We start from the raw sequence: 72,089 nt of genomic DNA, 5'->3' as shown, positions 1-72,089 counted from the left end.
AGTGGAACATAGATTTTGGGTTCCATTGTAAGTAGAAAGAGAAGCCACCAGAAGGTTATAAGCAGAATACAGTATGCTCAGTTTCACATTTTAAATGTTATTGCTACTTCAAGATGTTCTAATAGTGCCAAGGCAAGAGTAGAAGCAGGAAAATCAATTGAGATATGGCTGTTGTAGTTCAAGTGTGAGAGGAGGGTGGTGTCTGGGAATCATGAGAAGGTACAGATAGCTCAGGATCTATCCAGAAGGGATTTAAGTAGGAGGCAAACATAGCCAGAGCTCCTGGTCCTTCACTTACGGAGGCAACAGGTGAAGCCTTTTACCTCCTTTTGTATGCAAAACGTTATGTTTTTCTTAATGGAATGTTGTCCGAAATTATATAAAATTTATATCCCACAAAATAGGAATTCAAATTTCCATGAATTAAATAGAAAGGTTACCTAAGTGTAAGCCATATGGTCATCATTAGTTTTACATGTATGTTACACATGTGTGTACACAGACACAGTTTCTTAACCTTGAAGCACTAAAAAATCAGGACGGAAAATGAAATCCAATAAATAATATAGGCAACCTTCCAAAGGTGCCCAGGACAATTGGCTTTAGGATCAGCATAGCCATTCCATTGCCAGTAGATTCTACATTACAAAGAATTAAAAAAAATGCACCATAATTTCTTAAATACTTCTTATTCTACTCTTTTGCCAAGTACATTTTTTTTGGAAAGTGACTGAAGCTGCCCAGAATTGAGGTAACTATTTCAACCAAGGAGTAATTTTATGTTTTATCAAAAGGCACTGATTACCACTTAGGAGAACATTTCTATCTATAGCCAGATCCATCTGGATGATAATGTCCATTAGTTAGGAAATGGAACATCCACATGTTTTCCAACATATAATCATCTGATCTCTAAATAGCAAATCATGCTGTTTTAAGTGTCTTAATGTGCCTTTTTAACATATGTAGGAATACCAGCAACCTTAATTGTATATTCTTTCTCCGTATACTGAAGACAGATTTCTATATATCCAGAAAGCTGCAGTTATAACAGACTGGATGGATATTAGACACATAAACAGTTCGCCATGCACCCCCCTTTACATTAATGAATAGACTCATATAAAGTTAAAACAGAATGATTGATATAAACAAAGACACATTGAAGTATGATTTCTTTTTAACTTTTTTGTATTTTTGTATTACAAGACAGTAAGTACATACCAACATAAAGAATAGTATAAATGACAGAATTGCCCCTCATGCCTCACTCCTTATTTCCAAACTCCATAAATAACTACTGAAAATAATTTGGTATATATCCAGATCACACACATGTGCACGTGTGCACACATGCAAACATAGTAGTACATATGCATATACATTTGGGAAAGCTGAAATAAGACAATGAGGTCAGGTACAATTTTTCCCTTTGGCAATAGATCATGTGCATAATTCCATGTTAGTACATAATACATTTTATCTTTTCCTGATAAGTATGTAGCATTGACTAACAGATTTTTTTCACCAACTAATATATATTTATATTATTCACCAACTAATATATATTTAAATTACCTTCCTCTCCCTCCACTTCTACATTCTATTATTAGTTGCCATGAAAATCCTTTGTGCATATACTCAAGAAATTTCTGTAGATTATTTCTAGTATTATACTTCTTAGAAGAAGAGAGACAAAGAGAGACAAAGGCTAGTCACATTTAATATTTTGATGATTATGACATAACTTTTCAACATGCTATACTAAGTTAGGTCTTCTAAAAAGTATTTGGCAACATTCTTTCTCAATACAACTGCCAAAATACTAAGGCAAATTTTTTTTCCTTTTAAAAATTTTTGTTTTTCCTAGAGGTACAAATTGCTTTTTTTAATTAACATTTGCTTTTTTTTTTTACTCATTTTTATTGCAATGCCAATTTTTTGATATAATTCAATATAAAATTTCTTGTGTGGCAAAAGTAAGTACTCTATCAGTTCCTTTGATTTCTTGCTTTTGTCCTCTATTCTCCATTCCAGCTGGAGCCCTGGTTCCACTGCACACTTAGAACTAGATTTTCAGAGCAGGAGTGCTGCTGGTACTCTGCAGCTTCCTTTAATTCTGCCCTGGGAATAAACTTCACCTCTTTCTGATGAATCAGCTCATGTTACTAAAATCTTTTGTTTCCTTTCTAGGATTGTCATTTTATTTGAGGAGCAAATATCTTGCAGTAGATTGCTAAGAAAGGGCTTATGAGCAATCAATCGCTTTAATTACAGATTATCAGATTTAATTTTGAAAATCAGTAAAGATATAATGTGACACACATAAAACACCATGTTAGGCTATATGAAATACATTAATAATCAGGTCATTATTGAATATATTCATGTCATAATCAGAGTAGCTTGTTTGTTAACTGCTGACATTGAAATAAATGGTTCTCCTGTATGAAAGTTTATTTGTACCTATTTTCATCAGCTACAGTCTTTATTTTTGTTTAAAATTGACAATAGTTCTTTGGTTTCCTTTGTTTAAATAAGTTGTTCATCACATGTCACTTCTTCTTGGAGTCAGGGAATCAGAGCAGAGCCCATTCTCTACCTATTCTTTCCTGCTAGCCCTCACCCTGACACTCCTCTGCCCAATTCAAATGCATGCTCTCTTCTTTCCTCCCTTAAAAAATGTCTAAAATAGCAGAAGGTAAGCTATTTTATTTATATATATTATATATAAAACTCATGCAAGTTATAAATAAGGGGCTATTAGAACTTGCATGAGTTTTAGGATGCAGATCGTGTAAATTTTGTGACTTGTGACTTTCCTTTGAATGTTTAAAATGAGTCTGGAGAACCCTACTTCTGTGAGGAGTTAACATAATACACACTCATACATATACACACATACATATGCCAAACGAAAATATTGAAAGCTTTTTTTTATAACCATAAGATATTTTAGAACCTTTAATATGCTTGTGTGCAAAATAACTATTCAATGTTGAGATGTGATATTTAGGGTATCTCAAAATCTAATTGATTTCAGATTTCTTTAATTTTAACAACATCACAGTGAACGACTGTAGAAAGACTATTTCGAGAAAAACGTAGCTTACATATTCTCTTTGGTCACTTATCTTTGAATCTCATTACTTTCCCAACAGTTTAGAATGCTATATACTTCATATGCATAGAAGTGGACTACTATATTTGGCATTTTATTTCTCCTTATGGGACTCTATGTACAAATATTTTAAAGCCAAGTTTAATGAAAAATTTCAACTTGTTGATTTTATGGTATCTTTATTTTCTTGCCTTTTTTTCCACCAGAGGTGATGAACCACATTTTCCTTTGGGTGCCTAGAGGTCACTGGTTCTCAATGAGGAGTGGGTGTTGGGGGAAATCTTGTCCCCCAGAGGACACTTGGTGGTTGGTGTCTGCCACGGGCATCTAGTGGATGAAGGCCAGAGATATTAAACATCTGCACTGCACAAGGCAGCCCCACGAGTATTAGTATTATTAAGGTTAAGAAAAACTGCTGTAAATAATTGTGACCTCCAGAAACACTTTTCACAAGCTTCTAAAGTGATACTGCAGGGAAAGTATGGAATGTTCAAGTTAAACTGAAGACACATGAATATGACTTTCATTCCTCGCAGGTAAAATAAACATTGAATCAGGAAAAACAACTTTCTCAACCCCCCAAAGTGCAGGTCTAATTATAAACTCTTAAATAGTGTAAAATAAACATTAACCACACTTTATAGGTAAATTAATGCCATGGGCCAATTTCATGCAATGCTCATGCTTTGACACTTTTCTTAACATTTTCCCTCCTCCCTAATACTCAGATTGAAAGTGGATTTCTAATTTTTATTCCACTCATTACTTAACAGAAACACCGAGGTCACAGCAAATAAAGCAGTATGAGTTAATGAGAACAGCTTTAGCCAAAGAGGAGGTATTTCTCCAAGTACATCAAGTGCTTCACATATATTAAGAAACCCCAGCTGAATCAATTTAATAATGTTGGGATTTACACAATTATTACAGAACCTTCATTATTCACCCGGCCTGCGCATACCACAGCACAAATGAACATCTCAGTCTGGTGGTATTAACATTGCCATTTTCTCACCCATTCCCAGACCATCTGCTCCATGCTGATCATTCACTGCTTTAACATTTAACAGTTACCCAACTGCAACTTAGCATATTTGTGTACTTTTGAAAACAGCTGGTTTAATAACTGCTTCAGAGCTTTTGGATAAAGAAATTATTTTGTAGTGCTTTATAATAGTCTTTTTTTATCGTTGCCTCTGAGGAAAGAGTATTATGCTCGCTTCATTTATGCATCTGCAATCACTCGTAATATTTCTTGTCACATTTGGAAACATATTTTCAGTATTTATAGCACAATAATGTAGGAAATCTTTATTGCTCTTTTTGTTTTTGCTGTTTGTTTTTTTAAATGTCTCTGAGGACTAGAGTAAAACCTTTTGCATGAAATAATTTAGAGTAGCACGATGGTATAAATTTGAGTTGTCTCGGAGTTCCCACTCACTTGCTATGCCATGTGAATTTGTTTCTACATCAGTGGTGTTTCTTTTTCCAATTTGTTAAAGAATATGCAAGATAAAATAACTACTTGTGTCAATATTCCAGGTTTCTAACTAGACATAGTTCCCCTGGGAGTTCCTTAGATAACTTTGTGAATCTGCTGCTTTGTTAATGACTGGAAGTGACCCAGGAGCTGCTTCTGGGTGCTGGCACTTTTCTGATTTATGAGTCTGTGTAGGAGCTACACATGCATGTTTCCCTTGTGAAAATTTATTAAGGTGAACCTTTTCCATACGTTCTTGTGCACATATATATGTGTTATATATATAAACACATATAATATATGTAATATTTCAATAAATTTTTCAAACAAAGCAGGAGGAAGAATTTTACTGTCTCAAAGCTTACAGGAGCAAACCCTAAACTCTTTACTCTGTTGGTCTTTGGTCTTGACATTTCACTATGACCTCAGACTGATAGTCTACCATTCACTTTATATTTTGTATTTAGCATTAGAAAGATGAAGAATGAAACTGAATTTTGCTGAAATTAGTTAGTTTTAAAGTCAATATAATAAACCACTTTATAATATGGATACATACTTCCTATATGTAGGATTTTTTAAATTTTACTTTAAGTTCCAGGATACATGTACAGAATGTACATGTTTGTTACACAGGCTTGCTGTACCTAACAATTCATCTAGGTTTTAAGGCCCACATGAATTAGGTTTCATGATGATGGGCAAAAGCTGGAAGCATTCCCTTTGAAAACCAGCACAAGGAAAGGATGCCTTGTCTCACCACTCCTATTCAACATAGTATTGGAAGTTCTGGCCAGAGTCATCAGGCAAGAGAAAGAAAGAAAGGGTATTCAAATAGGAAGAGAGTAAATCAAGTTATCTCTGTTTGCAGATGACATGGTTCTATATTTAGAAAACTCATCATCTCAGACCTTATATGTAGGATATTCTAATGAGACAGTTGTGAGAAAATAAAGCGTTTTTGAAAAAGTAATTTTATATTTTTAAATGCAAGATGTATGTTGAAAGTGTCTATTGTTACATAACAAATTACTTCACAACGTAGTGGCATGAAACTACAAGCAATCTCAGTTTTTGTAGGTCAGGAGTTTGAGAACAGCTTAGCTGGGTAGTTCTGGCTCAGAGCCTACTATTAAAGCTGCAGTCAAGTTGTGGGCTGAGGCTGCAGTTTCTGAGATGTCTCACTCACATTGCTGTTTGCAAGCAGTCCAGTTTCCTTCTCTGCTGGCTGTTGTCAGGAGGCTTTAGTTTTTAGTTTCATGCTATGTAGATTTCTCCATGAGACTGCCTAGTATTCTAACAACATGGCAGCTAATTTTCTGTTGAGAGAGAGAAAAAGAGATTACATATTTTATTACTTAATCTTGAAAGTCATACATTGTCACTTTTACTACATTCTGTTTATTAGAAAGGAGTCAATGAGTCAGTACATCTGGCCCTCTGTAAAAGAAAAGGTAATTAGGTTCCATCTTTTGAAAGACTGTAGAGGAATTTGTGGACTCATTTTAAAATTATCACAGTCTCATTACTGTTTGGTGTTTTAAGTGCTCTGGATGGCTGTCAGTGAGATTTTGAATTCATTATTTTAATCATTAGCATTCTAATTTGGTATTAAACTAGTACACATTGTAACAAAGTAAAGTTTAATATAGTACATGAGAAACTTTTTTAACAACAATGAAAAAAGAAAACAAAAGACCATTGCACTTGGAAAAATGACTCTGATTATTGCCACTAAATGAACAAACACTCAGAAAGGAAAATGTTTGCTTTGCTTTCTTATTTGCCTTTCTTTTCTACTTTCCAAGGTTGACTTCTGTCTAATATTAGGAAGAACACTGATAGTTTATAGTATTAGTGATTGAAAAACACTGAATTTTTAGTGATTTTTTTTTTTGTGATTTCTTGTAATGATTTTTTGTAATGCTCTGAAGAAAATATATAGAAACGTGGTGGTCCCTAAGTGCTCTGCTTGTTGTCAAACTTAAGCATCTCTGTGGAGAACAAGACATTCTTTGCCAAGTTACTTGGGAATTCCATTATTATGACACATTAGTGGAGTGTCACTACAACTTTAATCTCAATTATCAATGTACAGCTTCAGTAGATTTTTCTCTTCACTAATGTCTGAATTTTTTTTTGTTGTTTGAAAAAGACAATCTCTAGGTGTTAAGGTGATATTTGTTAAGAGTTTAAAAAGTTATCTCATTTGAAATACTAAAATTGAACATTAATTTGTGATTTCTACTTATGATCCTGAAATCAGCTTGTAAAGGACATAAATTAGGTTTTTTGAACTTTTTTCTTGTTTGTATATTGTGCTGCAATGAACAGAATTTCATTAAATTCCAGTCAAATAAATTTATAACATTTCCAATGCAGAAAGAAAATTATATAGAAAATATCATATGTAAGAGTCATTTCCTATTCATGTAAAATTTTCATAGGCATTATATACCAGGAAATAACATTCACCTCAGCTTATAGGACAGTGCAGTGAAAAGATGTGATTGATGCACACTGGCTATGACACTGAAATACATTTTCTGCATTTTTAATGTCAGTAAACTGTTTGACCATGAACAGTAAGTATTGACAAAACTGTCAATATATTAGTATTGATTCACATTTTAAACTGCAGTAAAATAATTGTGCATGCAGAGATATATTGGAAGGCTAATTTCAAACAAAATATTCTTAGAGATACAATTTTCTTTCTTTACATTTTGGTTTTTCTTCAGTGACTAGAAATATAAGAAATAAAATAAATAACATTGGTGATAAAAAAGATATCTTTTCAAGTGTTGTAGTAATTTAATTGGTATTTTACACATAATATATTTGACAGTACTAACCACACTGTAAGGTTTGCTTTTTGAACTACCAATGATGATAATATTTTAAAAAATGGATTCTAATTTTACTTACCACAGATACATTTTGTATAGTTGTTTGTGTTAGATAGTGTTTGAGATAATTGACAGAATTCACCATCCTTGCAAATAATGTAAAAACCAATTGATTTTGAGCTACTGATTGCAGAATTAGTTGTATTTGTACATTATTCAAAAATAAACTCTTTGTCAATTTACGTTAGATAGAAACTTTTAAAACAGGAAATGTATATATTTTCAGTTTTTCTTTGATTTATGTATTTATGAAGTTGTTTTTTCCTTTTCTCAAGTTCAAGACATATCAATATATCTTTTCAAATATAGATTACATTTTGCCTAGTTTTTTGCCTAAGCTTTCTTACCTCTGATTATCTTGAATGGCCAAGAGCTTTTGTTACATAATTATTTTTTCATAGTTATTTTCTTCATATTAGAAGCTAACATAAAACTTGTCTTCTAAATATGTTAAAATATAAGAGAAGAGACTCCAGTCAAGATGAAATCAATGGAGCTGGATTTATTTTCTCACCTGAAACAAATTCGCAAGAGAAAATAGGTGAAACATTAAAATGATAGTATTCGAGGCACTTGACATCAGAAAACAAGGGAAAGGAATCCTTGAGAGACAGAAAATTAATGATTATGATAAAGTTTGTAAGACAGAATAACAGCTAGAAGAAAGGTGCACAGAATAAAAACCCCAGCTATCTATAAAGAGTCCAAATGGAACTTTCAGCATAGTAATGATTAAAATGCATGCAGGTAGGGAAACTTTCTGAATTTAAGGAAAGAAGCATGTGAAATGTTATAAGGAAGTTCTCCTAGCCTTCGTATGCAAACTGAAATAGTACCTGTTTAGATCAACTAGACTAGAATATACCTAAACTCAGAGAATTGGCTAGAATGAAGAAGGGTCTTGTGTCTCTAGTGGGAGTAATTAGACCTAGCTTAAATGCTGCTCTGGTCTTGCCTAACAAATCAACTTACTTTTTTTTGTTTTTGTGAGTTAACTTTAGTGTGTCCAATAACAAAGCTAATATAAACAATGCTTTATATAATATAAGGTAGAAATATTATTAAAATATTCAGCTCTTCCCAGCAGTATTTACAATGCTTGCTATTCATAGGTTAATATCCAAAGAAAGAATAAAAATGTAATGATAATTTAAACTCAAAACTTACCCAGAAGTGACACAGATGTTAAAATTGGTAGAAAATGACATAGAACAATTATAATGTATTCTATATTGTCAAAGAGCTAAGTACAGAGATGGAAAGTTAATACCCTAAGAGGCCCACATTAAACATCTAGAACTGAAAACTAAAATCTGAGTTGAAAAAGACAATATATTAGATGGGATTAGTAGCAGACTAGATATTACAAAAGAGAAAAAAATGTTAACTTGATAACATAGCAATACAAACTATCTAAAATGAAATATATAAAAATCAAACTATAAAACAAAAAACTGAACACAATATCAGACAACTGAGACATTAAGTAGCCTTAATGTGTGTCTAATTCAAGGACCAGAGGAAGAAGAAGACAAAAATATTTGAATGAATAAGGGTAAAAAATAATTTTCAAACATGATGTAAACTATAAACTCACAGATTGAAAAAAGATTTTTAAAAACCTGAAGACAAAATAAATAAAGGAAATATTACCTTATGACATCATATCGCTCCTGCTGCTCATACTATAATCTAATTGTCCAAAATCAGGGAGAAAGAGAAAATCTTAAGCTAAATCAGAAGTAAAATCAGTATGATTGAACAGAAGCAACACAAATGAGAAAGTAGTTATTCAAGACTTTTAGAATAATGAAGGAAATAATACTGTCAACCTAGAATTTCACATCTAGCATAAATATCTTTCAAAAATGAAGCAAAACACTTTCAAATATAAAAAAGTTGAAAGAGTTAATCACCCACAGACCCACACTATAACATATAATAAAGTTGTTCAAGTAGAAGGGTAATGGTATCAGATGGTAATATGGATCTATAAAAAGAAAGAAGGAAACACAGTAAAGTTTGAATGTTACATAGAATATGGTAGAATTGCTACTTTGAGGAAGACTTGAATAAGTTAAAAGTACTTACAATGAACCTTAAAACAACCACCAAAATGATAGCACAAGGAGATACAGCTCATAAACCAATGAAGAAAATAAAATTAGATAATGAAAAATACCTAATTAATTCAAAAAGGCAGAGAAAATAAGAACAGATGAATAGAAAGCAAATAGCAAGTAAATAAAAAAATGGGAGAAAATATTTGGAAATCAAATATCTGATAAAGGAGTTGTATGTGGAAGACACAAAGAACTTCTCAAAGTCTGTTTTAAGGGGAGCAAAAATTTGAACACACATTTCATCAGCTAAGATAAGCCGATGGCAAATAAGCACGTGAAAAGATGCTCAACAGCATTAATAATTAAAGAAATGTAAGGCTGGGCATGGTAGCTCATGCCTGTAATCCTAACACTTTGGGAGGCTGAGGCAGGTGGATCACCTGAGGTCAGGAGTTTGAGACCAGCCTGGCCAACATGGTGAAATGCTATCAATACAACACAATACAATACAATACTAACAATACAAAAATTAGCCAGGTATGGTGGTGGGTGCCTGTAATCCCAGCTTCTCAGGAGGCTGAGGCAGGAGAATAGCTTGAACCCAAGAGGTGGAGATTGCAGTGAGCCGAGATCACACCACTGCACTCCAGCCTGGGTGACAGAGTTAGACTCAGGCTCAAAAAAAAATATATTTTATATGAAAACTACAACAAGATTCAATTCAAGATTCTGTTTAGAATGACTAAATTTAATAAGACTGACCACACTGTGTTGTTAAAGATATGGAGAAACTGTAACTCTGCTAAAATGCTGGTGGATGTGTAAAATGTAATACTTGGCAAAAAATTTGGCATTTTCTCACAAAATTAAATATGCATCAGCCGTATGATTCAGCCACTTTATTCCTGTATTTTACTCAAAATAAATGTATATATCCATACAGATATATACATTGTGAACAGATGATTGTAGTTATTTGAAATATGCAAAAATTGGGACTAACTCTAATTGTTCACCAAAATATGAGTAAACAATTTATAACATACTCAACAATATAATGCTATTTAATAAGATATAATTAACTATTAACTAATTACAATAAAATAACATTAATATATTTTATTGTAATTATGCTGAGTTAAAGAAACTGCACACAAAAAAATCAATAAATACTTTACAATTCTATTTACTAAAACCCAAGAAAATCAAACTAGTCTGTAGTGACATAAACCACATCAGTTTTTGTCCAGAATTGAGTGGGACCAGGGAGAAAAGAAACATAGGGATTAATATGGCATTTGAGGAAAACTTTCAGGGTAAAAAACATAGTTATCATCATTAGGATAATATATCAGACATATACATGTGTCAAGCTGTATTTATTTGTATGCTTTTAATCTACATCATTTGTACTTAAATATCTATTTTTGTAAAAAGACAAAAGCTGTGGTAAGCATATAAAATAATATGAAAATTTAAACTTTAATTTTCCTATACTTCACACTGATATTTAAAACAAAGCTGAAAACCTAACCACTTTTTGGAAATGAAGTAAATATTTATTTACAATCAAAACTGTATCACCAGAAATGACAAATAGAAAAAGCTGAAAATGTCTGAAGCAACATGTAAATCCCAAAAGTGATAAAACTATTTTGCAATAGATTTTGATTTTAGAAAAATTTTAGGTTCACAGCAAAACTGAATGGAAATCAGAGTTCTCATATACCCCCTGGCTCCTGCACACCCGTAGACTCCCCCATAGCCTCAGGATCCCATACCAGAGTGATACATTTTTACAGCTGATGAACCTAAATTGACACATCATTATCATTCAAAGTTCACAGTTTACATCAGGATTAACTCTTAGTGTGAATTCTATGGGTACTGACAATGTACGTGATGACATGTATCTACGATTATAGTATCATACAAAATAGTTTTGTTATCTTAAAATTCCTCTGTGCTCCACTTATTCATGGTTTCCTTCCCCAACCCTTGGATAACCATTGATCATTTTACAGTATCCACAGTGATGCTTTGGAGAGTGTCACACAATTGAAATCACACAGTAAATAGCCTTTCCAGATTGGTTTACTGGGCTTACATGGATTTAAGTTTCTTCATTCATAAAAATAAATGATCAAGCCATCAAAAGGCATGAGTAACATTCCATTGTGTGGAAGTTTCTCAATTATTCATTTGCCTACTGAAGAACATCTTAGTTGCTTCTAAGTTTTAGCAATACAGTAGTACCCCCCAGCTTACCACTGTTCCACTTTTCCCCATTGTCCACTGTGGACAGTAGTTTCAATTGTCCACAGTGGACAATGGGGGTCCTAAAATAGGTTAAGTACAGTAACAGAGAGAGAGACCACAATCACATAACTTTTATTAGATTATATTGTTATAATTGTTCTATTTGAATGTTGTCAATCTCTTACTCTGTCTAACTTATAAATTAATCACAGATATATAAGAATGGGAAAATAGAGTACCAATAGATCTCAGTACTATCCATGGTTTCAGGTATCCACTGGAGGCCTTGGAATGCATTTCCCAGGAGTAAGGTGGACTGAAATAAAGTCTCTAGAGATGTCCTTGTTTGTGTGCGGAAGTGTGATTCCTGGATCACATAATAGGAGTATGTTTGGTTTTAACCTAACAAACTATCTTCTAAGTGGCTGTGTCATGTCTCATTCCCATCAGCAGTGCAGAGTGAAATGTTACTCCACTTCATCACCAGCGTTTGGTGTCAAAGGGTATCATTTTTCATAGTGCAGTTCTCACAGAAAAGACTTTCTAGGGCCATCATAAAGGCAGGTTTAAATTCAAAGCTCCCGACTAAAATCCTTATAATGACCAAAACTATGATTTTCAACTTATAGATATTACTTTTTTAGATAATTTGTTTATTATTTTTGATGTTTCACATCAGCCCTGTAAATAAAGTGGGGAAGAACTTAAGGAGTTTAATAGTGCCTATCTCATAGTCCTATTAAGATTAAATGAGCTAATACACACAAGTTCTTCCTGACGCATTGAGATAACTCATAGCTTATCATATTACTATTCTTGTTGACACTGTTACTGAAATTCCTCCTCTTTTCTACATAAGACTCAGCAAAAAATTAAACTTCATTTTCTTCATTATGAACAACATACTTTCAATTTACTTATAAATGTGGCTATATATTAAATACACGTTATATATTCTTACATCTTATTGAATTTCCTAAATTAGAAGTTTCAGAGGTGACATGCTAATCTTTATGTATTTACATCCCTATGAGAGGACATAAAGGAAGAGAAATGACAGAAAAATGCAGAGAAGTGAAGCTGGGAACCACCCAGGGAAAATCTCTCTGAGACACACTTCCAGTAAAAGAAAATACAAAGGTTTAAAATAAATGAAAGGAAATGTTGAATAACAGTTCTGTCTACCCCAGGAATGGAATTCCTGAATGACTCTGACTTCAGTAACAGGAGATGCACTTTTCACATTTGATGGGATGCTTTAAATCAAATATACCCAAAATGATTTTAAAAATGCAAGCTAATTTCTATGCACACTTTATTTATCTTAAAAAGCTAGAAGTGGGAAAGGTAAAAATTACTTGGAAAAAAAACTTAGGAAAAGTATATTAAAAACAGGTTTCTTAAAAGTTTTCCCAGGAAATAATCTATGCATATTTTCAAACTTTTCTCATGTATGTGTTTATGTGTTTACTTGCTTTATGTTGTTCTAAGCCCATAAAACCAAGCCTTATTTGTTTAAATCAAGCCTTATCTAGCACAGGTCCTGATGATTTTAGGTGGTCCACAAATGCCTGTTAAATGATTTAATGGTGATACATTAACTCTCTTCATCCAATTCTATTTTTCTCATTTTTCAGACATTTTTTCCCTTTTATGAAAAGAGAAGATAACTTACGATGTAGAAAACAAAATCAAAAACTTCTCCCAGGATGTCATTAGTTAAGGTGATTAACTGCAAGATATTAAAACACTGAGTAACCTATATTCTTTATATATAAAATAAAGGAATAAAGTTGCACTTGGAGAAAAATAGTAAATTTATGATTCTAGTTTTCTTTCATCTTAGTGGTCATGAAAAAATTACAGATATAAAATATGAAGGTCCCTTACTGATACTTCAAGTGTGATTATAATTTGGAGATAAGTAATTCAATCTATCAAAGTTCATGTAATTTTCATTCTCTCTTCTCTCCAATGCTCAGCAGAAAGCCATGAGCAAGGTAAAAGAATCATTAAGCACCTATGCTTCCTCACTTTTCTTACAGATTGTGTAAGCATGAAAGCTTTGCTTTGGTTCTTTTAGAAAAAAGCACTATCCAGTAATAATAGGTGTGTAAGTAGAAGGTAGTACCAATTTGTAAAATAAATTAGTTTGACAATCAAAACATTCCACAAAGAATACACAAAAATTGTCCGATAATATGTTAGTAAAGTGGCGCATTATATTTCTTATGATAGTGTTTCCAGATGCAATTGTTTTTTATTGATATATTTTGTCTGTTCTTCTATATCCTTCATAGTCCACTATTAAAACATGTGAGTAATTGTTATGCATACATAAACATTAGTATTCAGTATCATTCAGCAGAATTCAATCAGTTACATAGACAAAAATCTTGTATTTATGTGCTTACAGAGTGACGATTCATGAGGATTTTTAAAGATTTCTTCTCTCCCACAGCCATCAATCAAAGTGACAGCATTTCTTAGATTAACTTTGGATTCTCCAGCACAAATTAATTAATCTGTCCACTACTTCCTATCTCAGTGTTGCAATCAGCCAGCAAATAAAGGCAATCAAGATTTCAATTCCTTGTTGATTAGCCAATAAACTGTGACAGTGGACTTGTGGCAGGACTTCTGGGCCTCTCACAGAAGCTTATTTATAGATGGAGCAATGCTATGATCAGTCTCTAAACCACAAATAAGAACGTCATTGTGTTTTCTTCCCACTTACCTTCAGCCAGGGAAAGGACCTTCTCAGACAGAAACAAAATTGGTAAAATAACCAGTTGCAAGTATACTCACTTTGAGATTATATTGACAACATTTTGGTAATGTTGCTGCTTTTGAAGCATCAATTCTAAATCCCATGGAATTTTAGAATTAAAAAGTTACTATATTCAAATAATGTATGCATAATAGAGCTGTCACTATTTCCTCATTGTCAAGAATCCTTACGGAAAAGCACTCTCTACAACCAAAGCACATTACTTACTGCTTCCCATAGGTTTTACAGTATATATTAAAATTAATCTAGGAGATGTGTTGTATCCTATAAATTCTTCTGAATAAACCCAACTACAGGAAAGAATGTGGACTGAGATTCAGAAACCCAAGGTTAGTCCAGACTTTGCTAGCAACAAGTTGTATGCCCTTGAGAATCACTTATTTTGTATATGCTTTGGTTTTCTCATAGGTGAAATAAAGAATGTAGACTAAAAAACTTCTAAAATTGGATGACTCATCCAGACACTGAATAGCCTTTTTTTTCTTACAAAACTATATCTAGATACTTTTTCCTCTTTTTGTTTCTACCTCTATCAGTTTTTGAAGTTTATCCAAATATCAGTGACCTCATGGACTTGACACCCAGCAGAAAGCAAGTGCAAGACAAGGTTGGTGACCTTTTGGTTCCCCATTTTACTTTGCATTTCATTTCTTTACCTCTTGGCTGAGTGGGGTAGGAGTGGAGGGAATAAAATAAATCAATCATATTCCTCAGAGTATGTATGATGGCATTCATTCCTTCTGATACCATCTATCCCTCTTGACAGTCCCTGACCTTAACCAGTCTAGTCTTCTACCATTCCATTTCATGTCTTAAAGATTTTAGCTCCTGGCTCACAGTCTTTATTCTAATGCCTACCCCTGGCATCTTGGAAGATGACCTGTCAGTTCCAGGGCTTGTTCATTCATTGGTGTTCTTATTTCTACTGGCAATTTCCCCCAATCCACCTCAGCAAGCCATTCCAGTTTTACAACAGAGTGAATCACTTTTGAAATCTCTACTGCAAATATTTTACTGTCTACACAAGCAACTCCTACCTTTTCATATAACTTGTTCTTGGAAATTTACAGCTAAAATTCTTTGACTTCATAACAATATTATTAATAATGTATTGTCCATCACTATAGTTGTTTTTAAATTACCTTTCCTCTCTCATCTCCTGTTGATAATGCCTTACAAATCTCAACCATATTTGTTATTTATGTTCACAGATCTTAGTTGGTCATTTAATGCTATCTGAAAATCAACTGTTATTTACTCTTAAGTTTACACTCTTTCTTTTGGGATGAGAATTGTTTCCTTCTCTCATATTTCTACATCATAATCTACTGAGAAAATATAAGTGCAAAATCTGAAACCCTCTTATATTTGCAACAGTAAATCTACTTTTTCCCTTGCAGAAGTACTCAATTTCTTTTACTCCTCAAAGCAGTAAAATAACTACTCCTTGTCCTATTAAATTCCATTTACTCTATTTCTGCTCTGGGCCTAATTATCTTCTTTTGTGAATTGATCTTATGTTTTTTTAATTATTGTTCTTTTTCTGCATTTCATTCACTTCTCTGCTGTCCTATTTGGTGGTCAAAAATTCTGTACTATATGTTATATAAAACCGAAGAAAGAAATTTTAAAAATAGTGAAAACAAAATTTCCTCAACTTACAAACCAGATAAACTGCTACAAAAATTACTTGTTTCCTTTCATACTTTGCTGTTGACAAGTTTATTCCTTAATTCCTACATATTCTTACTCAGCATCCAACCAACTCAAAGGCTTGTATACCAAACTTGTAATTTGTAAGTAGTCATGAAAATACAACACTCAGATGTTCTTCCAAATGAGTAATTCCATGTGACTACAAGGAGTGAAATCAGCTGATAGTCTTTATCTTCAGTGCCTCCAAAACCTGCTACAACTTTTAAGCTGAGATAACTTGTTGCCAGGCAAGCCCCCACCAATGACTGTGTATAGCAAGAGTACCAGAGTCCAGCCATTCCTATCAAATTAAGTCACCTCAAACAGGCAATTTATTCTCTATTTCAATACTATATTTTATTTATTTACAGCACTTATGGGAAGTCATAATTGTATTTTTATTTCATTATTTTATTATGCTTGCATTTTTTAACCTATCTCCCAACTAGAAAGCAAGGTTTAAAGACACAGGTTAAAGACGAAATTCATGTAAGGTCCCAACGAATGCCTACCTCTTAACACAGCATTCACAATAAATTTTGTAAAATTTTTATGAAGTTTTGGCCAGAGCAATCAAGCAAGAGAAAGAAAAGGTATTCATATAGGAAGAGAGGAAGTCAAACTATTCCTATTTACAGATGATATTAATCATATCATCTGTATACCTAGAAAAGCCCATAGTCTGTGCCCTAAAGCTCCTTGATCTCATAAACAACTTCAGTAAAGTTTGAGGATACCATCAATGTACCAAAATCAGTAGCATTCCTATACACTAATGACATCCATGCTGAGAGGTAAATCAAGAATGAAATCCCATTTACAATGACCACAGAAAGAATAGAATACTTATGAATAGAGCTAACTAGGGAAGTGAAAGATTTTTGCAATAATAATTACAAACACTGATCAAATAAATCAGAAATTACACAAACAAATGGAAAAATATTACATGCTCATGGATAGGAAGACTGACTATTGTTAAAATGGTAATATTGCCAAAACAATTTATAGATTCAATGCTGTTCATACTAGATTAACAATGACATTCTTCAAAGAATTAGAAAAACTATTTTTAAATTCAGATGGAACCAAAAAAAGCCAAAATAGCCAAGGCAATCTTAAGCAAAAATAATGAAGCCAGAGGGATCACATTACCTAACTTTAATCTATACTACAAGGCTACAGTAACTAAAACAGTGTGGTATTGGTATAAAAACAGACACATAGACTAATGGAACAAAATAGAAATCCCAGAAACAAAAAAGGGCACACACCTGCAACCATCTGATCTTCCACAAACTCAACAAATACAGGCAATGGGAAAATGACTTCATATTCAATAAATGGTGCTTGGATAACTGGCTAGTTATATACAGAAAATTGAAACTGGACCCCTACAGAATTGAAGAAAATATTTTTACACTATGCTTCCAACAAAAGTCTAATATTCAGAATCTCTAAGGAATTTAAACAAACAAGAAAAATAAAATCCCATTAAAAAGTGAGCAAAGGATATAAACAAATACTTCTCAAAAGGACCCTATAGTGGCCAAAAAAATCTATGGAAAAAATGCTCAATACCACTAACCATTAGAGAAATGCAAATGAAAGACAAAATAAGATAGCATGTCCCTCCAGTCAGAGTTGCTATTATTAAAAAGTCAACCCATTACAGATATTAGACAGGTTCCAGAGAAAAGGGAACACTTATATACAGATGATTTGAATGCAAATTAATTTAGCCATATGGAAAGAAGTTTGGATATTTCTCACAGAACTCCAAGCAGAATTATCATTTGGTCCAGGGATCCTATTATTGGATTTATACACAAAGGAATATCATTCTACCATAAAAACACATGCATTAATATGTTCATCACAGCAGTATTTATCATAACCAAGACATAAAATCAACTTAAAGGCCCATCACTGGCAGACTGGGTAAAGAAAAGATAGTACAGATACACCATGGAATACTGCAAAGCCATTAAAAGAAATGAGATCATGTCCTCAGCAGAAACATGGATGGAGCTGGGGACTGTTGTCCTAAGTGAACTTATGCAGGAAAAGAAAACCAAATACCTCATGTTCTCACTTTATAATTGGGACCTAAACACTGAGTATATAAGACCAAAGAAGAAAACAACAGACACTGGGACCTACTTGAGGGTGCAGATGAAAGGAAGTGAGGATTAAAAAGCTATCTATTGGATATTATGTTATTACTTGGGATACGAATCTGTACAACAAAACTCCTGTAATATGCAATTTACCTGTATAAGAAACCTGCACATATACCCATGAACCTAAAACAAAAGTTTAAAATGTATATCAAATCAATAAATTAGTGAAAAAAATGAACAAATGTGTTAACGATTTCTATCTCCCTTTTAAAAATCTTTATCCACATTTTCAAATATCTGCCATGGACATCATAAAATAATTTAAACTGCGATTTAAAATATGATCATGGGGGAGGACTCAAGATGGCGCTGTGAGAACAACCCAGGATTGGAGCTTGCGTTGAATCCGCAAACGGTGAGTCAGAGCTGCATTTCCAGACTGATCTTTGTTGCCCACAGAATGGGGAAACTCCCAAGTATAAAAAGACATGGGACGCCAGGCAGTAGGTCTGCCTGGCGAGGCCGGCAGCCCGGGCGGCGGCGGCCAGCCCTACCCAGCAATCCCCACAGGGCGCGCTTGTCCGGGTGCCCTGTTGAACCGGCAACCTGAGACTTGAGAGGGCTGGACTTGAGACTGAACGAGACTTGGACAGTAGCCCAGCCCAGGGGATTGCAGGGACAGATCGTTTGGGATACCCAGTGGGACGAACAAAACCGCGATTTCAAACTATCCCGAGCAGACGGACCGAGACGCTCTATGGGGGACGGGCGTCCACCACTACCGAGGCAACCCACCCCAACTGAGATACACGCCCACTGCTGACGCAGCCAGCCGTTGCTGAGGCAACCCGCCCCAACTGAGATACACGCCCACTGCTGACGCAGCCAGCCATTGCCGAGGAAACCCGTCCCTACTGAGATACACGCCCACTGCTGACACAGCCTGCCGTTGCGGAGGCAACACACTACAACAAAGAGACTCCGCCGCAGGGCGTGGCGGAGACCACAGCAGAGCCTGCAGGAACAGGGCGAATGACACAACAGCAGGGCGGAGCCTCGGCAACCAAACAGTGGCTAGTCTGCCTTCTAGCTGGGCAGGACACCTCATCGAACATCCAAAAATAAAGCCCAAACCCCTGAACACAGAGCATTTGAGAAAAAAAAAAACGGTTTTTTAATGAGCTCTGTTGCAGCAGAATCAAACATAGCAGCCTAACAGCCCTGAAGGAACAACAGAGCGCACAGCTCAGCAATTAAACCCCTATAAAGTACAAACTGTCTCCTCAAGCAGCTCCCTGACCCCTCTATATCCAAAAGACTGACATTAGGCAGGCATCATCCTGGGACAAAGATAGCAGAAAAAGAAACTGGTAGCATCCCTCGCTGTGCCACAGCTGCTAGAGGTGCACCCCAGACAAGCAGGGTCTCGAGCAGACCTCAGCAGTCGTACAGTGAAGGGGCTAGACTGGTAGAAGGTAAACCAAGCAACAGAAATACTTCATCATCAACATTCTGGGTGTCCACTCAGAGACCCAATCGGAAAGTCAGCAACTACGCAGACGACCAGCGGACAAATCCACAAAGATGGGAAGAAACCAGCGCAGAAAGGAGGAAAACACCCGAAACCAGAACACCTCACCTCCTAGAAAGGACCAAAACTCCTCACCAGCAAGGGAACAAAGCTGGACGGAGAATGACTGTGACGAAATGACGGAATTAGACTTCAGACAATGGATAATGAGAAACTTTTGTGAGCTAAAAGATCATGTATTATATCAATGCAAAGAAAATAAGAACCTTGAAAAAAGATTTGAAAAAAGATTCGAGGAAATGATAACAAGAATGGATAACTTAGAGAGGAATATGAATGAATTAAAGGAGCTGAAAAACACAATACGAGAACTTCGCGAAGCAAACACAAGTTTCAATAGCCGAATTGACCAAGCAGAAGAAAGAATATCTGAAGTCGAAGACCAACTCAATGAAATAAAACGAGAAACCAAGATCAGAGAAAAAAGCGCAAAAAGAAATGAACAAAGTCTCCAAGAAATGTGGGACTATGTGAAAAGACCTAACCTACGTTTGATAGGTATACCAGAAGGGGATGAAGAGAATGAATCCAAGCTGGAAAATACTCTTCAGGACATCATCCAGGAAAATTTCCCCCACCTAGCAAGACAGGCCAACACTCAATTGCAGGAAATACAGAGAACACCACAAAGATATTCCGCAAGAAGAGCAACCCCAAGGCACATAATCGTCAGATTCAACAAGGTTGAAATAAAGGAGAAAATACTAAGGGCAGCCAGAGAGAAAGGTCGGGTCACCCACAAAGGGAAGCCCATCAGACTCACAGCAGATCTCTCGGCAGAAACACTACAAGCCAGAAGAGAGTGGGGGCCAATATTCAACATTCTTAAAGAAAAGAACTTTCAACCCAGAATTTCATATACAGCCAAACTGAGCTTCAGAAGTGAAGGAAGAATAAAATCCTTTGTGAACAAGCAAGTACTCAGAGATTTTGTCACCACCAGGCCTGCTTTACAAGAGCTCCTAAAAGAGGCACTACACATAGAAAGGATCAACCAGTACCAGGCATTCCAAAATCACACTGAATGCTAAAGAGCTTCAACATAATGAAGAATCTACAACAACTAACAGGCAAAACAGCCACTTAGCATCAAAATGGCAGTATCAAATTCACACATAACAATATTAACCCTAAATGTAAATGGACTAAATGCACCAATCAAAAGACACAGACTGGCAAATTGGATAAAAATCCAAAACCCATCAGTGTGCTGTATCCAGGAAACCCATCTCACATGCAAGGATACACAAAGGCTCAAAATAAAGGGATGGAGGAAGATTTACCAAGCAAATGGAAAGCAAAAAAAAAGCAGGAGTTGCAATTCTCATCTCTGATAAAATAGACTTTAAAGCAACAAAGATCAAAAGAGACAAAGAAGGCCATTACATAATGGTAAAAGGATCGATACAACAAGAAGAGCTAATGATCCTAAACATATATGGACCCAATGCAGGAGCACCCAATACATAAGGCAAGTTCTTAAGGACTTACAAAGAGACTTAGACTCCCATACAATAATAGTGGGAGACTTTAACACTCCACTGTCAATACTAGACAGATCAACCAGACAGAAAATCAACAAGGATATCCAGGGCTTGAACTCAGACCTGGAGCAAGCAAACCTGATAGACATTTACAGAACTCTCCACCCCAAATCCACAGAATACACATTCTTCTCAGCACCACATCACACCTACTCTAAAATTGACCATATAATTGGAAGTAAAGCACTGCTCAACAAATGCAAAACACTGAAATCATAACAAACAGCCTCTAAGACCATAGTGCAATCAAGTTAGATCTCAGAATTCAGAAACCGACCCAGAACCACACAGCTTCATGGAAACTGAACAACTGGCTCTTGAATGTTGACTGGGTAAACAACGAAATGAAGGCAGAAATAAAGAAGTTCTTCGAAACCAATGAGAACGAAGACACAACGTGCCAGAACCTCTGGGACACATTTAAAGCAGTCTCTAGAGGAAAGTATATGGCAATAAGTGCCCATATGAGGAGAATGGAGAGATCCAAAATTGACACCCTATCGTCAAAATTGAAAGAGCTAGAGGAGCAAGATCAAAAAAACTCAAAACCCAGCAGAAGACAAGAAATAACTAAGATCAGAGCTGAGCTGAACGAGATTGAGACACGAAAAACCCTTCAAAAAATCAATAAATCCAAGAGCTGGTTTTTTGAAAAGATCAACAAAATAGACAGACCACTAGCCAGATTGATTAAAAATAAAAGAGAGAACAACCAAATAGATGCAATAAAAAATGATAAAGGGGAAACCACCACAGATTCCACAGAAATTCAAACCATCATCAGAGAATATTACAAACAACTCTATGAGCATAAACTAGTAAACCTGGAAGAAATGGATAAATTCCTGGACTCCTGTGTCCTCCCAAGCCTAAACCAGGAGGAAGCTGAAACTATGAATAGACCAATAACAAGGTCTGAAGTTGAGGCAGCAATTAAGAGCCTACCACACAAAAAAAGCCCAGGTCCAGACGGGTTCACAGCCGAATTCTACCAGACACACAAGGAGGAGCTGGTACCATTCCTTCTAAAACTATTTCAAACAATCCAAAAAGAGGGAATCCTTCCCAAATCATTTTATGAGACCAACATCATCCTGATACCAAAACCCGGCAGAGACCCAACGAGTAAAGAAAACTTCAGGCCAATATCCATGATGAACATAGATGCAAAAATCTTCAATAAAATATTGGCAAGCCAATTGCAACAGCAAATCAAAAAACTTATTCATCATGATCAAGTAGGATTCATCCCAGGGATGCAAGGCTGGTTGAACATACGCAAGTCTATCAACGTAATTCACCACATAAACAGAACCAAAAACAAAAACCACATGATTATCTCAATTGATGCAGAGAAGGCATTTGACAAAATTCAACAGCCCTTTATGCTAACAACCCTCAATAAACTCGGTATCGATGGAACGTATCTCAAAGTAATAAAAGCTATTTATGACAAACCAACAGCCAATATCATACTGAATGGGCTAAAGCTGGAAGCATTCCCTTTGAAATCTGGCACTAGACAAGGATGCCCTCTCTCACCACTCCTATTCAATATAGTACTGGAAGTTCTAGCCAGAGCAATCAGGCAAGAAAAAGAAATAAAGGGTATTCAAATAGGAAAGGTGGAAGCCAAATTGTCTGTATTTGCAGACGACATGATAGTATACCTAGAAGACCCCATCGCCTCAGCCCAAAAACTCCTGAAACTGATAAACAACTTTAGCAAAGTCTCAGGATATAAAATCAATGTGCAAAAATCACAAGCATTCGTCTACACCAACAACAGACTTAAAGAAAGCCAAATCAAGAGCGAACTGCCATTCGCAATTGCTACAAAAAGAATAAAATACCTTGGAATACAACTTACAAGGAACGTAAGAGACCTCTTCAAGGAGAACTACAAATCACTGCTCAACGAAATCAGAGAGGACACAAACAGATGGAGAAACATTCCATGTTCATGGTTTGGAAGAATTAATATCATGAAAATGGCTATACTGCCCAAAGTAATTTACAGAATCAATGCTATCCCCATCAAGCTACCACTGACTTTCTTCACAGAACTGGAAAAAACCACCATGAACTTCATATGGAACCAAAAAAGAGCCCGCAGAGCCAAGTCAATTCGAAGCAAAAAGAACACAGCGGGGGGCATCACACTACCGGATTTCAAACTATACTACAAGGCTACAGTAATCAAAACAGCATGGTACTGGTACCAAAACAGAGATATAGACCAATGGAACAAAACAGAGGCACCGGAGGCAACACAACATACATACAACTATACAATCTTTGATAAACCTGACAAAAACAAGCAATGGGGAAATGATTCCATGTTTAACAAATGGTGTTGGGAAAACTGGCTAGCCATGTGCAGAAAGCAGAAACTGGACCCCTTCCTGACACCTTACACTAAAATTAACTCCAGATGGATTAAAGTCTTAAACATAAGACCTGGCACCATAAAAACCCTGGAAGGAAATCTAGGCAAAACTATCCAGGACATAGGAGTAGGCAAGGACTTTATGAACAAAACACCAAAAGCATTGGCAACAAAGGCAAAATAGACAAATGGGACCTAATCAAACTCCACAGCTTCTGCACGGCAAAAGAAACAGTCACTAGAGTGGATCGGCAACCAACAGAATGGGAAAAAATTTTCGCAGTCTACCCATCTGACAAAGGGCTGATATCCAGAATTTACAAAGAACTCAAACAGATTTACAGGAAAAAAACAAACAAGCCCATTCAAAAGTGGGCAAAGGATATGAACAGACACTTTACAAAAGAAGACATATATGAGGCCAACAATCATGAAAAAATGCTCATCGTCACTGGTCATCAGAGAGATGCAAATCAAAACCACATTGAGATACCATCTCACGCCAGTTAGAATGGCGATCATTAAAAAATCTGAAGACAACAGATGCTGGAGAGGATGTGGAGAAAAAGGAACACTTCTACACTGTTGGTGGGAGTGTAAATTAGTTCAACCATTGTGGAAGACAGTGTGGCGATTCCTCAAGGCCTTAGAAATAGAAATTCCATTTGACCCAGCAATCCCATTACTGGGTATATATCCAAAAGACTATAAATCGTTCTACTATAAGGACACATGTACACGAATGTTCATTGCAGCACTGTTTACAATAGCAAAGACCTGGAATCAACCCAAATGCCCATTGATAATAGACTGGATTGGAAAAATGTGGCACATATACACCATGGAATATTATGCAGCAATCAGAAATGATGAGTTTGTGTCGTTTGTAGGGACATGGATGAATCTGGAGAACATCATCCTCAGCAAACTGACACAAGAACAGAAAATGAAACACCGCATATTCTCACTCATAGGTGGGTGATGAAAAATGAGAACACATGGACACAGAAAGGGGAGTACTAAACACTGGGGTCTATTGGGGGGAAAAGGGGAGGGTCAGTGGGAGGGGGAGGTGGGGAGGGATAGCCTGGGGAGAAATGCCAAATGTGGGTGAAGGGGAGAAGAAAAGCAAAGCACACTGCCCTGTGTGTACCTACGCAACTGTCTTGCATGCTCTGCTCATGTACCCCAAAACCTAAAATCCAATAAAAAATAAAAAAAAAAAAAATAAATAAATAAATAAATAAATAAATAAATAAAATATGATCATGCTAACAACACCAAGCTTTTATTTATTTTAAATTTACTTCTGCTTTATTTTATTATGAATAACAGAATTTTAAAGGTTTTCAAGGTCTATGGAAGTTTATGTGGAAGATACCCATGAGTAGCAAGCAAGTATAAAAGTTACACTATCAATTTAGTCTACAACTTAAATGACTCTATACTTGGTCCCTTTACCTGTCTTTAAATCCATCATGTGTGCACATGCACACGCACACGTGTACATGTGTGCTCACACACACACACGCATGCATATGCTGATGACTTCAGCCTGTATTGCACAACTTTATAAAACCAGAAAAACCTGATTTTGAAAATATTACAACTATTGAGGAACACTGTGAAACAGGCAGAATTGTGTGTGTGTGTGTGTGTGTGTGTGAGAATGTGTGTCTGAATAGTAGTGCTTTCTCCAAAATAGGGCTCTCATGGCTCTCTTTCAGCTTTTGCTTGCTTTAACAATTGCACAGAAAAGAATAAAAGAAAAAAAAACCTCTGGGTGATAAAGAGAAATGAAAACACACAAAAAGTAAATTCCCTACTGAATGTAATAAAAGAAAATCAAGCTAAATATCACTGTGTGCTCAAATGACAGTGAAAACTATTTAAGGTTAAATCAGATTACAAAATACAATGAAAATGCCTAATGGTAAATTACAGCAGCTCCAGGAAATACGTCTATGCTGTCGGTGAGATATAACTGAGAACATATAGTATTGTGTTAACAGTTAATTTTTAATTTTTTGGAATATGTTAAATAACTTCCTGAAACAAAACTTAAATTATTTTCATGTTCATAATTGCAGGTCCAAAATCATGCAGCACATTATTAAAATATCCTCTTCACTTTACTAATTCTTAAGTAAGTGTGATTAGAAATGCTGAAATTTTGTACTCATTGAAAGGTGGGTTGAAGATGAAACATGAGACATTTAATGTCACTTAGAAATTCAGAAATTAAATTACATGTTAAGCACAGTTAACTTTCCTATGGTATATCTCTATACCTATCTATAGTTCAATTTTTACTCAATCTATCTATTAACCTTATAGATTGGCCCACTGACCAGCCATGATTTTAAATAATATAGATAAAGAGAAGAAAGGTATTCCATACAAAGTAAAAAAATATTAAGGTAGAAATTCATAGAGTAACATTTTCCATATGGCTTTGGGTTTTCTTTTTAAAATTGTTTAACATGTTAGAAATGAAGAAGACATACATCATGTTCTAATTAATTAAAATTTAATTAGAAACATCTGTAAAAATATGAGAGAATCCATACATTTCCTAAAAATCTTAGTTGAACTTTGGATACTTGGAACACAGAGGCTGTTTGGCCAGGCATGGGGGCTCTCACCTGCAATCCCAGTACTTTGGGAGGCTAAAGTGAGCAGATGGTTTGAGCTCAGGAGTTGGAAATCATCACTGGCAACATGGCAAGACCTCATCTCTATTAAAAAAAAAAAAAAGGGCCGGGCGCTGTGGCTCACGCCTGTAATCCCAGCACTTTGGGAGGCCGAAGTGGGTGGATCACGAAGTCCAGAGATCAAGATCATCCTGGTCAACATAGTGAAACCCCGCCTCTACTAAAAATACAAAAAATTAGCTGGGCATGGTGGCGCGTGACTGTAACCCCAGCTACTCAGGAGGCTGAGGCAGGAGAATTGCCTGAACCCAGGAGGCGGAGGTTGCGGTGAGCCGAGATGGTGCTATGCACTTTAGCCTGGGTAACAAGAGCGAAACTCCATCTAAAAAAAAATAAATCCTTGTTGGGGGTGGGTGGAGAGAGACAGAGAGACAGAGAGAGAGAGAGAGCGAGAGAGAGAGAGCGAGAGAGAGAGAGCGAGAGCGAGAGCGAGAGCGAGAGCGAGAGCGAGAGCGAGAGCGCAACTGGTGGATATTTTGGTACATGCATACATTGTATCAACTACTACATACAGTTACTGTGTGTGTGTGTGTGTGTGTATGGATTCCACATTTCAAAAAAGAGATGCAATTTATACATGTTACATTGTTTTTGTAATATATATACTTTAAATTGTGAGATACATGTGTAAAATGTGCAGGTTTGTTACAAAGTACACAGGTGCCATGGTGATTTGCCGAACCCATCAACCCATTATCTGCATTAGGTGTTCCTTCTAGTGCTACCTCTCCCCTAACCTCACACCCCTCAACAGACCCCAGTGTGTGATGTTCCCTTCCCACACAGGTTACATTCTTAAGAAATAAATCCCATTATCCATTAGCATGTATTGGACACCTATATTATTTGGTCAGGAGTTAGACCTAACATAATACAGAGTTAAGGTAGGAAGACTAATGGATAGAAAAATATGTGTATATTTTGTGATTGATACAGTTGAATGTGCACAAATTGACAGCGTAAGAGTACCAATAAAGAGAGGCACTGGAGATACATGTTTATCAATATCTAAATTTTTCACTAAATGTTATTTAACATATTTTGGGTTATAATACCTGGATACTGAATTGATGCACGAAAGAATATAGCTACTAAAAATGAAAGTTGTTTTTTCCCTGGGTATATTAGACCACACACCCTCCCACTACAAGACTCTAAACTGTGTATATATGTGTATAAATATATATATATACACATATATAATAAAGAGATAATATATGAGTATAACATATATAATTAAAATATTTATAAATTAAATATATTTTTATGTTTATATAATAATATATATAATTTATATAATACATATATTATTTTTAACTTTTTTTAATTACTTTTTTTTGTTTTTTGAGAGGGAGTTTCGCTCCTGTTACCTAGGCTGCAGTGCAATGGTGCGATCTCGGCTCACCTCAACCTCCACCTCCTGGGTTCAAGCAATTCTGCTGCCTCAGCTTCCCGTGTAGCTGGGACTACAGGAGCACGCCATCATGCCCAGCTAATTTTTGTGTTTTTACTAAAGACGGGGTTTCACCTTGGTGACCAGGATGTCTCCATCTCTTGACCTCGTGATCCACCCGCCTCGGCCTCCCAAAGTGCTGGGATTATAGGCGTGAGCCACTGCGCCCGGCCTTTAATTTCTATTTTTATCTTTAAGTTCCGGGCTACATGTGCAGGATATATAAGTCCTGGGCTACATGTGCAGGATGTATAGGTTTGTTACGTAGGTAAACATTTGCTATGGCAGTTTGCTGTATCTATCAACGCATCACCTAGGTATTAAGCCCAGCATGCATTAGCTATTTATTCTAATGCTCTTCCTTTCTCTCTCCCACTTCTGACAGGCCCCAGTGTGTGTTGTTCCTCTCCATGTTGCCATGTGTTCTCATTGTTTAGCTCCCACTTATAAGTATGAACATGTAGTATTTAGTTTTCTGTTGCTGAATTAGTTTGCTGAGGATAATGGTTTCCAGCTCCATCCATGTCCCTGCAAAGGGCATGGAATACTATGCCATTCTGACTGGCATGAGATGGTATCTCATTGTGGTTTTGATTGGCAGTTTTCTAATGATCAGTGATGTTGAGCTTCTTTCCTTTTTTTGGCTGCATAGTATTCCATGTATATATACCACATTTTTTTAAAATCTAGTCTATCATTGACGGACATTTGGGTTGATACAGTGTTTTAGCTATTGTGAACAGTGCTGCAAAGAACATGTGCATGCATGTATCTTTGTAATAAAAAGATTCTTTAATCTATTCATAAAAATTTTCATTGTACATTTATATATGTGATGATTTGTTTAGTGCTTATTTCACTTTTGGTTTCCTGTTTTATTACCACCTCTAGTGGAAGGCAAAAGACTGACTAGTTTGTGGCAATCCCAGCTCCCAATATCTTTTGAATAACAGTTATCCACCCTCTTCCATCTCAGTATTCCTTTAGTAGTAATGAGCAGTGAGGCAACATGACCTGAAAGCTAGGTGGTTTATTTACTACAATAATTTGGCTATGTATGTACAGTTCTTTCTTCATAGTAATCTGAAGAACAAATACTATTTTTCTTAATAAGTATGCAAAGAACCAGATGTTTGCTTTCTATTATATTTTATAGATGCTAGGAGATACTAAACTGACTTACCTGATTTTTCCTTCCCTGCTTTGCTTCTCATTTGTTTTTGTCTTTCATTGTGGCAATATTTGTTTTGTGGTTTAAATTTGGATTTTTTTTCATCATTTTTGAAAGTATTACTTTCAAAATACCATTATACTTTCAAACTATCATTATTTATATTCAACTATATTTTCATTAGCCTTCTATAGTCTTAAAGTTCAATGGGGAGAAATATTTTGTGTCCTTTTTTTTTGTTTTTCTTGGGGGGGATGGAGTCTCACTCTGTCATCCAGGCTGGAGTGTAGTGGTGCTGTCTCACCTCACTGCAACCTCCGTTTCCAAGGTACAAGAGATACTCCTGCCTCAGACTCTTGAGTAGCTGGAATTACAGGCACATGCCACCATGCCTGCTAATTTTTTTTTTTTTTTTAGTAAAAATGGGGTTTCACCATGTTAATCAGGCTGATCTTGAACTCCTGACCTTGTGATCTGCCCATCTCAGCCTCCCAAAGTGCTGGGATTACAGGCATGAGCCACCATGCCAAGCTCATTTTGTGTACATTTTAAATGCATTTATCATCATGCCTGGGACATAGTATGATCTCAGTGTGTACTTGTGGAGTAAAAAAGCTGAAGTATATATTGTGCCTAAGTTTAAAAAAGGTATGTGCAGGCAAAATTCATTATTGAGATTCTATTTTTTTTTCCAGACAGGGTCTTATTTTGTCTCCCGGGCTGGAGTGCTATGGTACCATCTCGGCTCATTGCAGCCTCAAACTCCCAGGTGCCAGAGATACTCCTGCTTCAGTCCCCTGAGTAGCAGGGGCTACCGGGGCATGCCACAACATCTAGCTATTTTTTGTATCTTTAGTAAAGACGAGATTTCACCATGTTAGCCTGGCTAAGCTCCTGAGCCCAAAACATATGCCCACCTCAGGCCTCCCTAAGTGCTAGGGTTGCAAGTATAAACCTCTGCTCCTGACTCATTCTTGAGGTTGTAACAATAAAATTCACTGCTCTTTGGATGTTTCATTTGTTATTCTCACAATGGTATACAATATTATTTTCAAACAACTTTTTGAAAATTCATATTTTTTCCCCATGATCTTAGATAAGAAAATTAAACAGGTTTCTAAGGAAGAATTTTGAGGCAAGTAAAAGGGATTGGAAAGTATTGGGCATTTTCTAGATGCTTCTATGCAGAAGAATAAGGTAGAGTTCACGAAGCTTAGAAAAGAGAATGGACATGTTCATATTCTAAAAACTCACAAGAAGTTGAGATAGAGGAAAGAAAAAATCATTTCTCAATATACTAGGCAAGGAAGTCACAGAAATAGTTAAAATTTTTGATGATTCAACTTTAAAAGGTATAGTTTGTCTTCCATGAGGACTTGAATTACATCAGTTATTTAGTGTGTTCTGATTCAGGAGATGGATCAGTGTTAAATTGAGAACATGGAAAGAAGCCTGTTTTATTTTTGAACACTGTCCAGAGGATTGAAATAAAATATATGAGCTTAGTTTTTGTGAAGGAAGAAAACAAAGCCTGCACTCAATGTTTATATACAAAAAGACAAAGCTACTTGAGTACCTGACGTTTGTGTAAACACTTTGTAATCTCTGGCATACAAGTAATACACCAGAGAAATTAATGGAATACATGTCACATAGTTGTAGAATTTGAGAAGTTAATACGGCATATTTTAAACTTGCTATTCAGCTCAAATATTTTGACGGCATTGTATCTCTCCTTTTGTTTATTGCTTACTGGTGGAACTTTGAAAATTTTGATAACCTAATAATTTATAAGCATGGTGTATTTATAAATGCAATAGCTAGTATTTCTTGCAACGATTTAGAGGTCTTTCTTACCAATATTATTTTTATATTAAGAAAATATAAAGATACTTAAAGAATTTATGTAATGCCTTAAGAAAATATTTTTAACCTTCCTTTCAAAAAGAATTTCTGAAATCCCTTTTTGTGAATTTTTGGTTTTGATGTTATTTTTGTTTTAAATGTAGACTGAATTATTCCAATGTGTCTGGTAGATGCTAGGTGATTTGTATACACATTTGCTTAATCTTCACCTCAACATTATATGATGTATTATATAAGTATGTTGTTTAGGATCATGTAGTTAATATGCAGTGTGTCTTGGAAGATTACATTGTTTTGATAATTCATATTACATGAGTGATATGTTTATTAGTATAGTGAAATTAGAGTTAATATCTTTACTATTTTATACTCAGTAAATATATTTTTATTGGTTGCCTACTGTGTACCAAGCACCATGCTAAATTCTGTTACTTAGTGGTGAGATATACACATATGGTCATTCTGTTTATGCAATATAAATAATTATACTGCACATACACTACTCATGTGCCATGAACCAACTGAAAAATCCCATGATTGATCAAACAATTGTCATCACACATGTAGATGTGCTCGCAGGTGTGAGAGAGGAAAGTTGCTGGGGACATTTTTACATTTAGAAATGAGAATGCCTGTTCCTCTCATCCATAAATGAGTAACACACACTCTAATTCCTGCAACGAAGTCCCAGAGTTGTTTATGAAAGTATGTGTCTATTGCTACTCATTATAACTTTGTCCCTAAGGCACTTTTAGTTATATGTGATGCTCAGGAGCTGAGAATGTTGGTAAAATTGTGGGCTGGTTCAAATATGTATAATAGCTTACTGAGATTTCTGGGAACTGTAAATTCCAGAGATCCAGCTGCTGGTTTTATTTCTAAGTATATGTTTGCATCTGCTAAAGACAGTCACATGTAAAAATGGGAGGGTGTAGAAAGCACAGGATAGCCATGAACCCACTGGAAAACTTACAAGACCATGGGTTTTATATGGGAGAGGAAAGTGTCATAGAGTAATTAATTTAAGTGCAAGAGTCAAAAATAAATGGAATGATTTCTCGAGGTGAAAAATACTGACATTATGTACACTGATATCTTCAAATGGTGATCTTGACTAAAACTAATCCTTACACAGCAATATATGTTCAACCTTCCCATTGTAGAAGTTATAAAATAGAGAGGCTACAATGGATGTGTAAAAATAAATATATACATTAAATTAGCATCAGAAATCATGAAGAGTTTTTAGTCAAGAATGCAGATATGGTGACTTTTATTTCCTATTCCTTATGAGGTGCTATAGGATATGGATGTCTTTGAGATGAATCATATGGGATGTTTAACCTCAAGAAATTATTAGGTTATTGGGCACAGTGGCTTACACCTGTAATCCCAGCACTTTGGGAGGCTGAAATGGATGAATCACCTGAGGTCAGGTGATCGAGACCAATCTGGCCAACATGGTGAAACCCTGTCTCTACTAAAAATACAAAAATTAGCCTGGCATGATGCCAAGCACCTGTAATCCCAGCTACTCAGGAGGCTGAGGCAGGAGAATCACTTGAACCCAGGTTGTGGAAGTTATAGTGAACCATGATCGTGCCACTGCACTCCAGTCTGGGCAAAACTCAATCTCAAAAATAAAAAAAAAAGAAGAAAAGGAAATTAGTGTACTTTCTAGAATATTATTTAGAATAACATATTTTAATAACATAAAAAGTAACACAATGATTGTCTTGATTAAGCAATAAGATTTTATACAAATTTTCAGTTTTAAAATTATTAACTTGTTTAATAAGAAAAACTAATGAAACATGCATCTCTTGTGTTTTAACATTGTTACTTTTTTTGTTAAAAAAATCATGGAGAAATGGCATAACATGCAAGATGCTTATACAATAAACAGACAAAATATTTTCTCACAAATTTTTATTATATTTAAAATATTTCAATCATTAAATAGTTCTGAGTAATATTATTCTGTCATAATGTATTTTCAAAGTTGACTATAGATATTGTGAGGCCTCTAATAAGTGGAATTTGCAACACACTTATTTATTGGCAATTGTATTTTGAAGAGACATAATAATTTCTGTGATTTAATCCATTACGTATATACACAAGTTAAAGGCTTCTTCAAGCAATAAAATATCAGTCCAAAAGAAAAGAAAAAATGAAAAGTAGTAGTTTATAATATAGAATTTCCAGATAAGATAAACATTTACAAGAAATCTCTCCCAATCTCCAATTTTAAATGTCTGAAGTGTGCTGCTTCCCTAAAGGAGGGTGATTGGGTGACATCATTAGATTAATCCATTCACTAAAAACTTCTGTAGGCAGAGTTAACAGGTTTTGCTACTTGACTTCAAAAACAACTTTGAAATATGTCCTAAGAAAATTAAATGACTAAACTCCAAGTATTCTCATATGAATATGAGTAATTCTGACATAACATGAATATGTACAATATTGACTACTTTTTTGTGTAAAAATAATAATGTTTAGAGTATGAGGAAAAACTAAAATAATTCATGAAATTTTTATATTGTTGTTCTTTCTGCAGACCAAGGAAGAGCTGTGGTCGAGATGATGGTGGTCCTCAAATAGTTCATCTGCTCCTCCACTTATGTCATCATTATACAGGTAAAGATGACTAGTTATGCTAAGTTGACTTTAGGTAGGACTGGCAAGTGCCATTTAAAGGCAGAAGTATGAAGAAAAACTTTGCCTACCATCCTGTTATCTATCTCGCTTCCAAATTCTGGTGCCTTGAGATCTAATGGCATTGTATTGGGTATGTGATGTTAGAGAAAGAAGGTAATCAATTAGAAAAGGGATGCCCAATCTCAGGGCTGTGCACTGGTACTGGTTTATGGCCTGTTAGGAACTGTATTGCACAGCAGGAGGTGAAGCGTGGGCCAGCAAGCATTACAGCCTGAGCTCTGCCTCCTGCCAGAGCAGTAGCTGCACTAGATTGTCTTAAGAACAGGAACCCTATTGTAGACTGCACACACAAGGGATCTAAATTGCATGCCTCTTATGAGAATCTAAACAATGTCTGAGGTGGAACATTTTCATTCTCAAACCATCCAACTCCCACTTCCCTCCGTGGAAAAATTTTCTTCAACAAAATTGGTCTAACATTGTTTGGCTGTGTCCCCACCCAAATATCAATTGAATTGTATCTCCTAGAATTCCCAAGTGTTGTGGGAGGGACCCAGGGGGAGGTAATTGAATCATGGGGACCAGTCTTTCCTGTGCTCTTCTCATGATAGTGAATAATTCTCAGAAGATCTGATGGTTTTATCAGGGATTTCTGCTTTTGCTTCCTCATTTTTTTCTTGCTGCCACCATGTAAGAAGTGCCTTTTGCTTCCTACCATGATTCTGAAGCCTCCCATCATGTGGAATTGTAAGTTCAATTAAATCTCTCTTTGTTACCAGTTTCACGTATGTCTTTATTAGCAGTATGAAAACAAACAAATAAATGGTCCCTGGTGCCCTTATAATTCAGTTGTTAGGGGTCATTGAATTATAGGGATGGAGTTACCAGCAGTTAAGATGAGGAAGACTGGACATGAGACAGATTAAAAAGCAGACCTTTAAGAGACCTGTAGGGTGGAATAACACACCAAAGAGAAAATTCTGGAGTATTGAGATCTAATGGAATTTGCCTTACTTGGTTTTTGACTTGCTGAAACCTGTCATTTTTCTTTCTCCTCAAATTTTCCTTTTGCAATGAGAGTGTCTGTCCTTACCTATACACTAGTGCATTTTGAAAGCACATAGGTTGTCTGCTTTCCCAGGTTCAAGGCTGGAGAGAATATTGTCTTAGGACAAATCATACCTAAAGTCTCACTAGTATCTAATATTTAGATTATGCTTTAGAGTTGATGTTGGAGTGAGTTAAGATTTTTGGATTTTTGTGATGGAATGAACATATTTTGAATATGAGAAGGGCATGGATTTGGCAGGGCAGGAACAGAATACCATGGATTAAATATTTGTGCCTCCTCCAAATTCATGTTGAAGCACTAAACCCTTGTGAAACTCTCTTGGGGATACAGCCTTTAATAAGAAGGTCAAATGAGATTGTAAAAGTAGAGTCCTGATGCAATGGAATTAGTACCCTTATAAGAAGAAAAGACACCAGACCAGAGATTGATCTCTCTTTACCATGAGAACATAGCAGCAAGGCAGCTATCTGTAAGCCAGGAAGAGAACCCTTGCCAGCACCCAGCCATGCTGGCACCCTGTTCTTGGACTATCTTAAGACACCCTGTCTATGCTATTTTGTTATGGGAGTTGAAGTTCCGTAATACAGTATGCAGACCCAAGGAGGCAGAAGTCAAGTAAAGGGAGAATTAAGTAGGGAAGGAGGGAGAGAAAACAGGAATGGGTTGTGACCAAATAGGCACAGCATATTTAGGCATAGCGGGTTATCTACTGCATCTCCTGTTACCAAAATTCCTATAGGTACACAGTGACACAGAAATTTCAAAACTTAATATGATTTGCTTAAACAATCTGAATAACTTAGACAAATGCATATTCTATTTGCTTTATAATTAATGTGTGTAATGTTATCATCTACATAATTTTTTGAAGTTGAAGTCTGAAATTCTCTCAATGCATAAATATTTTAATATAAAGAAATCATATACATATTCAATGTATTATATTTTATGTTTTTAAGATAATTAGAAAAGAATTTGTAGTTGACACTTAATGAGCTATTTCTGATCTCTCTGGCCATTCCATGTATATCTTTGGTTGGTTGTTTTTAAGACTCTCTTGAATGATGGCCATCCCAGGAATTAAGAAGGTAAAGGGATTTAAATGACTCCTTCACTTATCACATAAGTAACTTATATGAAAACATTTTTTTCTTTATATCCAATATCTAGCAACTGTGAAATACAATGCGTTTTGTTCAACATTCTTGCTTCTCCTGTAATATTATTACTTATAATGCTAAACATACTTGTACTGGTTTTGTTTTTTTCACAACTCTAGGGAAAAACTCAGAATGAATTATTCAAGTGATTTAAATCCCCTTGAGAATTGGATCTTATTGTGATACTATAAATTTTGTTTCCCACCAAAGATTAGTTGCAGTGTTGGCCTTGATTTAAAATGCAACAGTCTATGGGAAATGACAAGGATATTGAGCTGTGACAAATTGAATTGGTTTCAAGGTATTGGAGGTTAACTAATATATCTGAAACCTGATCAAGAAATGTTTCTATACAATATATTATTTCCTCTTGAAATGTATATGACACATTAAATGTCTGGTTCACTAGCTGCTTGGTTGACTTAAAATGTGTGTTTGGGAGTGATCGTCCTCTTGTGACCAGCACCCAACTGTCCATGACAATAGTCGGGGTAAAAATATAAAAATTCGTATTTTGGCTTTATTTTCCTGTGCAATATAGGATTTTATTTTTAATATAATGTCCTTATAGGAATTGGTAGCACGCTGTTCACTGCTTTATTTTGTATAGACTGTTATACCATGAGTGGGAACCATGTTTCCATGTTCCTTCCAGGGCTGTGACCTAAAACGTGCCATTTTACTACTGCACAGCAAAATACATAAACATATTTAGTGATCTTAGTAAGAATGAGAACATATTTAAAATATAATATGCATTTTGAGAGGTTTAATTAAGATATTTATACATGGTATAATGATTTGAATGTAAATCTCTTAACCCTACATTTGACAAAGCTTATTTGTAGTCTATTTTTAAAGTGATATTATTATCGGGAAAAATACTTGGATTAGATATTTCTTCTTAAAAATATCCCGGAAGTTTTCTCTTACTCTAAAATAGCCAGCTAGACACAGCCAGGAGGAACATCTCCCACTGAAAGACTGGAACACTGGAAAGACTGGCACTCTTATAGCAGATTTTCCGAGAGAAGGCACTGAGAGTGGAGAAAGGGAAGACACAGAGGCTGGGCTGAAGGGAGAGGAAGCTGAGAACCCTGCTTGTGTCTCCCGCAGACTCAGACTCATTCCTGGCCCTCAATGACTCCTCTGGGAAGGACTTAGTTGAATGGGTAAGAAGCAAACCCCTCTCACCTTGGGCCTCTAGATTCCTGGCAGGAGGAGATCCCTTGATCAATGCGAACACTTGAGGTGGCAGGGGAAGCAGCTTAGAGAAGTGGTAGGGGCAGAACTCCAACTGGGGATGGGGCAGAGGCCAGATGGTTTGGTGCAGGAGCATCTGTAGTGGAGCATGGCCAGGGATGCCCATCCCCTCAAAACTCAACTATTTCTTTTTTTTTTGAGACAGAGTTTTGCTGTTGTTACCCAGACTGGAGTACAATGGTATGATCTCAGCTCACCACAACCTCCGCCTTCTGGGTTCAAGCAATTCTCCTGCCTCAGCCTCCCGAGTAGCTGGGACTACAGGCGCGCACCACCATGCCCAGCTAATTTTTTGTATTTTTAGTAGAGATGGGGTTTCACCTTGTTGACCAGGATGGTCTCAATCTCTTGACCTCATGATCCACCCACCTCGGCCTCCCAAAGTGCTGGGATTATAGGCGTGAGCCACCGCGCCCGTCAAAACTCAACTTTTTCTTACAAGAGGCTTTAGCCATAGGTGAACTGCCAAAACAACTCTACAGGGAAATCTTGCCCACTTATGGGACCCATCTGATCTGAGCACCCCTCAGTCTACTGGCCTATCCCAGGGCTCCAGCCTGACCTTGTCAGCTTGCAGTGCTACCTCTAGGTGCATCCTAGGGGCCCCTATTATTGCTCCCATGTTGGCGGGTTGTACCTTTCCAGTACAGAGCTCCAGCAGAGTGGCCACTGCAGACATGTACAGCCCGCCCATTCCTCCCTCCACTGCAGCCGACCCTGTGCCACATTACTGATCTAATGGAGCTATGGCACTCAGTCATGGCCACCCCCCACATTGCTTTGCCAGTGAATGATGAATGTGTGCGTGGGCAGGCTTAGCCTTCCCTTCCTGACTGGCACATGTGAATGTATGCACCCTGCTGTGTCACTGCTGCCAGCCTGAATGCAGCTTGCTTCTCTTCCCCTTCTGAAACATCATTGTTTTTAGAACATTGGCAAGCATGGAACACACCAACCCCGCCCCTGCCAGCTCATTGCTCCTCCACTGGAGCTGCCAGCACATAACTAAGCACAGAAAATAGCAAACTGTTCCCAGCCCTGAGCGACCATTGCTGCCAGCATGAATGTCCACAGAAGGTGCACACAGTCCTGTGCCCACCAGCACCCTGCCCCCATGCTAACATGACCACCAGTGTAAATTCATGAGCAGTTGTCTGCAGGAGGGCCTTGAACCTCCAAAGCCACACTGTCACTGCCATTGCTACAAGCATCCTCACAGAGACCAGCACCCTGGAACCTGCTAGCACTCTGCCAAGGAGTGTGCACCCTACAGTGCTGCCACTGCCACTGCTGCTGGCATGTGTGAACGAGGAGGAAACATGCTGCCATTGCCCTATGAAGTGCTTTGACTGGTGCCACTCATCGAAGCATTATGACCAGTTGTCTGGGGTCACATCAACTGCTCCAGTGCAGCAGGTTCCTAACCTCAGGCAGTCATAAATCAAAGCTGGGTCCCAATACTAATTCCCTAGTGATAGAACACTTAGTATAGAAGTCTTGAGCTGAACCTTGGCCTCCTAAAATCTTTCAGTACCGAAGCCAGTCAACTGCATCTACCTTATTAAATTCTCAAGGTCATTAAATAAAATAAAAGAAAAAAATACAAAGGACAGCAACTTCACAGATTGAAGGAAGATTGGTTCACAAAAATGAGAAAGAACAAGCACAAGAACTCTGACAACTCAAAAAGCCAGAGTGGTTTTTTTTCTTCCAAAGCCTGCACTAGTCTTTGAGCAAGGATTCTTAACCAGTCTGATATGGCTGAAGTGACAGAAATAAAAATCAGAACACGGATAGGAATGAAGATCATTGAGATTCAGGAGAACTTTGAAATCCAATCTAAAGAAACTAAGAATCATAATGAAAAGATAACAGGAGTTAAGAGATAAAATAGCCAGTATAAGGACAGTCATGATGGCTCATGCCTGTAATCCCGGCACTTCGAGAGGACAAGGCAGGCAGACCACTTGCAGTCATGAGTTCAAGACCAGTCTGGCCAACATGGCAAAACTCTCCTCTAATAAAAAAATGCCAAAAAAATATTAGCAGGGCATGGTGGCACATGGCTATAATCCCAGGTACTTGGGAAGCTGAGGCATGAGAATTGCTTGAACCGAGGAGGTGGAAGTTGCAGTGAATTAAGATCACACCACTGCATTCCAACCTGGACAACAGAGTAAGAATCTGTTAAAAAAAAAAAAAAAAGAATGTAACTGACATAATAGAGCTGAAAAACAGTCTACAAGAATTTCTTAATGCAATCACAAGAGTTAACAGCAGAATGGACCAAGATAAGGAAAGAATCTCATAGCTTGAAGACTGGCTTTCTGAAATATGATGCTCAGACAAGAATAAAGAAAAAGAATATTATGCAGCAATCAGAAATGATGAGTTTGTGTCATTTTTAGGGACATGGATGAATCTGGAGAACATCATCCTCAGCAAACTGACACAAGAACAGAAAATGAAACACCGTATATTCTCACTCATAGGCGGGTGATGAAGAATGAGAACACATGGACACAGAAAGGGGAGTACTAAACACTGGGGTCGGTTCGGGGGAAAAGGGGAGGGCTAGTGGGAGGGGGCGGTGGGGAGGGATAGCATGGGGAGAAATGCCAAATGTGGGTGAAGGGGAGAAGCAAAGCAAAGCACACTGCCATGTGCGTACCTACGCAACTGTCTTGCATGCTCTGCGCATGTACCCCCAAACCTAAAATCCAATAAAAATAAAAAAAAAGAAAAAAGAAAAAAAAGGAATTAATAAAACCTCTGAGAAATTTGGGCTTATTAAAAAGACCAAATCTATGTCTCATTGGCATCCCCAAAAGAGATATTAAGGGCAGCTAGAGAGAAAGGACAGGACACCTACAAAGGGAATCTCATCAGCCTAACAGTGGACCTCTCAGCAGAAACCATATGAGCCAGAAGATACTGGGGGCAAAGATAAGAAATTCCAACCAAGAATGTAATATCTGGTGAAACTAAGCTGAATAAGTGAAAGAAATATAAGATCCTTTTCAGACAAGCAAATGCTAAGGGAATCTCTTACCACTAGGCCTGCCTTACAAAATTACTGAAGGAAGCACTAAATATGAAAAAGACCATTACCAACCACTAAAAAAAAAACAAAACAAAACACATTTATATACACAGACATGTAACACTATAAAGCAACACACTAACTAAGATCCAAATAAAGACAACCAGCAATAACAAAGGGGATATTATCACTGACCCCACAGAAATACAAATAACTATCAGAGACTCTTGTAAAGACATCTATGCACACAAACTAGAAAATCTAGAATAATAAAGTTAACAGTATGAGGACTAGATCAAATCTGCATATATCAATACTAACTTTGAATTTAAATGGACTGAATGCCACAATTAAAAGGCAGAATAGCAAACAATACTGAAGACCCAATGGTATGCTGTCTTCAAGACACCCATCTCACATGCAATGACATCATAGGATCAAAATAAAGAGGTGGAGAAAAATCCACCAAGCAAATAGAAAAATAATTCAATCATTGCAATCCTAATTTCAGACAGAGATTTTGAACCAACAGAGATCAAAAAAGACCAAGAGGATTATATAGTGGTAAATGGTTTATGTCAATTCTAAATATATATACACCCAATACAGGAGCATCCAGATTCATAAAAAAAAGTCCTTAGAGACCTTCAAAGATATTTAGGCTACCATACAATAATACTAGGAGATTTCAACAACTCAATGGCTGTATTAAACAGATCATCAAGGCAGAAAACTAACCAAGAGTTTCAGGACCTGAAATCAATGCTGAACCAAATAGATCTAATAGATCTTTGTAGAACTTTCCACCCCAAAATGGCAGAATATACAGTCTCCTCACCTGCACATGTCACACACTCTAAATTGACCATGCAATCATGCATAAAACAATCCTCAGCAGATGCAAAAGAACTAAAATTATACCAACCACTCTCTCAGCTCACAGCCTAGTAAAAACAGAAGCCAAGAATCCAAAAATCTCTAAAAGTCATAAAATTACAGAAAAAATAAAAAGCTCCTGAATGCCTTCTAGGTACATGATGAAATTAAGTCAGAAATCAACATGTACTTTGGAATTAATCATAACAAAGATACAGCATACCAGAATTTCCCAGAAATAAATAAGGAAGTGTTAATAGGAAATATTACAGCACTCAATGCCCACACCAAAAACTGAGAAAGATCTCAACTTCCTAACCAAATATCACAAAGAAAAGACCTAGAGAAGCAAGAGCAAACCAATCCCAAAGCTAGCAGAAAACAAGAAATAATCAAAATCAGAACTAAACTGGAGGAGATTGAAATAGGAAAAAAATCATTAAAAAGATCAACAAAGACAGGAGCTATTTTTTAGGGAAAAAAAGGGGGGAGAGAGGGAGAGAAAGAGACTACTAGCTAGACTAATAAGAAAATAAAGAATCTACAAATAAAGAAAATCAGCAATAATAAAGGGGATATTATCACTGACCCCACAGAAATCAAATAACTATCAGAGAGATAGTTAACTAAAGACATCTATGTACACAAACTGGAAAATCTAGGAGAAATGAATAAATTCCTAAACACACAAACCCACCCAAGACTGTACCAGGAAGAAACAGAATGCCTAAACAGAAAAATACTGAGCTCTGAAATTGAGTATAGATAGTATACAAACCAAAAAGCCCTGGTTCAGATGGATTTACAGCTAAATTCTACCAAATATATAAAGAAGAGCTGGTAGAATTCCTACTGAAACTCTTCCAAAAAAGTGAGGAGGATGGACTCCTCCTAACTTTATTCTGAGGCAAGCTTTATCTTGACAACAAAATCTGGAAGATACACAGCAATAAAAAAAGGGATAAATTCCTGGACCCATAACATCTACCAAGATTAAACTATGAGGAAATCTAAAACCTGAACAGGCCAATAACATGAAACAAATTCAAAGCTGTAATAAAAAGTCTCCCAACAAAGGAAAGCCCAGGACTCAATGGCTTCATTACTGAATTTTGCCGAACATTTGAAAAAAAAAAAATAACCATCCTTCTCAAACTATTTTAAAAACTAAAGGAGGAGGGAATAGCTCCACACACATTCTACAAGGCCAATATTACCCTGATACCAAAGCCAAGACACATCAAAAAATTAAATTACTAAAGCCAAGACAAATCAAGAAAAGAAAAGTACAGGCCAGTATTGCTGATGAATATCAGTTGAAACATCTTCAACGAAATACTAGCAAACTGAATGCAGCAACACATTAAAAATATTTTTCATCTTGACCAGGTGAGATTCATCCCAGGGATGGTTCAGCATATGCAAATCAGTAAATGTGATACATTTTATCAACAGAAAGAAGGAAAAAATATAATTTTTCCATTGATAATGAAATACTGTTTGCTAAAATTCAACATCACTTCATGATAAAAGCATTCAGAAATTTGTGTACAGAAGGAACGTACCTCAACATAATAAAAACCATGTTTGACATACCCATAGCTAGTGTCATACTGAATGGGAAAAACTGAACAGTCTTTCTCTAAGATCTGGAGCACATCAAGGATGCCCACTTTCACCACTGTTACTAAACATTGTACTGGAAATCCTACCTAGAGCAGCCACACAAGAGAAAGAAATAAAATGAATTCAAATTCAAAATAAAGAAGTCCAGTTATTTTTGTTTGTGAATGACATGGTCTTATATTTGGAACAACCTAAAGATTCCACTCAAAAAAATGTTTGGAAATGATAATCAATTTCAGTATGTTGCAGGATACAAAATTAACATACAAAAAATTAGTAACATTTCTATATGCCAACAGTGAACAATTTGAAAAAGAAATCAAAACATTAATGCCATTTTCAATAACTACAAATTAAATTTAGTACCTAGAATTTAACTTAGCTAAATATGTGAAATACATTGACAGTGAAAACTCTAAAACACTGATGAAAGCAATTGAAGATGATAAAAAAAAATTGAAAGATATTTTATGTTCATGGATTGGAAGAATCAATATTTTTAAAGTGTCCATTATACCCAAAGGCATCTACTGATTCAATGCAATCTCTATCAAAACACCTTTGACATTCTTCACAAAAATAGAAAAATGTATTCTAAAATTCACATGAAATCATTTGAGACCCAGAATAGTCAAACATCCTAAGCAAAAAGAGAAAAATGGAAGGAATCACATTTTCTGACTTCAAGTTATACTCTGGAACTATAGTAACCAAAGCAGCATCATGCTGGCATAAATACAGACAAATAGACCAATGGAACAGAGAGAGAGCCCAGGAACAAATGCATACATTTACAGTGAACTCATTTTCAACAGAGGTGTCAAGAACATACACTGGGAGAAGACAGTCTCTTCAATAAATGATTCTGGGAGAACTGGATATCCATATGTAGAACAATGGAACTAGACCACTGTATCTCATCATATACAAAAGTCAAATCAAAATAGATTAAGGGATTAAATCTAATATCTGAAACTATGAAACTACTAGAACATTAGAGAAATTATTAAGGACATTGGACTGGGAAAATATTTTTTGAGTAAAAACCTGCTAGCACAGGCAACTAAGCAAAAATGGACAAATGGTATTAATCAGTTAAAAACCTTCTGCACATCAATGAAGTAAAAAGACAACACACAGAATGGGAGAAAATATTTGCATACCACCTGTTTGACAAGGCATCAATAACCAGAATATATAAGGAGCTCACACAACTCTATAGAAAAAAATGAATAATTTGATTTAAAGATGGGAAAATATCTTAATAGACAGTTCTCAAAAGAAGACATATAAATAACAGTAAGATATACAAAAAGTGCTCAAAATCATTTATCATCAGAGCAAGGCAAATCAAAGCTGCAATTAGATATCATTTCACCTCACCACAGTTAAAATGGTTTATATCCAAAAGATAAGCCGTAATAAGTGCTGGCGAGGATGTTCAGAAAAGGTGATTCTCATACGCTATTGGTAGGAATGTAAATTAGAACCAAACACTATGGAGAACAGTTTGGAAGTTCCACAAAAAATTAAAAATAGAACTACAATATGTTCCAGCATTCCCATCACTAGGTATATACCCAAATAAAGGAAATCGGTATACTGAAGATATAGCTGCACTTCCATGTTTTTTTGTAGCATCATTAACAATAGCCAAGATTTGGAAGCAACCTAACTGTTTATCAGTGCATGAATGGATAAAGAAAATGTAGTACAGATACACAAGAAGATGCCATTCTGTCATTAAAAACAATGATCCTGTCATTTAATTTTATTAAATTTTTATTCTAAAAATTTTATTTTTAGATTAGATTTTAAACAGGATTCTAAAAATTTTATTCTCTGCTAAAATATTTTTAAATTAAGCTGTTGGTTTTATAAAACAAGTTGACATCAAATTATAAAATTCAATTATGAATAATTATGATAAAATAATTTTTAAAAACGAATAAAATACAGGAAATGTTTTCCTAATTTATAAGCAGAAATAACCTTAAAAATAACCTATTAATGAATACCTAATGGTAGGTGTTTGGTTAAATTAGTTTCTCGGTCTGTGAAAGTGACTGGGTATTAGTCAGTTACTACAAACTAAGAAGAATATGCAACAGCATAGATTTCTATTCAAAGTTAACTAAGCAAGAAAAGAAGGTTTATTAAGTAAAAATAAAATGTAAGAAGTAGGGGTGATAACATTCCTGGTTTGTCTGAGGCTGAGGAATGTCACAGGACAGGTACGTACCATGCTAAAACCAGGGAAGTATCAGGCAAACTAGAATGAGTTGGTTGCATTAGAAGCAATCTATTTTAAATCTGTGCATGTGTGTGTGCATGTGATTTATTGCATACATTGTTATATACACACACAATCTCCATTGAAAGTGGATGTATATGTCAATCAATTTTTGCTGTGTAATAGACAATCTCGTAATCTTAGGGGCTTATAAGAAAAGATATTTATTTTAGGCTTGAAAAGGTACCACTTAGAACTTCACTAGATCTGATCAGATCCAGGTCTGGTGCACATCTGTTTCATTCTGGGACCTAGCCTGAAGTAGCAGGACCTGTGGGTGTCACAGTGCACACCAGGAGAGCAGAAGGCAAGCTTCTTAAGGCCTTTACTGTGAACTGCCACTTCGGCCCACATTCAACATGTCACTTTTTCCTACTTTCCCAAGGTCAAAGGAAAGCTCATGGCCAATCCCAAACTCAGTGGATCAAGGCATATAGTCTATGTTAAGGAAGAGGGGAGTGACTCTTTACTGAGAAATAATCCAGTATACCAGTGTGGGATTTTGAATTTTTATTTCTTATATATTTTTAAATTTTTCTAAACTAAAGATGTATTAGTTTAACCAGAAAGCGTATAATTTAAAACCACAAAAAACCATAAAGTCCTATAGAAAATATCTTACTTAATATAGTAAATAAACAAAGGTACCTATTTGAGACCATACAGAAAGAAGAATAAATCATAGGGATTGAATGTACAGCATGGGGAGTATGATTAGTAATACTGTATTGTATAGTTGAAATTTGCTAACAGAATAAATCTGAAATGTTCTCACCACACACACATACAGACACACAAACACACTCACATATAAAGGGTAAGTATGAGGTGATGGCTGTGTTAACTAACTTGATCGTGGTAATCACCTCACAGTATATACATACAAAAAATCATCACATTGTACACCTTACATTCTTACAATTTTATATGTCACATAATACCTCAATAAGACTGGAGAAAGTTCTATTTTCTGATATACTTTTATTCAAATAAAAGATAATTTTAAAAATAAGTTTAAGATGTAGCAACCAATAAAAATTAAATGGTACCAAGAACAGTGTCTAAGCTTAGAAGCTACATATCTTTGTATAGACATAGGAGACTTCTGTATTCGAGACCTGGATGCATGTTGGCTTTAAGGTCCTTAGTTAAAGTAAGAAACAGAGGACAGCATCCTCTGAAAATACCCAGACTAGTTCTTGTGATTTAAACTTCTTCGGTGGCAAAAAGTGTCATTGGTTGAAAGATTCATCTTTGTTTTCTAAAAAATGGATTATCCTAATATATTCTCCAGCAAATTCCCCTAATATATAATAATATATAAAAAAAATCCCCTAATATATTCCTCAGCCACTTACAAAGCAGGTATTTGGGGGAAAAATATCAGTCATAAAAGAAATCTAATAGTGCCCAACGTGCTACTTCTACTCACCAACTTATTTGAAATTGTTAGGCAAACAATAATAAAGAATTTGGCCCTTGACAGAGCATTTCAACAATTAAACTTCTGATGTATCAGGCTGCCAGCTGCGGAAATGGGCTTCTTGGCAACAATTTTTTAGTCACTTATAACAATTTGTTTAATTACGGAACCATAAAACAGACAAAACTCATTAAGAAATGAGATGCTGGGCCAGTAGTGCAGATGCACATTAGTCATGACCACCACCTGTGGCAGGTCTCTCCAGTTTGCTGTAACAGAGGCACTTGGATTTTTTTAGAGCAAAAGTGAGTCTAAACAGGCTGCCTGTGTGCACTAGGAACCCGGCTGCATTTTCCCCCAAAGAACCACTTGCAGTGTTGTATGAGGCAGTGCATGGAATATACAGTTACTCCATTTGCCATTTTATCCTTCCAAAAGAAATTTCCACCACTTACCTTCCTGGAAATATGGAAGGCTGCAAGATACAGTGAGTCTACTTTGCTACATTTTACCCATACAGACAGACATTCAAGTTTGTTTCTAGTACATGGGTTCATTAATTTATCAAAGGCTGAAAAGTACCTGCTACAGGTCACAATGTGAGACATTTTTTAAAACCACAAAGCCAAGATTTGCACACGCCAGTTTGCAAGTAATTTTTTTGCATTTTGGCTCACCTGAGTCTAATTGAATAGCTGTGAGTTAGATCACAAGGAGGTATTAGGACTAATATAATTTCATCATTAAGAAAAAATGCAGTTGGCCGGGTGTGGTGGCTCACACCTGTAATCCCAGCACTTTGGGAGGCCGAAGGCGGGCAGATCACAAGGTCAAGAGATCGAGACCATCCTGGCCAATATGGTAAAACCCCGTGTCTACTAAAAATATAAAAAAATTATCTGGGCATGGTGGTGTGCACCTGTAGTCCCAGCTACTCGGGAGGCTGAGGCAGGAAAATTGCTTGAACTCAGAAGACAGAGGTTGCAGTGAGCTGAGGTCACGCCACTGCATTCCAGCCTGGTGCCTGGTGACCGAGTGAGACTCTGTCTCACTAAAAAAAAAAAAAAAAAAAAGAAAGAAAAAGAAAAAAAGAAAAACGCAGTTGGTTTTCAGTGAAAAAATTATGTTACAGCAAATAGCAAGTAAACTGGGACTTACTTAGCTCTCTGAATAAGATAATTTAATAACAGTAGCTCAGACTTGGAAGCTGAACAAATGAGTTTGACGCCCAACTCACCAGGTATTGAATGTTGAGCACATGGTGAAGTTCCTTAATCTTCACACCAGTAAGATTCCGCCTATGCAATTGTAGATAATAATATCTCCCTTAAGGGACTAAGACTAGTAAGCCAGAGGTCTAGCACACAACACAGAATCTGGCACCTGACAAAATCACCAGAGTTGGTTATTTCCTTTATTTTCAGACACTAGTAAGCTATTTATACATTCATTTATTGATATCATGATTTGTTCTTAGGCATACATGACTTATATGTTGATCAAGTCCATGTCAGATATGAAAAGTAAAATTTCTCTTTCAAAAAAAATTTTGCTATGCCAGAATCAGTTTTTACTTAATATATCCTGTATATACTTTTTCCTGTCCATAATCTGCAATATGTCCTAACAGGTTCATGAATGGAATATGCAATGCAAGGCTAGGAATTCTGGAAAGGTTGGATACAGAAAACAGAAGCATATATTTCTAAGAGTTTGGTCTGGAAACATAAATGCAATTTTAAAAGAGTTGTTTCCAGGAAGGCAGGCCACAGTATACAAAGATTCAACTCTTACACAAAGGTTTTGGAAATGACCAAGCATTGAAAACATTTGTATTAAAGAATGGCCAAAAGTTTCTAATATTCTATTATATATTGTGAATTATGTTAGTGGGCAAGTATGTGTATCTTTCTCATATTTTGATAACAGCTTTTTCTCAGAATCTTTCTTAGATCGATATTCTAGAGGACAGAGTTTGAGAAAAACAGGCAAATTTATTCATCCCCTCACCAAATAAATATTTAATCAACACTCCTCTTAATTTTAAGAGGATACCTATATAACTGGACCAGAAATAAATTGCTACTGACAGGATTAAAGGTATTGTGTGAAAAAAGATATTGATATAGGGATTTTATGCCATAAAATATACTGTGCTATATATGTGTGTATGTGTGTGCATATGTATATATGACTTTTATACACAAAAGAATATTAACAAATTATCTGTTTATCACTCAGCTTCAAATAGAAGGTCCCTCATATTTTAAAGTTTCTATATACCATTAGTGAATATCTCCATATCTTATTTCTCCAGGCCCCAAGGTAACCATTATTCCAAATTTGACATTAATAATTCCTTTGCTATTTTTAATAACTTTACCATGTGTTTCTTCATCATTTAAGAATATATCATTTTATTTTACTTTTTTAATAAGTTGTATTATAAAATAAGACTGCAGAGACTCTTCTGTGACTTACACTATCTCTTTCAAATGAATTTTTGAGAACTAGACATGGCAATGTATACATCAATAATTAATGCATTACTTTCACTGACATGTTTTAAATTATGTGTGCAAAAATATATTTTGTTCTGTTAATAAGCACATAGTGTTTTGAAACTTTTATTACTTTCATTAAGTGGTTTAATATTACTTGAAGATAAATTATAATAAGTTAAAAATGTATATTAGATACTCTAAAGAAACCACTAAAAAAAAGCTAACTAGATAATGAATAAGATAAAAATACAACCATTTAACAATAATATAAAATTAGAAATAAAAATAATCACTATGAAATAAAAAGGATTAGTAACATTATTGAATTTAACCATATTAATAAACACATTGAATATAAATTGTGTAAGGCATTTAATAAAACATCAGAGATTGTCAGTTTGAATAAAAAAAGACTAGTATACTGCTTACAAGAGGTATAGTTTAAATATCAATATACCTGAAATGTAAAATGTCAAAAAGGATTAGAAAAATATAGATCATGTTAATAAAAATTAAAGAAAGCTGGAGTGACTATATTAATATTACAAACAGTAAATTGGAGAGCACAGAATATTCCCCCAAAAGGTCATTTCACACTCAAAAGTTGCTTAATCTATTAAAAGTCACCTATTAATAGATAATCATAAGAAATTATGTACCATAACAACAAACCTTTTCCAAAATAAAAGGAAGCAAAAACTTACAGATGGCAGATAATTAGATAAAAATAAAATTATCTCAATATCTATCTGAGTGACTAATACATCAAATAAATGGAAAATTAATAACACAGAGGACTTGAACATCAGCCCAGTTGACCCACTCAGCACATATATAATACTCTACTCCACAATAGCAGATACACATTTGTTTTCCAGTTAAAATAGAATATTTACCAAGATAAAGTATATTTTAGAATAAATAAATACTAATGAATTCAAAATGATTCAACTCACATAAGTATGATTTTTGAGTACAGTGAAATTAGATAATTACAGAAGATCTTAGGAAAATATGCGAAAATTAGAAAACAAAATCAACCACTTTTAGGTGACTCACAGTTCAAATAAAAAAATCAAATGGTAATTAGAATATAATTTTTATAATAAAAATGAAAACACGACATGTAAAAATTTGTGCAATTTTGCTAATGTAGTAATTAGAGATGAAATTGTAACAAAATGACTATTAAAAATAAAGGTTCAACTTAATCACTTTATTTTCATCTTTAAAAATTGTAAGACAAGAAAATTTAAACCTAAAAAATAAGAAAATAGTAAATATCAATATGGAAATCAACAAAACATAGTAAAAAATAAAATCAAGAGGTGAGTTTTAAATTTTTTTATTTAATTTAATTTTTTGCAGTTTCTCACTCTGTCACCCATGCAGCCTTGACCTTCTGGGTTCAAGGAATCGTCCCACCTCAGCCTTCCAAGAAGCTAGGACAACAAGCACGTACCATAATGCCTGTCTCATTTTTGCAGTTTTTTCATACAGGGTCTCTCTGTTTTGCTCAGGCCGGTTTCAAACATCTGTCCTCAAGCAATTCTCCTGCCTCGGTCTCCCAAAATCCTGGGATTACAGGTAATGGCCACCATGCCCAACCAAGAGCTATTTTTCTGAGATCAATGACATTGTCACATTTTTAGTTAGAATGATAAAGAAAAACAATAGAGAAGATCCAAAATGTCAATATTAATTATGAGAAAAGTCACAGATTTACAAATTCTATATATGTTAAAAGTACAATATTATAATCAAATTTATACAACAAAATTTGCAATTTTAATGAAATGAGCTAATTTCTTGAAAGGTACAAACTGAAAAATTCTGCTCAAGAACAATTAGCATACTAAAATAATCAGCATTTATTACACTTGAATTTATAGTTCAAAACCTCCCCCACAAGACAAAAACAAGAACAGAACAACTTCAAGCTTAGATAGTTTAATAGATAATTTTCCCAAACATTTAAAGAAGAAATATACCAACCATACAAAAATTCTTCTGAAACATAGAATAATAAAAAAAGAACTTCCCAACTCATTCTATGAGGTCAGTAAAATCCTGATATCAAAGCCATTGCAAGTAAACAAATGACCAATGCCCAACGTGATTTCTGAAAGCATACAAAATTTAATTTTACAGAATATAAATACAGTATTTTATTATCAAGTGGAGTTTAAGAATGTAACATTCTCAATGTTTAAAATGAATCAATGAATGTCATTGTATTACAAACTCAATATCAAAGCTATAAGATCATCTCAATAGATACACCAAAAATTACTTCAACAAAATCAAAAATTTATTGTACCTTAAAAATAAAAAAAATTAAAAACTCAGCAGTGTAAAAATGCATATCAACTTTCTGAACCTGATGAAGAAAATCAATAAGCACTTAAAGCAAATATCGTATGTATTGGTAGAAAACTGGGTCTTTTTCTAAACAATCAAAAAACAAGCACAATGTCTGCTATGACCAGTTGTACACAACATTGTACTAGAGGTTTAGCTACTGCAGTAAGATGAAAACATAAATAAAAGAAAGACATCAGTACTGGGTAGGGTAAAGTAAAACTATATAGAAGGCATAATTGCTTTTGTAAAAAAAACAAAAAATGTATTTTTTAAAAATCCACTTGAAATAGCTTTTTAAAGTTTGTAAAACAAAATGTTAATAACAAAAATCAATCATATATTTCAATACCAGCAATGAGTAACCAGAAATTAAAAGATATAAAAAATTATTTATAATAAATCTGTAAGACCAATTCTCTAAAATTACAAAATATTGCTAGAAAAATGTAAGAAGATTTAATAAGTGAAACTATATTCATAAGAATGGAGTAGAGTATTTCCATGTCAATATGTCAAGATTTCAAACATGTTAATATGTAATATTCTATACTCCTGAGTTTTTTATTGAAGATTTACTGCCATCCCAATCAAAATCCTATCACACTTATTTTTCTAGACATTAAGAAGCTGAATTTTTAAGTAGAAAAAAAACCTCAGAGAATAGCCAAAAAAAAAAAAAAACCCTAGAATAGCCAAAACAATAAAAAGAAGAAGAAAGTTGGAAGATTAGTATTATCTGATTTTAAGAATTATCAGAAAGCTATGGTAATAAAATCTACAGGGTTTTTTTTTTTTCAGGTATTTTTATTCATGATAGTTTTGTTTCTTTAGAATTGTCTTTTTAAAAAAGTGTAACCTTACATTGTTTTGAACTTACTCTATGGAAATGTTTAAATGTTTGTCTTCTTGTGTTTCAGTTGCGTTACTTGTTAGACAATTTACATTGGTTCTAACAGGTACCTGGGTGTTTTTAAAAATACATTATTTTAAAGAAAATATTGATTAACTGTTTTTCTTATTAACAAATCACAACCTAAAAATTATCCAGGATTAATATCTAAACTGTAACTTGAATTTTTTTGTTATATTATTATAAAAACTATGAAAATCAAGCCAAACATTAATCTTGCATTTTAAAGCTTGAATCTTCCAGTATCAAGCCGGAGGACATGAAAACAAAAAAAAACTCACTCGAGTGCTATATTTAGTGAGTGAGTCTTTTTACTCAAGGCATAAAGATGTAAACAAGTTGTTCAAAAATAAAAATGATCAACAATTAACCTAAGTACCCAGATCTTAAGATGGCATTTAAGAAACCCTTATGAAATTAGTAAATATAGTCAAGAGGAAAAACAAAATAAGAGAATGTTACCTTTGAATAGTTCATTTGTTAGTATGATTATAGATAACTGTCAAATAAGACTTTTAATTATATTCAGAAGCTTTTCCTTTTCTTTTCCCGAATTCTCAATTTATAACTAACAAAAACACCTTATACCCCTTAGTCGTGCATTCCTTGGCTGAGATTAGTTTTGGCTGCTTTATAATGCATAGATATATAGAGACACATTTTGGTTCTCAGTATCTTTAATTTTTGCCGTTTTATTATACAGATGGTAGACTCACTCGGTAATTATGTTACGCTGGAAAAACAACCTTGCTCTTTTTGTTAATGATGTTCTGAGTAAACAAAAAAGTGAACCAGTGTTAGGAGTGTTTGTATCTCTATTTCACTCCTTTTTCACTGGAAAGCTTGGTTTATTAAGAGATGAAAACTACCATTTGTAGTCATTTCAAAACATAATTTAGAATTGTGGTAAAGCTTAATCCACTGTCCTAAACTATTCTTGAATGTCTCCTTTTTCTGAGTTAGAATGCAGTAATGCAGGAATAGAACACCTGTATACTGCACTGCATAAGAGCACGTGAAAATAAGCACAAAGAAAAATAAGTTATTTCTACCCAGTTAAAATAACAAGAATTCAACTGCCAAATAATTGTGGACTAACAAGAACTAGAAATATGATTACATAAACTGTTCTGAATTCTCAATGTCATAAAATCTGGATGAGTAATATGGTGTACGTATTCGGTATCTAGCAATATGGCAGGAGACTTAATGCCAAGATTGGGAAAATAAACAAACTGGTTAATAGGACATTTAATGGAAGAGGTTTTATCTCAAAATTACTCAGATTAAAAAGAGCTCAGAGAGGCAGAAGCAAAAAAAGCAAGCTAAGGTTTTGATCTTAATGGACAATGTGGTGCCATCTGCTTAATGTAATTTACTCTACATAATTCAAATATGTTCACTGTACACATCATATTTTTAATAGCCTCTTTGTCAGCATTTTAGACCAAAGGCATTAAACCAGAAATATTAAATCAGTAAGATTGTTTTGGCAATCTAGGTACTTTCTTGTATCTAGAAGTTATTTGCCTGATTACATAGTTTCATATTATTTTAATAGTACAAAGGACTTTTTGAGATCACAGTGTTCTTAAAAAATTAATTACTATATTACACATAAGTAACATGACTGGCTAATTAATACAGAATATTCTTGTTGATAGAATGTCAAGTAAATATGTTAAAACTTTTTTCTTTTAGTGTCTTTAGTCGTTATCTGATGAAGTTAATGGTTAGAGAGCTAAACAGCACACCTCAAACACTCCTCTCTCAATGACATGATCACTAAAATGTTTATTCAGGAAATAAAAGCTGGGGTTTATTTTAAGCACATATTAGTAAAAGAGGATTATCAATTTTAGAAAAAGGAAGCAATTCATAGAAATTATAGTGGACATAGTATACAGTGGATCCAACATACTTACTGAATTTAGTTAGATGTGAAAAAAGGTGTTTTCTGTTGTTCTCACATATTCTTTTGAACACATTCTGGAGACTTGTTCTTTCCTCCTTCTATATTTAATCCTAAGCAAATTTCATAGCTTTCTTTTGCTGTGATTTGTGGGTATTAGCAAGTACTCTTACCTTTTCAGGTGTTAAAAAGTCCAAGCTAATTTGCTATATACCTGCTGATATCTTTCAAACTTCTCCACTCTCTTCAGCCCTCTTTATTCTCAACCTCACTCTATCTACTGTAAAATTCTAACCTGTATCTTTCAGTGGGGAAGGAAAGGTGGAGATCAGTTTGCTACCTTCTCCTGACTACACAATTCTCTCTTGTAGTGATTGCAATTCTTTATCTCAGAGCTGAATCCACAGAGATAAGCAAGGGAGAGTTAGCTATAAAGACTCAAACCCTACAGCTTATGTTACCATAAACCAGTGCTAGTACAAACACTGTCTCTTTTGCTCAAAAGATCTTTCTTTTTCTCTCTTTCATTTTCTCCTTCTTAGAGACCACAGTGTAACCAGATATTCCATTTTCAGATCCCTAGTTGAACATGAAATCTCATAGCCAAGTGATGATTGACCTCAACACTGAGCTCATTTCCAATGAGCTTAAATTTACTCTATTTGGACACAGTGCTATCCCTTGATACCCATTTTGCAAAACCTGTCTTGAATCCCTGTGCAAGGCACCAACTGTAACACTCTAAAACTTGGCCCTAATCTTGCCTATCCATGAGGGTGTTATGGATCTGCTTATGAGTCCAAATCTGAATCACCAGAAATTTATATATTTCCCAAAATGTTCTCTAAAAGAGAACCATTTACATCATACTTTATCCTTCATTGTTATCAGGCAAGTCACTCAAGCCAGACCATTTCAAACCTCGAGGTTTTAAAGCATCTGTTAACAGTACCTTTATTCTCCCAATTCCAGAAAGTGTATGCCAATCTCTTCAAGGAGCTTTAAGTTATCTTCGTTATGACATGGTTTAAGGTGAGAAAGAAACTTACTACCCATCAAATCCTTAAGGATCAGGAAGAACAGTGACTACTCTCTTCAAAGAAATTCTCACTTCTAGCTATTTCAACCCCTTTTTATATCAAGGCCTAAGAACTATGATTGATGATTTCATTGTATTTGAACAAGTCCTGCTTAGAGCTGGTTCCCACTCCTGTCAGCTTTTGCTGAAGCTATGAAACTAGAAATTGCCTAAACTCTATTCAAATCAAACTCCACCCCATTCTTAAAGTGTTTGAGAAATACAGAAGTTTCTGCCTCACTCTTGAATTAGAAAGTCTGTTTTAAAAACAATCAGTATGTATCTATTATGATTCTCTGAGAGAAGACAGAAATGGGACGGGGTTGACCAAGACAGTGACAACCAAACACAAGTTATTCAATAGACCACATACAGAGAGGTCAGCCAGGACAAGTATGAAAGACTAAGAAAGATTATAGTTGCACCAAACAACAGTGTTAAGGCATCAGATTTATGTCCACTGATTTTAAAATACAGAATATCAGCTCTACAGAGTTATAATACTCTGCCTGTTGCATTATACAAAAGGATGTTGGTCATAACCAAAAATGAAATCAGAGCCAAAACCCAGTAAGCATGAGCACTTTGGAGCTAATATAATTGCACAGTAACCAACCTAAAACTAAATACATTATGGATCCTAAATACCAAAACCACAATTGTTTTATTCTTTCTAGTATCTTGACATGTTAAAGGCATGATATATTATTTTCTAGCCAATCAAGGATCATTTACTGAGCACCAATTCTAAGCATCTTCCAAAACTAGGCGCTGGAGGAACATTATGTTAGTAATTTGCTCTATGTCACATAGCAGAAAGAGAAGGCATCAGCATAATTTACTAAAATATTCAGCCTGCTGAAATCACAAAGAAAAAATGAAATATTTAAAATCTGAATTTAATATGCCTGCATGGTGAAATCATCTCTATATTTTAAATTAAGGTGAATTTTCCTGTTCTTCTAATAATTTTATAAAGTTTTAATATGCAAGGTTTCAAATAAATGCACATTAAGTAGCACACTTTAGTTAAGTATTTCAATATGCATTCATAAAAGCATTTGTTTGAAAATGCCGACACATATGAAAGCTCATTCAGTAGAAACTAATGGTGTCCAGTAGAGAATAAAGTAACTAATTGAATTGCATAATGTAGCCAGTAACATGATTTTCAGAGTGTGGGTATTTGCAAACAAAATACTTCATTATCTATAATGCCAAAAGAGATCACCTCAAAAAGAACTTAAATTTTTTTTTCTCAAAGTGCTTCTTTGTAACCATTAATAGAAAATAGATATACTCTACTGCTTTTTGATATAAATATTTTGAGTGAAATTTTTCTTTTAGCTTTCTTACTGTACTTAACTTCCAAGTTATTGTTGAATTATAGTGATCATGTCAGTGAGAAAGGAGAATATGCTGCACTTTGGTAGATTTATAGATATTTCATTATATAGGAAGAATCTGGAGACCAAGACTCTATCTAGAGTAGTTTTCATATAACATTGGGAAGTTTTCTTATTTTATCCATGAGTTTTACTTTTTATTAAATGAAAGTTTTTATATTTGTACTATATTATCCAAAAAAGAAAAATAAACAGAAACAAACTAAGCCACATAAATAAATATGTAAGTTAGTTTCTACAGCCATGATCAATAGATCATTGCATAAATAAAATAATTTCTGCAGCCATTTGACAAATAAGTGTGTGTCATCTGCTATATATTAACAACTGTGAAAAATCCGAGATTTTACCCTACTTGTAAGCTATAAAGTTAGGTCATCACGATTCAATGAATATTGACAGACAACATATGATTCCTGGATCGAAGACAAAGGACAGTTTATTAATCACAGAAGTAGCATATCCAGAGTGGACACATTATTTTTGTACCAATTCCCAAGATTGAATTCCCACTGGGTGACCTGAGAAGGACCAGCTGATACTTGAACATGCAATGGGTGGCATTACAAAAGAGAAACCTAGAGTTTAAGAAAACTAAATCATATATAATTAGCAATAAGCACATCTGCCCTTTGCTCCAGAGAGAGATACTATGTCTTCTAAGGTTGTTTGGTAAATAAACATTCTTGAAAAGATAGTCCAGGGAAAGGCAGACCATATCTTTGCTTGCAAACTATGCAGACATGCAAGACACATCTATTTAACAAGTATGGTCTCTTCTAAAAGTGTTAACGTTGGAAGAATATATATTCTTTGCCAAATGATAACAATACAAGAAGAGTAAAATCTTTATTTATTCATCTGAATTACCTTGTAATTATTTTTCCTCTGAAAATAAAGGATTTTGGCTTGGACATTTAATGAAACATTGATGTATATAATAGAATGATATTTTAACAGAATAATATTTAATGATTACATAAAATTTATTCCAGGAATTAAAAACATGGCGAAATACTATTATATACTTAATTGCAACTAAGTAAATGTTTATTAAGGTTGCCTGCATGAAAATCTAATAATATGTATAGAGCAGAAGATTAGGAATTATATGTTCTAGTCCATGGATATTAATGCTCTTAGATACATGCACAGGGAGTTCCCAGCCCAGGGCCAGTACTATAGAAAACCTTCTCCTGGTCTTTTCAGGCCATGTGCACACCATGAAAAATCATGAACCACCTTTGGCAGCACATGCCATGTTATTTGGACTCTGAATCTCCCTCTCTGGGGTCCCTCAACTCACTTTAATGGCTTGCACATGCTGCTTTTTCAGGACAATCCGTCTTAGGGTAAACTATTCTATTAATGTGTTATGCCTCTAGGCCCTAGAGGTGGTAAAGTTGAGCAGTCTTTTGCTGAGAGTGATGACATTGCTTGCATTTGAGGGTCAGGGTAATTTGTATGAAATTATGCAAAGCTCGTCATTGCATTGGATGAAGGTTGGGATGGGAGAAGTGAGGCAGGCTATGATGTGTGGTCAGGGACTGGCTGTCTTTGTTATGGCGTCTCGTATGGAATTCAAGGAAACTCTATAATTATTAGTTTATATTTGGCTTACTAGTTAATTATGAAGCTATAGTCATAACTTAGGAGACTGGAGCATATTTTATTTACTAGATGACTACCTTTATTCATGATGTATGACATTTATACATACAGTATTGGTACCTTCATATTTACTCATGCCCTGGGTACCTCAAATGTTAAAGGAGGTTCAAATTTTGCTCAAGAAATTTGAAATCTGTAGGTGAATATATTCATCAACAAACCACAGCAATACAAGAAAGAAAGCGATAACTCACATAATAGTGATATAATGAACTGAAATGCTTTGAAATTAAGAGGATTGCTCAATTATATTCTGATGCAGAACTTATGGGGTGTCAAAAAGGATAAGTAACTTGAACTGGTCCCTTAGGATGTATAGGAGTTTAATAAATTGATAGACAAAAAAGAAATAGATATATAGCTATGTTTTTACATCTTTATTATATGTACAATATATGTATAAAACATACTTCATATATTTATTCAAAAATATATTGTTTAAAACTATACAAATGAAGAAATGGCAATTCATCTTATAAAAGAGACAATATTTTTAAAATATTGAGGCAAAGAAAATGTTAGCTCCTCTAATGATGTAAGGATTCTTTAATAATAATTAAATACCTGATACTTAGGCTAGATTAGAGTATGATCAGAAGATCACAAAATCATAAGAAAGTTAAAAAACCTTAATTACTTCTACTGAAACCAGCCTGGACAACATGGTGAAACCCTGTCTCTACTAAAAATACAAAATAATTAGCTGAATGTGGTGGTGTGTGCCTGTAATACCAGCTACTTTGGAGACTGAGGCAGGAGAATCACTTAAACCTGGGAGGTAGAGGTTGCAGTGAGCCAAGATCATGCCACTGCACTACAGCCTGGGTGACAGAGCAAGACTTTCTAAAAAACAAAAAATCAGATGTAAAGCATACAAAATTATATAATTGATATATTATTTGATAGATTTATAAATATATGCCCAATAATATTTTGTATAAAAGGAAGGAGTTTACTTGTTGTATACGTGTATACACACATATATAAAGTAGCTTACTGTGAGTTTATTGACTTCATTTATTCCACCACATATGTGATTATTTTCTCCACTGAAATCTTGAATCCTTCCAAGTTATTCTTGAGGGCGGAAATCAACTTTGTGCAAACTCCTGTTGATATTTTCCCCTACCCTCATGAATTACAAATCTTCTTAATGGACCTAGAATGGTGGATCCTTTCCAAAAGATTTTCAATGTACTTTGCCCAGACCCATCAAAGGATCCACTGTCTATGATCACTATAGCCTTACAAAATGTATTTCTTAAATAATAAGACTTGAAAGTCAAAATTACTCCTTAATCCATGGGCTAAAGAATGGATACTGTGTTAGCAGGCATGAAAACGTTGATCTCCTGGACATCTTCATCAGAGTTCTTGGATGACTACATATTATTGTCAATGAACTGTCATATTTTAAAAGGATTTTTTTTTTCTCTGAACAGTTGGTCTCTACAATGGGCTTAAAATATTCAGTGAACTATACTATAAAAAGATGTGGTATCATCTAGGCTGTGTTGTTCCTTTTGTATCATCCAGGTAGAACAGATGTAGCATAATTCTTAAAAGCCCTAGGTTTTTCAGAATGGTAACTGAGCATTGGCTTCAATTTAACGTCACCAGCTGCATTAACCCCTAATGAGAGAGTCAGCCAATCCTTTGAAGCTTTGAAGGCAGGCAGGAACTTCTCTCTAGCTATAAAATTCCAGGATGGCATCTTTTTCCGATATTATGCTGTTTCATTTACATTGAAAATCAGTTACTTAGTGTAACTGCCTTCATTAGTGATGTTAGCTACATCTTCTAGTTGCTGCAGCTTCTCCACCGCACTGGTTCCTCACTTCGCACTTTGATGTTCAGACACCACTTCCTTTCTTAAACTTTGTGAATCATCCTCTGCTAGTTTTAACTTATATTCTGAAGCTTTATTACCTCTCTCAGGCTTCATAGAGTGCGAGTTAGGGCTTTGCTGTGGATTAGGCTTTAGTTTAAGGGAACATTTTGGCTGGGGTGATATGCTATCCAGACCACTCAAATTTTCTCTCTATCAGCCAATAACACTGCTTTACTTTCTAATCCTTGATTTGTTCATTGCAGTAGCACTTGTAATTTCCTTCAAGAACTTTTCCTTTGCATTCACAACTCAACTAATGGCACACAAGGCTTAGGTTTTACCCTATCTCAGCTTTTGAATTATTTTACTCATTGAGCTTAATCATTTCTAGATTTTGATGTAAAGTGAGCGACATACTTTTTTTTAGCTTGAACACTTCGAGGATGTTGTACAGTTGTTAATTGGCCTCATTTTAATATCATCATGTCTCATAGAATAGAGAGGCCTGAGGAGAGGGAGAGACACAGAAGAATGGTCGGTGGAACAGCCAGAACACACATCGCATTTACCCAGTAAGTTCACAGTCTAAGATGGGCATGATTTGTGGTGCCCCCAAACAATTACAAAAGTAACATCAAAGGCCACTGTCCACAGATCACCGTAACAGATATAATAATAATGAAATGTTTGAAATAGTGTGAGAATTACCAAAACATGACACAGAGACACAAAGCATGCATATAAAGTTGAAAAAATTCCACTCATAGACTTTTTCGATCTAGGGTTGTTACCAATATTCAATTCTTTAAAAAACACAGTATTTGCCAAACACAATAAACTGACACAAAATTAAACAAGCTCTGCCTATATGTAAGAGTCACTATGATATTAAAATAGATTCATGACTAAAGTTTTCTCTAAAAAAAAAAAAAAGCAGTTAGTGTGGAAACCATGTTTCAGCTGAATAATACTCGATAAAGCCAACACAGAATTTTATGTGAAAAAAACAGATATCTAACTCTGTGATGAACATGTGCTTAATTTATATCAGATCAGACTATACTTGAAATTACGTGCTTGGTTTTTATTAGGTCAGAATTAAGAGTGATTGTGTAAAATCAATCTCCCACTAATGACTGCCTTTCATGGTTTAAGAAGTAAACTATAATTGGATAACATTTTTTTTTTTGAGCTGGAGTTTTTATTACCCAAGCTGGAGTGCAATGGTATGATCTCGACTCACCACAACCTCTGCCTCCCGGGTTCAAGCAATTCTCCTACCTCAGCCTCCCGAGTAGCTGGGACTACAGGCTGCGCCACCATGCCCAGCTAATTTTTGTATTTTTAGTAGAGACGGGGTTTCACCATGTTGACCAGGATGGTGTCAATCTCTTGACCTAGTGATGCACCCGCCTCGGCATCCCAAAGTGCTGGGATTATAGGCGTGAGCCACCGTGCCCAGCCAACATTTGTTTTAAAAATCCTGTGTATGCAGACAAGGGAATTAGGTGAGTTTATAACATTGATTGTTTTGCTGGCAAAACACATATGTAGGTGCAATCTTATTAAGAAATAGCTGGGTAAATGTGGTGGCTCATGCCTCTAATCCAACAATTTGAGAGGCTGAGGCAGGAGGAACCCTTGACACCAGGAGTTCAAAACCAGCCTGGTTCACATGGCAAGAACCATCTTTACAAAAGAAAAATTAAAAAGAAAATAGCTATGTCAAACTATTTGCTGTTGTTTTTAGGTAATAAAAACCAGAAATTCAAATTCAAGTAAATAAGATTAAGATTAGCAGAAACTTCAATAGATGTTTGTCTCTCTTTCTTTCGTTCTCTCTCTCTCTCTCATTTTCTTTTTCCCTTTCATTACTTTTACTAGTTCTCTAATCTTTGTTGCCTTTACATGTCCTCCATATTAAGTCATCAAGAATTTTAGGCTTGCCTACTTTCAAACCACTGCTCCTACAGAAAAGCAGGACTCTTACCCAATGCTTAGATTAATCCAAGGGCACTGAGAGGATTTTATGCCCACATCTCAGCTAGAGAATCAGCATCCCCATAAACACATGTAATTGGAGGTTGGTTCTTCCCTCCATGAAATGAGATTCTCTTATCAGAAGACAAAGAAAAAAAATGCTAGCCAAACACTAAGAGAAAAATAAACAACAACAACATAAACAACTAAAAAAAATTAAAAATATATCCTCTATAAAATAGTTTACCTTTACACACTTCTTTAAGGGGTAAAAAGTTATCAAAATGTAAATTAATAAATAACGTGTGAGTCAAACAGTAGAGAAATAAAGGGGAATGACTATCTGTATATGTTTGTAGCTATAATTTTTTTTATAGACTGGTCCTTCTACAAATGAGTTCAAAAATAAACTAATTTCTTTAAATGCCACAGAGGCAGAAACAAATATGTCTCTGAGAGTCATAAAAAAATCATAAAAGCAAATTTAGAAGCACTTAGTTATTTACAGGTGACTTGGAAATCTCGAATTCTGACTTTTTTTTTGGCAAAAACAAGGCTACTTATTTATTGCCCACGTTTCACAATTTTTGTGTGCCAAAGGAAGAAAGTTGGAGTATTTCAAATGAAAATTAAACTAATTGCAAAGTAGATATGACACTTGCAGAGCTTGTAATATGTTTTCCTAAAGAAAAACAACTTTTTAGCAACTACTCATAAAATGAGAATGGTAGTTAACTACAGTAAATTTATCTTGTAGTCTAGTTCTCATGAAAATATGTGCTTAGAATATATTTGTAAAACCTTATCTTCCAATGTTCCAAACTGAAATTATATTCAAAACTAATTTTTTTTAATATTAGGTCATAAACTCTTTCTGATTTTCACTGAGCTTACTTAGTCCAAAAAATTATTTTGATAAAATTGATTTTATTGTCAACTTATCTGTCATACTTTTCAGAAACAAATGTCAATTTTCAGATATTTCATACTTTTTACATAAAACCATAGAACATGAGCTTTCACATCAAATCTTATTCTATACAAAGAAAAAATAGACTGTTAGCGACTCCTTCTGTGATACTGTACAAATATCAGTTAGTCTTATATTTCCAAATCAGAATTCTCTTTGAGATACAACTCCAATAAGCTGTCAATAGCAACTTCTTCCTTAAAATTTTTTCTGGAACAATAATTAGTATATTCCTCTTCCTCTCAATTTTATTCATAATAGCTCTTATAAAAAAGTTTTTTTTAAATTGATAGGTATTTATTCAACTAAAAGTTATAAATAATTATTTTGGATGCAAATTTTATATTCCAAGCTGTTAAAATCATTTTCTGTCTTGTTAATCACTGCCATCAAGTTACCAGATTTAGACCATAGGATAATCAATAAAATTATAGACTATATTTTTTCTGTGATGATAATTATGATTTTTAAAATGTGTTTCTTTCACTAAATTATATATTTTTTACTGTTGCAATAGTATCTTCTTCATCAATGAGATTGCATTGTCTATTACAATGCCTGGGAGGTTCAATACTTGCTCAAAAGAGCTTGCAAACACTTTCACATCATACTTCAAGTAGGTAGCAATATACTTATTTTGTCACAATTTTGTTATATCTAAATTTAATAGGATACATCTGGAAGCTAATTTTAATTATTACTTTGTATTTTGGAAAAGCGTAATCATAAACGTGTGAAAACCACACATTTCCAGAAATAAGAGTTGCCTTGCTTTGTTTGCTGTAATGTAGAAATTTGTCTCCAGTGTTGTTATATTTGAGAATGGGTAAATATCTTTGCTTCTAACTTCTTAAGAAATATGGCATTAAGATTTAACCATAATCAAACCTAATATCTCATTTATGTCCGTTTAATTAAGTATATTACAATGAAACACCATTGAATAAATATATATTTAAATTAAAATAACTGGATAAATATGGGTTTCAACCCTTGAAACAAAGGAACTCAAATTTATTTCTGTGCTCTAATTCCATTGTATATACAATTCAATAGCAAACTTCTGCATTAAAATACCAATTTCCATTTTAGAATTCAGACAGTGTACTTACCTTCTTTGGTTTGCAATGATTCTAATTATAGAATATGGTTTCTCTTTACTACATGATATTGTTTTCATTTCACCATCACTTAAACAGGGGTAGGAGTTGGGGACTTCAATTAATGGTGTTGAAATAAGGTAAATGTTGATTTTCAGAAATGTGTAACTAATAGTAAGCTATAAAAGTTACAGCAACAATTAATACATGTTTCTCTCACTTTTTCTTTCACTTAGAAATACTTTAAACAAGGATACTCCACACAGGGCTTATAATGCCTTTGTAATGTAAAAAAAACATAAAAATAAAAATAAAAAGACAAACAGGCATTTAATTTACTCCTTTTAAGTAAATTCCTAAATTATTTTTTCTTCATTTATACTTGCTCAGATGTTTCATGCAGTTCCTAACAGTGGTGTACTGGAAATGTTTTCCCATAGAGAATAAGTTTTAAATGCTTTCTCTTCAATAGAACAAAATTATTTTTAAACAATTCATATAATAAAATTAATAATGGCAGGAAAAAATAGTGAAATATTTAATATTTTCCTTTATATGTAATCATGTCAATAAAGAATAAAATATCAAAATACAAAAAAAGATTAATATTTTTAATTCAATTAATGTACTTTTTCAAAAATATAAAATTACAGTTAAGTATTGGTCTGCCACAGTAATGCATAGCATCATTCAAGTTTAAGAGCCTTCACTTCTGCCAATTTGTCAAGGACTTTATCAAAATTCACAATTTCTGCATATTCTAGTTTATAAACATTTTAATGAGATTTACCACCCTGATTTAATTCATACTTGATTGAAGTATGTTTTTGTAAGTCTATCTTTTAAATGATACTCTCACATGAAGGAGCAGCTTTGCAAATGTTAGAAAAAGTCTTGAATATAAGAATAATGATGAAAAATATTTTAACAAATATTTCAAATATTTTTATTTTCATATAATAAAATTGAAACATTTCAAGTTCTATTTTAGCACAATTACTGAACTGTGATTTTATATTTTAAGTCTAATTTCTGAATGTAAGAATATTGTGGATGACTGTGCTTAGAGGCACAAAATCTCCCATAAAGCTAACATAGTTTTGAAACATTACAAAGTTATCTCAAAACAAATGCATGAAGCTTAATCCCTCTATGTGATAGTCAACTGTCTTACTAGTATTTCTTCATATTAACTTTCTCAAAGAAGACATTTAATAAATACAAAAAGGTGTTCATTTGAATCTTAGAACTATATTATTAAAATTCAATTGTAACTCAGCAATTATTAGAGGCTTTATGCAACAGATTATTTCAATAAGAAATAGTTTATCTAGATTCATGGAGATAATGGAAAGCTAGTTGACAGTAGGTCTTTTATTAGTTTTTAAAATCTCAAGAGATCATTTGCTATAGCTTTATTTTGTTACACATCTGCCTTTTTGAGAATTGATAATGTGATGATTTTTTTCTATCATTCTAACACTCAAGAATAAAATTATGTTAAACTTGAAAAGTTAATGAAATAAGAACTTCAAACAAATGCTTTTACTTCTTTTTAATTTTATTAGACACAAAGTAATTATTTTGAAAATGTATAAGAAATTTTTGGATACATGAAAATAATTTATAGTAACAAAATAAATTAAACATAGTGGCCATTTTACCCTTTTTTCTCATTCTCAAGCTGATTTAGATGGTTAATGATGTAAATTAAATCTACTTTAAAATCTTTGAGTTGTTTTAACTTTTTTCCTAATAAACATTAAAGCTGCCATTATTTGTCAAAAAACTAATAACTAATAAACAAATGTAGTTGAAATCTCCTTACAGAATACAATCTGGGCCGTTTAAATTTGGTTTTGAAAAGGTAAGCAATGTGAATCATTTTATTATTGTAAAGGTTAGTGAGAAATTAATTCCAAATACTTTTCGTAAATGAAATAGATTAAGGGAACATTGTCCCTGAGAAGCAGATGATACAGTCCCTTAGTTTATTTCATTCTGAGTCAGGGAACATGGCCTTTAGAAGCACTGTTATCAGTGAATTTGAAATGACTCCAAAGTTCAAACATCAGTGAAGCATCACATCGTATGTTCAAATCAGATGACTGTTTGGCTAGGCAAATGCCATTTATATTTCAGAAGTCGTCCATGTTATAATAAAAAATGAATTAGCAGACATGGAAACTTCAAGCACCATTTGTCATCTGGAACTCATGTGCATTAATATGCCTCATATCTGTGACTCTGAGAAAAGCTAAGTCAATTCCAGAATTACCATAACATTCAAAACTTAACAGTAATGCATTTTAAAGTGAATGTATTGAAAATTGAATGCCAACTGAAAATAAATGATGGCAGCTTTAAAAATTAAATTGCAAAAGGTTTTTTCTTTGTCCTTTACCCTATTGTCATCCTCGGTTAGCATAACTGTCACATTTCTACCACTTATATCCTATAACAACACTGGTTTAGAATATAAAATGAAATAAAACACATACCTAATTCTACTTAAGTGAATCTGTGATAAATGTACTCGGTTTCTTGTAAAGGGAAAAATTCAACATTATTCTACTAATTTATTGTGTCTTTTACATAAGATTCTTTTAGTAACTTACCTAAGTTTATTTTTATCATAATTACTTTTAATATACAATCTTCTCTGAATATATTTGGACTTCAACAAAGAGAGACAGAAATAAACCATTAATGTGTAAAAATGTTACGTAGACTAAGGGATAACATAATATTTATGGTGAAAATAAAGTTATAAAGTACTTTTGTCTTTCTTAATAAGCCGTAAAAAATGAACCCACAAAATTGAATTATGTTTGAAGTCTAAAAGAAAATACAAATCAAAAGACAGCTAAAGCTGTGTTTTGCCAATAGATTACTCTTTCTTTGTATATGGGATATGTGTATGCATACTCTTACAACGAACACTCTGCCAGAATACATGAATCATTCTAGTTATCTAGGAGGGAAACTGCAAAACAAAACATAAAATCCTAACCATCAAATACTATTAACTAAAACTCATTTACAGAATTCCGCATTTTTATGAACTAAATGGGTAATATCCAAGCTTCCAAAAGCAGTAATGCAGGATCTTTTTACCTATATCAAAACACTTTATTATGTTACTTCAGTCATAGCACAGTAGTGCGTGTGCGTATACACACACATATATATAGTTTTACACATGTAGTTTTATTATTTGTTAATTACAAATTATATACACAAACAAAACATAATTTACAAGCAATGAGAATTGAAACCCCAAGAATTTGAACACAGTAGACAAAACTGATAAAAATCATGTGTTGATTGATTAAATGATGAAAACAGAAATAGTTACCATAATAAGATAAGCAGCCTCATTTTTAAGCTAATATATGTGTAAAACTTTAAAACCCAACAAATTGAATTTAGAGAATTAAAATTTCAAATTATGAATTTATTGGCCATACTATTCAGCATATAAAAACAGCTGAAGAGAGAGTGAAATGGAAGAGAGGTATGAAACTTCACCCAGAATGAATGACAAAAAATTAAGTATAATAAGTTAAGACATGTGAAGGATAGAATGAAATGATCCAATAAATTTATATCAGAATTCAGAAAATTGATTCTCCAGACAATTGAAGATAAAATAGCTGTAACTTTTTCCATAACTGAAGTAAAAAAAAATGAATCCCCAAATTAGACTTATTGGGAATGTGTTTCTGTGTGTATTGTTATATATGTATCTGTGTGATGTGTGTGTTCATATGTATTATGTGTGTGTTATGGACTGAATGTTTCTGTCCCCCAACATTAACATGTTGAAATCCTCACCAGTGTGTGATGGTATTAAGAGGTTTAGGAGATAATAAGTCATGAACCTTGTAGTCCTCATGAGTAAGATTAGTGCTGTTATAAGAGTCATGGGAGCTTGCTTTCTCTCTCTGCTCCTCACCATGTGAGGATACAGTGAGAAGATGGCCATCTGCATACTATTAAGCAGGTCCTCAGCAGACGCTGAATCTGCAAGCACTTTTGTCTCTGACTTTCTAATCTCCAGAACTATGAAGAATAAATGTTTAAGTCACACAGTCTGTAGCAGTTTGTTACAGCAGCACAAACTGAATAAAATAGTGTATGTTTAAATTAGGGAATAATTGCATGATTACTTAAAACTACTAGCATTATAATTTGGTACATAAAAACTTTCTAGAAACGATATTGATTACTGTCAGTGTAATTAGTTGAAAATATTTCTGTTGTAATATAATGACATCATAAATTTTGTAAAGAACTAACATTGTTACATTATGTAGGTAAAAAAATAAATTATAAATTTAATGACTATATGTTTTAAGTTTACATTAGCACTTGACTAAAATGTGGCTGATATGCCACGTAAAATATTTCAATTAATTCTGGAAATTGGAATAAATCATTAATTATTTAAGTAGCCATATCTATTATAAACATTAATCCATCGATTCATGGCTTGTATACTGTAATATATATGTATATTTATACATAGATATATACTGTGTATGTATGCACATATGTATGTTTCTATATTCACAATTACAACCATTGTGTTGCCTTATTTCATAATATGTTATATGAATATCCTACTTGTTGAAACTTCAACTAGGCTCTCATAGAGTTATAACACAAACATTAGTGTAGTCAATTTGATTTTTCAATAACTTGCTTTTGATTAGTGTATCAGATAAAAATGACATTTGGATCTTTTTAGGTAAAACACTAGACATCATTGCAGTATCATTATTCTGTCCCTCAATTTGTATTTTAGTTTAAAGGAGTAAAAATTATGTGGCTACAACCACAGTAAGAAAGTTTCAGGAGACATGTTTATTTTCTTAATCAGTGATGCCAATTTGTATAGAAGTTGTATTTGTTTTCAGGGTTTTTTTTTTTACACAATTAGTGACATTATTATTTATGATCAGGCATTTTACACCTCAGAGTGCATGACATGTTTGAGAGTAATAGGGTTCCTGCTTTGAGAGGATTCTAATTCATCATTCTTTAATTACCTGCTTGGAGCAAAGTCAAGCCAATTCCCTTCTTGCCTGTCCAAAGCAGCATTCCTTTTGGCCTTGAACACCTGACACTCACTTCTCTTTATAACAAAACTCATGTCAATTCGAGAAACATTCACCATAAAAAGAAGGTGAAGAAATAAAATATGTTGAAATGATTTTTATTAATGTCATTGTTAACCACCATATTAGGGTTGTAATATGTGACAAAATAAGACTTCATAGTGTCCTCAAATATCCTCAAAGCCCTGCATGCAGAACTCAAGTTAGAATAGACTTGGGCATGAAATAATATTCAAGTAATGAAAAGTATAGTATAGTACTTAGGAACATAGTTTTTCCATGATGAAATTCTGCAAGTTTCAACTCTGTCACCGTTTTTGCTATAGCTCAACCATCTTGAAATTTTATGCTTGAAAAATGTTTGTTTTGCTTATGGGGTACCTGAAAGAGGACTTTGGTAATTTTGTTTTGTTTTATCCAAATATAACACTTCAAGGAGAATTGAAGGAATACAATAAATGAAATGTAAAATGTAATTTTATGAAAACTAAAAAGTTGAAGAAATTGTATGCATGTTCATACTCAACAAAGCTGATTCTCTTATACTATCTGCCTTCTATTCTCTCCACCTAGTTCCTTCCTCCTCACTTGACTATGTTCCTGTTCAAATAACAAGGGTCCATATTAACTTTTCATAGTTCTTAGAGCCCCCAATATTATAACATGTCAGTTGGGCGACTCTACAGTTATCACAATCTCCACTCCAGTGTTCCAAACATTCTTTTACAAATGTAGTATTTTACTACGTTGTGCAAAATCCTTTCTCAGCTTGTTGCCATGTTGAATTTTTTTTTTAATTTTTTATTGCATTTTAGGTTTTGGGGTACCTGTGCAGAACATGCAAGACAGTTGCATAGGTACAGACATGGCAGTGTGTTTTGCTTCCTTTCTCCCCTTCACCCACATTTGGCATTTCTCCCCAGGCTATCCTTCCCCAGCTCCCCCCGCTGGCACTCCCCTTTCCCCCCCAATAGTCCCCAGTGTTTAGTACTCCCCTCCCTGTGTCCATGTGTTCTCATTTTTCATCACCCACCTATGAGTGAGAATATGCGGTATTTCATTTTCTGTTCTTGTGTCAGTTTGCTGAGAAGGATGTTCTCCAGATTCATCCATGTCCCTACAAACGACACAAACTCATCATTTCTGATTGCTGCATAATATTTCATGGTGTATATGTGCCACATTTTCCCAATCCAGTCTATCATCAATGGGCATTTGGGTTGATTCTTGGTCTTTGCTATTGTAAACAATGCTGAAATGAATATTCGTGTGCATGTGTCCTTATAGTAGAACAATTTATAGTCCTTTGGATATATACCCAGTAATGGGATTGCTGGGTCAAATGGAATTTCTATTTCTAAGGCCTTGAGGAATCGCCACACTGTCTTCCACAATGGTTGAACTAATTTACTCTCCCACCAACAGTGTAAAAGGGTTCCTTTTTCTCCACATCCTCTCCAGCATCTGTTGTCTCCAGATTTTTTAATGATCGCCATTCTAACTGGCGTGAGATGGTATCTCAATGTGGTTTTGATTTGCATCTCTCTGATGACCAGTGATGATGAGCATTTTTTTTTTATTGGATTATAGGTTTTGGGGTACATGAGCAGAGCATGCAAGACAGTTGCGTAGGTACACACATGGCAGTGTGCTTTGCTTTTCTTCTCCCCTTCACCCACATTTGGCATTTCTCCCCAGGCTATCCCTCCCCACCTCCCCCTTCCACTAGCCCTCCCCTTTTCCCCCCAATAGACCCCAGTGTTTAGTACTCCCCTTTCTGTGTCCATGTGTTCTCATTTTTCATCACCCACCTATGAGTGAGAATATGCGGTGTTTCATTTTCTGTTCTTGTGTCAGTTTGCTGAGGATGATGTTCTCCAGATTCATCCATGTCCCTACAAACGACACGAACTCATCATTTCTGATTGCTGCATAATATTCCATGGTGTATATGTGCCACATTTTTCCAATCCAGTCTATTATCAATGGGCATTTGGGTTGATTCCAGGTCTTTGCTATTGTAAACAGTGCTGCAATGAACATTCGTGTACATGTGTCCTTATAGTAGAACGATTTATAGTCTTTTGGATATATACCCAGTAATGGGATTGCTGGGTCAAATGGAATTTCTATTTCTAAGGCCTTGAGGAATCGCCACACTGTCTTCTACAATGGTTGAACTAATTTACACTCCCACCAGCAGTGTAAAAGTGTTCCTTTTTCTCCACATCCTCTCCAGCATCTGTTGTCTCCAGATTTTTTAATGATCGCCATTCTAACTGGTGTGAGATGGTATCTCAATGTGGTTTTGATTTGCATCTCTCTGATGACCAGTGACGATGAGCATTTTTTCATATGACTGTTGGCCTCATATATGTCTTCTTTCATAAAGTGTCTGTTCATATCCTTTGCCCAATTTTAAATGGGCTTGTTTGTTTTTTTCCTGTAAATCCGTTTGAGTTCTTTGTAAATTCTGGATATCAGCCCTTTGTCAGATGGGTAAACTGCAAAAATTTTTTCCCATTCTGTTGGTTGCCAATTCACTCTAGTGACTGTTTCTTTTGCCATGCAGAAACTGTGGAGTTTGATTAGGTCCCATTTGTCTATTTTGGCTTTTGTTGCCTATGCTTTTGGTGTTTTGTTCATGAAGT

This window comes from Callithrix jacchus, chromosome 11 (genome assembly GCF_049354715.1).
Source record: "Callithrix jacchus isolate 240 chromosome 11, calJac240_pri, whole genome shotgun sequence".
Classification (NCBI taxonomy): Eukaryota; Metazoa; Chordata; class Mammalia; order Primates; family Cebidae; genus Callithrix; species Callithrix jacchus.
Note: the sequence above shows the minus strand (reverse complement) of the source record.